Source organism: Ascaphus truei, unplaced genomic scaffold (assembly GCF_040206685.1).
Source record: "Ascaphus truei isolate aAscTru1 unplaced genomic scaffold, aAscTru1.hap1 HAP1_SCAFFOLD_1356, whole genome shotgun sequence".
NCBI lineage: Eukaryota > Metazoa > Chordata > Amphibia > Anura > Ascaphidae > Ascaphus > Ascaphus truei.
The window spans coordinates 18,710-89,978 of record NW_027454235.1 but is presented as its reverse complement, the minus strand read 5'-3'; the positions used below and the strand labels follow the sequence as shown (position 1 = coordinate 89,978).

The following is a 71,269-nucleotide window of genomic DNA, read 5'->3' as shown; positions in this document are numbered from 1 at the left end:
TATATCACAGCTCCCTGTGTACCTGTATATATCACAGCTCCCTGTGTACCTGTATATATCACAGCTCCCTGTATACCTGTATATATCACATCTCCCTGTATACCTGTATATATCACAGCTCCCTGTATACCTGTATATATCACAGCTCCCTGTATACCTGTATATATCACAGCTCCCTGTATACCTGTATATATCACAGCTCCCTGTATACCTGTATATATCACAGCTCCCTGTATACCTGTATATATCACAGCTCCCTGTATACCTGTATATATCACAGCTCCCTGTATACCTGTATATATCACATCTCCCTGTATACCTGTATATATCACAGCTCCCTGTATACCTGTATATATCACAGCTCCCTGTATACCTGTATATATCACAGCTCCCTGTATACCTGTATATATCACAGCTCCCTGTATACCTGTATATATCACAGCTCCCTGTATACCTGTATATATCACAGCTCCCTGTGTACCTGTATATATCACAGCTCCCTGTATACCTGTATATATCACAGCTCCCTGTGTACCTGTATATATCACAGCTCCCTGTGTACCTGTATATATCACAGCTCCCTGTATACCTGTATATATCACAGCTCCCTGTATACCTGTATATATCACAGCTCCCTGTATACCTGTATATATCACAGCTCCCTGTGTACCTGTATATATCACAGCTCCCTGTGTACCTGTATATATCACAGCTCCCTGTATACCTGTATATATCACAGCTCCCTGTATACCTGTATATATCACAGCTCCCTGTATACCTGTATATATCACAGCTCCCTGTGTACCTGTATATATCACAGCTCCCTGTGTACCTGTATATATCACAGCTCCCTGTGTACCTGTATATATCACAGCTCCCTGTGTACGTGTATATATCACAGCTCCCTGTGTACCTGTATATATCACAGCTCCCTGTATACCTGTATATATCACAGCTCCCTGTGTACCTGTATATATCACATCTCCCTGTATACCTGTATATATCACATCTCCCTGTATACCTGTATATATCACAGCTCCCTGTATACCTGTATATATCACATCTCCCTGTATACCTGTATATATCACAGCTCCCTGTATACCTGTATATATCACAGCTCCCTGTATACCTGTATATATCACAGCTCCCTGTATACCTGTATATATCACAGCTCCCTGTATACCTGTATATATCACAGCTCCCTGTATACCTGTATATATCACAGCTCCCTGTATACCTGTATATATCACAGCTCCCTGTATACCTGTATATATCACATCTCCCTGTATACCTGTATATATCACAGCTCCCTGTATACCTGTATATATCACAGCTCCCTGTATACCTGTATATATCACAGCTCCCTGTATACCTGTATATATCACAGCTCCCTGTATACCTGTATATATCACAGCCCCCTGTGTACCTGTATATATCACAGCTCCCTGTGTACCTGTATATATCACAGCTCCCTGTGTACCTGTATATATCACAGCTCCCTGTGTACCTGTATATATCACAGCTCCCTGTGTACGTGTATATATCACAGCTCCCTGTATACCTGTATATATCACAGCTCCCTGTGTACCTGTATATATCACATCTCCCTGTATACCTGTATATATCACAGCTCCCTGTATACCTGTATATATCACAGCTCCCTGTGTACCTGTATATATCACAGCTCCCTGTGTACGTGTATATATCACAGCTCCCTGTATACCTGTATATATCACAGCTCCCTGTGTACCTGTATATATCACATCTCCCTGTATACCTGTATATATCACAGCTCCCTGTGTACCTGTATATATCACAACTCCCTGTATACCTGTATATATCACATCTCCCTGTATACCTGTATATATCACAGCTCCCTGTGTACCTGTATATATCACAACTCCCTGTATACCTGTATATATCACAACTCCCTGTATACCTGTATATATCACATCTCCCTGTATACCTGTATATATCACAGCTCCCTGTGTACCTGTATATATCACAGCTCCCTGTGTACCTGTATATATCACATCTCCCTGTATACCTGTATATATCACAGCTCCCTGTGTACCTGTATATATCACAGCTCCCTGTATACCTGTATATATCACAGCTCCCTGTGTACCTGTATATATCACAGCTCCCTGTATACCTGTATATATCACAGCTCCCTGTATACCTGTATATATCACAGCTCCCTGTATACCTGTATATATCACAGCTCCCTGTATACCTGTATATATCACAGCTCCCTGTGTACCTGTATATATCACAGCTCCCTGTGTACCTGTATATATCACAGCCCCCTGTGTACCTGTATATATCACAGCTCCCTGTGTACCTGTATATATCACAGCTCCCTGTATACCTGTATATATCACAGCTCCCTGTGTACCTGTATATATCACAGCTCCCTGTATACCTGTATATATCACATCTCCCTGTGTACCTGTATATATCACAGCTCCCTGTATACCTGTATATATCACATCTCCCTGTATACCTGTATATATCACAGCTCCCTGTATACCTGTATATATCACAGCTCCCTGTATACCTGTATATATCACAGCTCCCTGTATACCTGTATATATCACAGCTCCCTGTATACCTGTATATATCACAGCTCCCTGTGTACCTGTATATATCACAGCTCCCTGTATACCTGTATATATCACAGCTCCCTGTATACCTGTATATATCACAGCTCCCTGTATACCTGTATATATCACAGCTCCCTGTGTACCTGTATATATCACAGCTCCCTGTATACCTGTATATATCACAGCTCCCTGTATACCTGTATATATCACATCTCCCTGTATACCTGTATATATCACAGCTCCCTGTATACCTGTATATATCACAGCTCCCTGTATACCTGTATATATCACAGCTCCCTGTGTACCTGTATATATCACAGCTCCCTGTATACCTGTATATATCACAGCTCCCTGTATACCTGTATATATCACAGCTCCCTGTATACCTGTATATATCACAGCTCCCTGTGTACCTGTATATATCACAGCTCCCTGTATACCTGTATATATCACATCTCCCTGTATACCTGTATATATCACAGCTCCCTGTATACCTGTATATATCACAGCTCCCTGTATACCTGTATATATCACATCTCCCTGTGTACCTGTATATATCACAGCTCCCTGTGTACCTGTATATATCACAGCTCCCTGTGTACCTGTATATATCACAGCTCCCTGTGTACCTGTATATATCACAGCTCCCTGTATACCTGTATATATCACAGCTCCCTGTGTACCTGTATATATCACAGCTCCCTGTATACCTGTATATATCACAGCTCCCTGTGTACCTGTATATATCACATCTCCCTGTATACCTGTATATATCACAGCTCCCTGTATACCTGTATATATCACAGCTCCCTGTATACCTGTATATATCACAGCTCCCTGTATACCTGTATATATCACAGCTCCCTGTATACCTGTATATATCACCGCCCCCTGTATACCTGTATATATCACAGCTCCCTGTATACCTGTATATATCACAGCTCCCTGTGTACCTGTATATATCACAGCTCCCTGTGTACCTGTATATATCACAGCTCCCTGTGTACCTGTATATATCACAGCTCCCTGTGTACCTGTATATATCACAGCTCCCTGTATACCTGTATATATCACAGCTCCCTGTATACCTGTATATATCACAGCTCCCTGTATACCTGTATATATCACAGCTCCCTGTGTACCTGTATATATCACAGCTCCCTGTGTACCTGTATATATCACATCTCCCTGTATACCTGTATATATCACAGCTCCCTGTGTACCTGTATATATCACAGCTCCCTGTATACCTGTATATATCACAGCTCCCTGTATACCTGTATATATCACAGCTCCCTGTATACCTGTATATATCACAGCTCCCTGTATACCTGTATATATCACAGCTCCCTGTGTACCTGTATATATCACAGCTCCCTGTATACCTGTATATATCACAGCTCCCTGTATACCTGTATATATCACAACTCCCTGTATACCTGTATATATCACAGCTCCCTGTGTACCTGTATATATCACAGCTCCCTGTGTACCTGTATATATCACAGCTCCCTGTGTACCTGTATATATCACAGCTCCCTGTGTACCTGTATATATCACAGCTCCCTGTATACCTGTATATATCACAACTCCCTGTATACCTGTATATATCACAGCTCCCTGTATACCTGTATATATCACATCTCCCTGTATACCTGTATATATCACAGCTCCCTGTATACCTGTATATATCACAGCTCCCTGTATACCTGTATATATCACAGCTCCCTGTATACCTGTATATATCACAGCTCCCTGTGTACCTGTATATATCACAGCTCCCTGTATACCTGTATATATCACATCTCCCTGTATACCTGTATATATCACAGCTCCCTGTATACCTGTATATATCACAGCTCCCTGTATACCTGTATATATCACATCTCCCTGTATACCTGTATATATCACAGTCCCCTGTATATCACAGCTCCCTGTGTACCTGTATATATCACAGCTCCCTGTGTACCTGTATATATCACAGCTCCCTGTGTACCTGTATATATCACAGCTCCCTGTATACCTGTATATATCACAGCTCCCTGTGTACCTGTATATATCACAGCTCCCTGTATACCTGTATATATCACAGCTCCCTGTGTACCTGTATATATCACAGCTCCCTGTATACCTGTATATATCACATCTCCCTGTGTACCTGTATATATCACAGCTCCCTGTGTACCTGTATATATCACAGCTCCCTGTGTACCTGTATATATCACAGCTCCCTGTGTACCTGTATATATCACAGCTCCCTGTGTACCTGTATATATCACAGCTCCCTGTATACCTGTATATATCACAGCTCCCTGTATACCTGTATATATCACAGCTCCCTGTATACCTGTATATATCACAGCTCCCTGTATACCTGTATATATCACAACTCCCTGTATACCTGTATATATCACAGCTCCCTGTATACCTGTATATATCACATCTCCCTGTGTACCTGTATATATCACAGCTCCCTGTATACCTGTATATATCACAGCTCCCTGTATACCTGTATATATCACAGCTCCCTGTATACCTGTATATATCACAGCTCCCTGTATACCTGTATATATCACAACTCCCTGTATACCTGTATATATCACAGCTCCCTGTGTACCTGTATATATCACAGCTCCCTGTATACCTGTATATATCACAGCTCCCTGTATACCTGTATATATCACAGCTCCCTGTATACCTGTATATATCACAGCTCCCTGTGTACCTGTATATATCACATCTCCCTGTATACCTGTATATATCACAGCTCCCTGTGTACCTGTATATATCACAGCTCCCTGTGTACCTGTATATATCACAACTCCCTGTATACCTGTATATATCACAGCTCCCTGTGTACCTGTATATATCACAGCTCCCTGTGTACCTGTATATATCACAGCTCCCTGTGTACCTGTATATATCACAGCTCCCTGTGTACCTGTATATATCACAGCTCCCTGTGTACCTGTATATATCACAGCTCCCTGTGTACCTGTATATATCACAGCTCCCTGTGTACCTGTATATATCACAGCTCCCTGTGTACCTGTATATATCACAGCTCCCTGTGTACCTGTATATATCACATCTCCCTGTATACCTGTATATATCACAGCTCCCTGTGTACCTGTATATATCACAGCTCCCTGTATACCTGTATATATCACAGCTCCCTGTGTACCTGTATATATCACAGCTCCCTGTATACCTGTATATATCACAGCTCCCTGTATACCTGTATATATCACAGCTCCCTGTGTACCTGTATATATCACAGCTCCCTGTGTACCTGTATATATCACAGCTCCCTGTGTACCTGTATATATCACAGCTCCCTGTGTACCTGTATATATCACAGCTCCCTGTGTACCTGTATATATCACAGCTCCCTGTATACCTGTATATATCACAGCTCCCTGTGTACCTGTATATATCACAGCTCCCTGTATACCTGTATATATCACAGCTCCCTGTATACCTGTATATATCACAGCTCCCTGTGTACCTGTATATATCACAGCTCCCTGTGTACCTGTATATATCACAGCTCCCTGTGTACCTGTATATATCACAGCTCCCTGTGTACCTGTATATATCACAGCTCCCTGTATACCTGTATATATCACAGCTCCCTGTATACCTGTATATATCACAACTCCCTGTATACCTGTATATATCACAGTCCCCTGTATATCACATCTCCCTGTATACCTGTATATATCACAGCTCCCTGTGTACCTGTATATATCACAGCTCCCTGTATACCTGTATATATCACAACTCCCTGTATACCTGTATATATCACAGCTCCCTGTGTACCTGTATATATCACAGCTCCCTGTGTACCTGTATATATCACAGCTCCCTGTGTACCTGTATATATCACAGCTCCCTGTATACCTGTATATATCACAGCTCCCTGTGTACCTGTATATATCACAGCTCCCTGTGTACCTGTATATATCACAGCTCCCTGTATACCTGTATATATCACATCTCCCTGTATACCTGTATATATCACAGCTCCCTGTATACCTGTATATATCACAGCTCCCTGTGTACCTGTATATATCACAGCTCCCTGTGTACCTGTATATATCACAGCTCCCTGTATACCTGTATATATCACAGCTCCCTGTGTACCTGTATATATCACAGCTCCCTGTATACCTGTATATATCACAGCTCCCTGTGTACGTGTATATATCACAGCTCCCTGTATACCTGTATATATCACAGCTCCCTGTATACCTGTATATATCACAGTGTAGAGGGAGAGGGGGTTTGGCCCGGTATTAAAGGGGTTGCACCCCATATGGCCACCCCCTGACCTCACCAGGGAGGCAAGGGGTTAACTGGACTGCGGTCCAGGAATGTGGTTTTTACCTTGCTACAACATTCCACTGTGTATTTCCCCTGTTATCATCATGTCAGTGTCTGCACCACACACACACTGGGATCCATCCAGGAGGAGAAGGGTTAATAGTTAGGCAGTGATTATAGCCCTTTGTTCCATGTCCCCACCTTTGCAGGGTCCCATAGGTCGGCATTGCAGCTCCATTCATTCCAATGGCGAATCCAGCGGTTTTGGACCTGTTTCCAGCAAAGACCAGCAGGTGGCGTCCGAGAGGAGGAGCGGCGGTTTCCCAATGGGCCCATTGACTTCAATGGGGATTCCTCGACGCCGACCTCCAGGAACGGGTTGGCAGCCATCCAGACCACAGACCGCAAAAGCGGATACAATGTCTTTGAAAAGAGCCTTTATCACTATCAGCCAAGTTCAACTGCAATTGGCGTGGGAAACTTAGGTTCTAGGGCACCTAGAAATAAAATTCTTTTTGCCCCTAGCTCCTAGGCCTCCCACATTCGACCACCACCGGGTCCGAGAATCCAGGACCCCCGTAAAGGGTCGCGCGCGCTTAGAGGGTCGCGCCATTGACTACAATGGCGGAGAAAAGAACAGTGCGAGAAAACGGCTAAGTCCGAAACCATAAAAAGTGTAAGCCCATATCTTCTGTTCTGGGAAGACCAGAGGGCTGGGATTTGGATCACATGTAGTCACTGCTCCGTCATGACTGCATGGCCATTTCCAGCCCTCTCCGACCAACCAGACGGAGGGTGGGCAACTATAAAGATTGGGGATTTTCCTCATAGACGTCAATGGCGGTGTTCCTCCTTTGAAAGGCTATGGCGGAGAAGTCCCATAGACTCCAACGGCAGAGTTGCCCCATTGAAAGTCTATGGCGGCGGAACCCATTGACTTCAACGGCGGAGTTGCTCCATTAAAAGCCCATGGCGGCGGAACCCGTTGATTTCAATGGGAAAAGAGTGAAAAACAGAGATTCATTTTAAAGCGGAGAATCCTGTGTTAAAGAAATAAAAGTTTTAAACTGCATTTGTGTATCTCCAGTCTGGAAGGTCGCAGCGGGCTGAAACTTGGCCACCCTGGAGAGTCACTCCCGGCATGAAAGACTGGCCGGTTTCAGCCCGCTGGACCCAACAGAACGGATTATTTCAATATGTCTTAATATTAAAAACTGTACTGAATCTCAAAGCGGGGATAAAAGCCCGCGAAGATTCCTGCCATATGTGGAATGTAAATGGTCAGTGGGGCGACCTATTGTCTACAACAGACCCCCTGATCAAAGGCTCAGCCAGCCTAGCTGTATACATTAGGGCGGAGAAATGCAGGGCTTGAGTGGTCTGTAAGTGCTATAACTCACACCTACAAACAAAGACTTTCCTGACCAGATCCCCATCTGGTAGACTGGTCGGCGCCCTGACTTTTGTGTGGGGCTAAAGAAATGAGACCCCCAGGGCCCAAAGTACGCATGTGCCAACTAGCTGGGGGGCATGGGTTATTAATGTTCCCACGTTAGAGATTGGGTGCAGGTAATTGTTCTCCAATAGTCTGCACTCAATGATAGGTATAGGACTGAAATGATATATAAAGCGGTGTCAGCCCTATATCCTTTGTCTTCATTTATACCAACTGATTGATGCCTGATTGCTGATGAATTGCTAATCGAGTTCCTGATTACTTCTTCATTCCCACTCCCTAGTAAGTGTATTTCTTGTTTGTTCTTTGTATCATCTGCTGTGTTCACCTATCTAAGGAATACATTCTTTTATTATATCTAAGCCGTGTTCAGTTCAACCCAGATATTTGGTGTATATTATATCCTGTCATACGTTACTGTGACACATAGCTCCCTGTATACCTGTATATATCACAGCCCCCTGTGTACGTGTATATATCACAGCCCCCTGTGTACCTGTATATATCACAGCTCCCTGTATACCTGTATATATCACAGCTCCCTGTATGTGGGGGGTATGCAAAGGACAACCCAGTTGTGAAGGAGGTTCTCTTGGCGCGGTACGCCATTTCCCCGGAGACCTACCGGACCCAGTTCAGAGCACTGAACAAGGGGTCCCAGGACACGCACCTCAATGTCCCAGCTAGAGCACCAGTCTGACCAGTGCATCGCTGGGTGAGGGGACACATTTAAGGCCCTCCAAGACCTGTCAAAGAACAGTTCATGCTGAAATGCTTGTCGGGGGTGTGAGAGTGGGTCAGCGACCGCAAACCGGCCAGCGCGAGGCAAGCCTACCGAGCTCGTCCATGAACGGCGATGCTTCAGGTGCATCCAGACAGGGCACATGAAACGCGACTGTCCCAAGCTACCCCGCCCCCGGGTACAGGCGCTGGGCAACGTACCCCAGCAGCTCGGGACATCGCCTGGATAGGCAGCCCAGATGATCCAGCACCCTCACATATGTTCCCTATGCCAGTCGCAGCAACCCAAGCGACCAACAACTTTGTTCCAGCCGAACCAGCTTCCCAGGTTGCCATGGTCGGACTTGGCCCCACTGACATCCAGATCGAGCACCTCCGACCAGTGACCATTGGGGACAGCTTATCTGCCGGTATGCTTGATTCCAGCGCTGACGTTACTCTGGTTTGGCCTGATATTGTCAGGCCAGAGCACCTTTTACCCAGGGAAGGGATGAGGGTGACCCTGGTGGATGGCGGCAGCAAAGTGGCCTGCGTGTTCCTGGACTGAGGCGCGGGCTATGGCATCCGTGAGGTCGGCATTCTGCCCGGCTTAGATGCTGCTGTACTGTTGGGAAATTACTTGGGTTGACTCTGATGCACCTATGAGGACAATGCTGTGGCCGCTGTGACTCAGAGTCAGAGTTGCCGGGGTCTCGACCCAGCATCAGCTATGGTTCAGGGCCTAAACCCATCACAGACCTTGGAGGCTCCAGTTGTGGATGTTCTGGAGAAGGTTGACCGGGCATACGAGTGGATCCTGCCTTGACTGAGACCGATATCCCTGACTGTGTGACTAAGACCAGTGGGCCGGAGCAGAGTCAGACATTCTCAGATGCCGTATGGACCCGAGCTTGGAAGGCATGAGGCAGCGTGCTGCTGAACTGTCCTCCGAGTCTATATCCGAGTGGATCCTGTGGCGCCGGGGACTCTTATACCGGGAAAAATCCCCAGCAGCTCGGACAGACCATGGACAGCCAAATGTCAGTTGGTGGTACCTAGTCAGTACCGGGCACAGTTTCTGCATTTAGCGCATGCGATCCCACTGGCAGGGCATCAGGGGGTTAGCCGTACGTGAGCCAGGCTGACCAAGAGTTCCTACTGGCTGGGGGTATCACGGGAGGCATCGACATTCTACCACACCTGTGATGCCAGCCAGTGGGGAGGCAAGGAGATTGGGTGAAGGCCACCCTGAGGTCACTACCGGTGATCAGGGAACACGTTCAGTGGGTAGTGGCAGACATTAACGGGCCTCTGATGATCCCCAGTAGGTCGGGGAAAAGGTATATTTTAACGGTCGTAGACTTTGCAGCCAGGTACCCGGAGGCGGTGGTGCTTTCCTCCATTGACACCTGGAAGGTGACTGAGGCGCTGATAAATATTTTTACTAGGGTAGGTTTCCCTAGTGAGATCCTGACTGACCAGTGAGCACAGTTCATGATTGAGCAGCTCCAGAGTCTCTGCGACCCCTCTCCGCATGCCCCCCTATCACCCTCAAACCAACGGACAGCGTGAGTGGTTCAATGGCACCCTGAAACAGATGCTGCGGGCATTTGTGGAGGCCCAAGGATGGGGACTGGGAAGCATACAGTACCTACAGCACCTACTGTTCGCATACAGCGAGGTGTCACAGGAGTCTCACCCATTGAGCTTTTTTATGGGTGCCGGGTCTGTGGACCGCTTGACCGGTTTGGGATGGGGGGGAGGGGGAGACCACCACAACAGATGTGATGGAGCTCCAGTATGTGGTAGAGCTCAGATCGGTTGGCAGATCTGATTGGGTTAGAGCAAGGGAGCTCAGATCAGGCAGAAACACTGGTATGATAGAAACGCTCGTAGTTGTAGAGTTCATCCAGGGGCAGCAGGTGCTTGTTCTGAAGCCGACTCGCCAGAACAAACTCATAGGTGCCTGGTCCTGCCCGTATCAGGTAATCTGGTGGGTGAACGAGTCAAATTGCGTGGTAGCTCTGGATCAGGAGTTGGGTAGATATCAAAGCTACCACATTTTAAGCTGTTAAAATAATATCATGTGATTGGGCCGGTGGTGATGGCGGTGTGTAGCCCACTATCGGGAGATGTGGCAAGCAGATCTCTGCTCGATCTCCTAGTGGCCAGGCAGAGGCTCTGTAGAGGAGGTGAGGATAGAGTTTCAGCTTGCAGCTTCCCAGCAGAAGCGAGAGTTGCTAGGAAGGTATGGGAGTCTGCTCACGGACAAGCCGGGACAGACTCACCTCACTGATCATCTGGTCAACACTGGTGATCAGAGGCCCCTTCGTAAGTCAGCGTACCGGGTGTCTGTGGCGGTAAAGCAGAGCATGGAGAAGGAGATTGAGGAAATGTTGGAGATGGGGGTGATCTCCAGGTCGCAGAGTCCCTGGGCCTCGCCAATGGGCCTTGTCCCCAAAAGGACGGAATCACCTGGTTCTGCATAGACTACCGGAAGTTAAATGCCCAGACCATTTGGATTCCCATCCCATGCCTCGGGTGGATGAGCTGTTAGATGAGCTCGCCGGTGCAAGGTATCTGACCACCAATGATCTGTGCCATGAGTACTGGCAGATCCCATTGATCCAGGAGGCACAGGAATAGTCAGACTTCACCACCCCAAGTGGCTTGTAATAATTTTCCGTCATGCCATTTGGGATGAACGCACCGGCTACCTTCCAGCATCTGGTCAATGGAATGGAATGAAGGGGTATGCTCGGGCGTACTTGGACGACTTGGTGGTGTTTAGTATTTCCTGGGTTGACCATCTTACCCATGCAGCAGCAGTCCTAGCCCGCAACCAGGAGGCCGGGCTAACGCTAAAGCCGGCCAAGTGTGTCACGGAAGACCAATGCTTTTAACACCAAAATACCCGGATCCTTTGATTGAGCAAAGCAAGAGATAAAATAAATTGTGATTTATTTACAGAATTAACATACACAGCTTGATTTCCAATTACAACGAAAAATACACTTACTAGTTACGCTGTTAAGTCTGGTTACGGGATGGATCTTTAACTGCATGGTGAATCTTATTACATGATGTAACTGCTTCCCCATGGGCTGCTGGGTCACAGGCCTATACTTAACCCATGCAGCCAATATACTCTGTGGAAATAATCCCTTCCTCCTATCACGGAGTTGCCACTACTTTTCAAACCTGGCAGAGGGGCTTCTCAGTTTGCTCTGGGCATGTGCCAACTTTGCACCTTGGCTGCTTAGCATATGAGGCCCGTCCCCTCTACCTGGCGCCCCTCAGTCTGGGCAGAGCAGCCATTTGCCAGGGTGGCTTTGAAATTCTCCTCCTTGCTAACAAAAAGGTTTAACACCTACATATCCTGTATCGCCTTTGAAGCTGTTGCTAACAAAAGGTTTAACACCTCCATATCCTGGATCGCCTTTGAAGCTGTTGCTAACAAAAGGTTTAACACCTCCATATCCTGGATCGCCTTTGAAGCTGTTGCTAACAAAAGGTTTAACACCTCCATATCCTGGATCGCCTTTGAAGCTTGGAGTAGCCACTCTGGCTCTGGCATGTTAGATGAAAATCCCATATGCCCAACATGTTGGTACAATTAAAATAGGGGGAGTTTAATTCATCCATTTTTTATATAACTCTATAAAAATTACGCGACAGGATAGTTCCTGATTTTACCCGACCGGCGCTCACAGCAAATCTCACGGCGCTAGGAGCTTCCTAGCGAAAGTTAGCAAAACGCCGCCTGCTATGCTGCGAGCTGCTGTGTTTTAAAACCATTTGTCCTTTCACGCGCTTACATGGAAACACTGCCACAGTTATACACATAATCTTAAAAATTACTTTACTCTGAACCCCCTGGTCTTACTATTCTGGTCTGTGCTGAAGCAGGGAAATGTCCGCTGCTTAACACTCCTGGAATAATAAGACACACATATACAGTTTTATCACAAGACACAGTGTTTCTGCCATGATTGGGTTGCAGAGCTGACAGTTTAGAATTCCCCAATATAGCTCAGGGGCACCCAGCCGGGCCAAATCCCTGGGTACCCCTTCACCGTCACAAAGTGCCAAATAGGTATGGCAGAGGTTGTATACCTCGGGCACAGGGTAGGCAGGGGGCATCTCAAGCCAGAGCCCACCAAGTGGAAGCCATTGTGGGGTGGCCAATGACCAAGAAAAAGGTGCTAGCCTTTCTGGGGACCCCTGGGTATTACCACAAGTTTGCACCCAATTACAGTGCCCTGGCCAAACCCTTGACCAACCAGACTAAAAAGAGGCTCCCTCGCACGGTAACCTGGTCACCGGAGTGTGAGTGCCTTCTCAGCTCTCAAAGCTGCCCTGGCAAGCGCTCCGATCCTAGCAGCTCCCGACTATGATAAGCGGTGCCTGATTCAGACTGATGCCTCTCACTTTGGCATTGGTGCCGTGCTGAGTCAGGTGGGGGGCGATGGGGTTGAACACCCAATCGTGTACCTGAGCAGCAAGTTATTAGATCTGGAGGCTGCTTATGCTACGGTTGAGAGTGTTTGGCTATAGTATGGGCCTAAGGAAACCCCAACCGTATGTGTATGGCCGCCAACCCCCTGAGCTGGTTACGGCAGGTGTCAGGGGATAACGCAAAGCTGCTGCGGTGGAGTCTGACCCTCTAAGAATATGACTTTACCGTTCAGCACAAAAAAGGGAGTGAGCACGGCAATGCCGATGGACTTTCCCGGCAGGACTGTGGGTGGTTTTCTGGCTATGCACCTTAACCCTGGCTGTGCTTAAAGCTGTGGCCATGCAGCAAGCTTAAGCCTATAGGGAACCATGTTAAAAATGATTTTGAAGCAAAAGGTGACACTGTGTGCCCATTTGCATGTCATTTCCCAGAATCCCTTGCTGCAGTGGAAGTGCTGTGTGCTGGGTGATAATGGTGAAAGGTGGGGTTGCAGACCTGCCTAAGACATGCAAATGAGCATACAGGACTAATTGCTATATGCTTTGTTGTGGAGGGTTTTTGTCACTTTTTTTACTCACCATAACTTAACTATATATATATACCACTGTTTCCCCCCCAACGGTCTCAGAGGTTCCCTTCCTCTGGATGGTGCTTTGCCCCTGGTAGTATAGGGCATCAGGCTGAATCTGTTGTTTCCCCAACTCAGAGGCTGGGGGTGAGCACGCTCATCCTGCCATAGGAGAGACTCACAGCTCTGTGCTTCCTCTCTCTTCAAGAGCTCAAGCAGGACTGAGGACTAAATTTGGCATTCCCCTAATTAAGACAGGAGGGGTGGGCTCATGATCTATACCTATTCCTGATAGGCTTACACATGCCATGTTTCACCACCTTACTCTTGTCCATCATAGAGGAACAAGGGTGGGGCACAAAGCAATAGAATTAACCTATTACTGCCTGCAGATAACAGGACTTACATAACACGGTGGGGAAAGAAAGGCAGAATAGACGTACCCTGTGTGTGTGTGTATAATATATATATATATATTGTGGTGCCATCGCTGTCCTCTAGGGGCTGAATGGGGAAGCTATTGGACTTTTTCACCACAAAGAGTTAATTTAATCCTCCTTGGAAAGGCTATTCAGGTGATAACAAATGAAGCTAATCAACCTGTTCTGAATAGTCAGGAAGTGCTTTAAAAGGCTGGAAGCTGCAAGGCACAGAGAGACAGTTTATCCCAGAGAAGGGATGAGACAGAGGAGCTCCCCAGCTAATGGAGGCTGGTAAAAGAAGTCTGAGAGACACTGCTGAGAGAGCTGTGCTGAAGCAGTGACGTCTGGTTGCAGAGGACCTTAAAGAACTAAAGATAAGGCAAGCGCTTTGTTATTATCTTCAGAGACTTTGTATGCAATGTACATGTTTTGGGGCTGACAACTGGCTTAGCTGGCAGCCGGGTTAGTAAGGGTTTCTGCTGAAATGTGTAGTTAGCTTTCCTAAAGGAAATAGGATTTGATTTTATTATTTGGTTTTCTCAAAGGGACGGTGGGCCTATTCATATTATTTATCCTTGTAAATAAACCCCAAGTATAGAGAAATACAGTGTTTCCTGCCTCATTTGGGACAAAAGAGACTGCAATGTGGTGTCGGCATCACAATAAATATAAATATATATATATATATATATATATATATATATATATATATATAATTTGCCTGATTCTAGCACTTCAGGGACAAGGGGTAACTTTATGTTCAGTTGGAAAGTTGCAAAACTGTCTGCGACCTTTCCATGTAACTATTTAGCAGTTTGTATGTTGCTCTTTTTAATGTTGCGTTTCTACTCACCAATCAGGGCCTGAGCACGTAGCCAGCACCTTCCTACCCACCAATCAGGGGCCGGGCATGTAGCCAGCACCTTCCTACCCACCAATCAGGGGCTGGGCATGTAGGGAGCACCTTCCTACCCACCAATCAGGGGCTGGGCATGTAGGCAGCACCTTCCTACCCACCAATCAGGGCCTGGGCATGTAGGCAGCACCTTCCTACCCACCAATCAGGGCCTGGGCATGTAGGCAGCACCTTCCAACCCACCAATCAGGACCTGGGCATGTAGGCAGCACCTTCCTACCCACCAATCAGGGGCCGGGCATGTAGGCAGCACCTTCCTACCCACCAATCAGGGCCTGGGCATGTAGGCAGCACCTTCCTACCCACCAATCAGGGCCTGGGCATGTAGGCAGCACCTTCCAACCCACCAATCAGGACCTGGGCATGTAGGCAGCACCTTCCTACCCATCAATCAAGGCCTGGGCATGTAGGCAGCACCTTCCTACCCACCAATCAGGGCCGGGAATGTAGGCTGTACCTTCCTACCCACCAATCAGGGGCTGGGCATGTAGGCTGCACCTTCCTACCCACCCACCAATCAGGGCCTGGCATGTAGACAGCACATGGCCCTGAATGTTGCAATATGGTGGGTTTAGCGTATAACAAGGGGTGGAGTGAGACCTCTAGTCAGCTTCTGCTTAGCTCGGGCTGTTAGTTCTCTTTGGCTGAGAGGATTCAAGCTGCAGTGCCAGTTCCTGTACCGGTTCTAGGCAGGAGGTCCAGTCTGGTCAGGTCCAAGACAAGTTCCTGTAAGCACTGCAGTGGAGGATAACAGGAGAAATCTCCTTCGGGAGGTCCCTATGACTAGGCCTGCAGGGTATCCCCAGGTGTGAGTATGTGTGTTGTCTGTTTATATGTCAACTGTGGATACTATTTGACAATAAATTAATTTTATAAACTCCCGTGTTCTGTCTGGCGACATTGATCCCTGGTATTAGTCCTTGTCTCCCGTGACAGGCTATTTTCTGGTGGCAGAGGTGGGATCGCAAGGCTCAGCACCGATTATTCTTCAGGGAATATCTGTCCTGAGTGAGGTCTCTATTGTGAAGACCACAGAACTCAACTGTATGAGTCCTGATCTCTCGTGACAATCACTGCCCCCTGTATCTATCACTGCCCCCTGTATCTATCAATCACTGCCCCCTGTATCTATCAATCACTGCCCCCTGTATCTATCACTGCCCCCTGTATCTATCACTGCCCCCTGTATCTATCACTGCCCCCTGTATCTATCACTGCCCCCTGTATATATCACTGCCCCCTGTATATATCACTGCCCCCTGTGTATATATCACTGCCCCCTGTATCTATCACTGCCCCCTGTATCTATCACTGCCCCCTGTATATATCACTGCCCCCTGTATATATCACTGCCCCCTGTATATATCACTGCCCCATATATCTCTATCGATAGATAGATCTCTCTCACAGCCCCCCATATGTGCAGATATATCTCACCCAGAGCCTTGTCAGCACAGTCCTTGTATTGCTCCGGGCTGCATACTGTGGCATTACCTGCAATAGCGGAGAGGAAGGAGTTAATATCCCTGCTCACTGGCCAGCCTCCCCTCTCCCCCGGGCAGCATCAGTGCCAACCTCCCCCCCGTGCAGTCAGTGCCAGCCTCCCCTCCCTATCCCACAGACAAGCAGTGCCAACTACCCCTCCGACTCCCATGGGCAGAAGCAGTGCCAGCCTCCTCTCCCTCTCCCCCATACAGCGACAGTGCCAGCCTTGCCTCTGTGGCAGTGCCAATCTTCTCATCTCTCCAAGGATGCATTAGTGCCAAACTCCCCTCCCTCGGGCAGCGACAGTGCCAACCACCCCAGGCAGCGGCAGTGCCGGCCTTCACTCCCTCTCCCTTGGGCAGGGCAGTGCCAGCCTCCCTTCTCCCTTGGGCAGTGTCAGTGCCAGCCTCACCTCCCTCTCCCATGAGCAGCATCAGTGCCAACCCCTTCTCCCACTCCCCAGGGCAGTGCCAGCCTCCCCTCTCCCTTGGGCAGTGGCAGTGCCAGCCTTCCCTCCCACTCTTCCCCGGGCTGTGGCAGTACCAGGCTCCCCTCCCTCTCTACCTCAGGAAGCGTCAGTGTCAGCCTCTGCTCCCTCTCACCTGGGCAGCAGCAGTGACAGCCTCGCCTACCTCTCACCTGGCAGTGGTAGTGCCAGCCTCCCAACCCCCTCCCTGGGCAGTGGTAAAGCCAGCCTCCTCCATCACTATCCCTTGATGGGGCAGTGCCAGCCTCCCCACACTCTGCCTGGGTAGAGGGCAATAACAACATCCCCTCTCTCTCTTCCCCAGGCAGTGCCAACCTCCCCTCTCTCTCTCCTGGGCAGTGGCAGCCTCTCCTACAGGCAGTGCCAGCCTCCCTTCCCTCTCCCCTGGACAGTGGCAGTGCCAGCCTCCCCTCCTCTTCCCCAGGCAGCGGCAGTTCCAGCTTCCCCCTCTATCACTCCAAGTAGAAGCAGAGCCAGCCTCCCCTCTCTCCCCCTCCTAACCGGGCAGTGTCAGTGCCAGTCTCCCCCCTCTCTCTCCCTGAGATGGGGCAGAGCCAGCCTCCCCTCTCTCCCCCTCCTAACCAGGCAGTGTCAGTGCCAGTCTCCCTCCTCTCTCTCCCTGAGAAGGGGCAGAGCCAGCCTCCCCTTTCTCCCCCTCCTAACCGGGCAGTGTCAGTGCCAGTCTCACCCCTCTCTCTCCCTGAGAAGGGGCAGAGCCAGCCTCCCCTCTCTCCCCCTCCTAACCGGGCAGTGTCAGTGCCAGTCTTCCCCCTCTCTCTCCTTGAGAAGGGGCAGAGCCAGCCTCCCCTCTCTCCCCCTCCTAACCAGGCAGTGTCAGTGCCTGTCTCCCCCCTCTCTATCCCTGAGAAGGGGCAGAGCCAGCCTCCCCTCTCTCCCCCTCGTAACCGGGCAGTGTCAGTGCCAGTCTCCCCCCTCTCTCTCCCTGAGAAGGGGCAGAGCCAGCCTTCCCTCTTTCCCCCTCCTAACCAGGCAGTGTCAGTGCCTCCCCCCTCTCTCTCCCTGAGAAGGGGCAGAGCCAGCCTCCCCTCTCTCCCCCTCCTAACCGGGCAGTGTCAGTGCCAGTCTCCCTCCTCTCTCTCCCTAAGAAGGGGCAGAGCCAGCCTCCCCTCTCTCCCTCTCCTAACCGGGCAGTGTCAGTGCCAGTCTCCCTCCTCTCTCTCCCTGAGATGGGGCAGAGCCAGCCTCCCCTCTCTCCCCCTCCTAACCAGGCAGTGTCAGTGCCAGTCTCCCCCCTCTCTCTCCCTGAGAAGGGGCAGAGCCAGCCTCCCCTCTCTCCCCCTCCTAACCGGGCAGTGTCAGTGCCAGTCTCCCTCCTCTCTCTCCCTAAGAAGGGGCAGAGCCAGCCTCCCCTCTCTCCCCCTCCTAACCAGGCAGTGTCAGTGCCAGTCTCCCCCCTCTCTCTCCCTGAGAAGGGGCAGAGCCAGCCTTCCCTCTTTCCCCCTCCTAACCGGGCAGTGTCAGTGCCAGTCTCCCCCCTCTCTCTCCCTGAGAAGGGGCAGAGCCAGCCTCCCCTCTCTCCCCCTCCTAACCGGGCAGTGTCAGTGCCAGTCTCCCCCCTCTCTCTCCCTGAGAAGGGGCAGAGCCAGCCTCCCCTCTCCCCCCCTCCTAACCGGGCAGTGTCAGTGCCGGTCTCCCCCCTCTCTCTCCCTGAGATGGGGCAGAGCCAGCCTCCCCTCTCTCCCCCTCCTAACCGGGCAGTGTCAGTGCCAGTCTCCCCCCTCTCTCTCCCTGAGAAGGGGCAGAGCCAGCCTCCCCTCTCCCCCCCTCCTAACCGGGCAGTGTCAGTGCCGGTCTCCCCCCTCTCTCTCCCTGAGATGGGGCAGAGCCAGCCTCCTCTCTCCCCCTCCTAACCGGTCAGTGCCAGTCTCCCCCTCTCTCTCCCTGAGAAGGGGCAGAGCCAGCCTCCCCTCTCCCCCTCCTAACCGGGCAGTGTCAGTGCCAGTCTCCCCCCTCTCTCTCCCTGAGAAGGGGCAGAGCCAGCCTCCCCTCTCTCCCCCTCCTAACCAGGCAGTGTCAGTGCCAGTCTCCCCCCTCTCTCTCCCTGAGAAGGGGCAGAGCCAGCCTCCCCTCACTCCCGCTCCTAACCGGGCAGTGTCAGTGCCAGTCTCCCCCCTCGCTCTCCCTGAGAAGGGGCAGAGCCAGCCTCCCCTCTCTCCCCCTCCTAACCGGGCAGTGTCAGTGCCAGTCTCCCCCCTCTCTCTCCCTGAGAAGGGGCAGAGCCAGCCTCCCCTCTCTCCCCCTCCTAACCAGGCAGTGTCAGTGCCAGTCTCCCTCCTCTCTCTCCCTGAGAAGGGGCAGAGCCAGCCTCCCCTCTCTCCCCCTCCTAACCGGGCAGTGTCAGTGCCAGTCTCCCCCCTCTTTCTCCCTGAGAAGGGGCAGAGCCAGCCTCCCCTCTCTCCCCCTCCTAACCAGGCAGTGTCAGTGCCAGTCTCCCTCCTCTCTCTCCCTGAGAAGGGGCAGAGCCAGCCTCCCCTCTCTCCCCCTCCTAACCGGGCAGTGTCAGTGCCAGTCTCCCTCCCTGAGAAGGGGCAGAGCCAGCCTCCCCTCTCCCCCTCCTAACCGGGCAGTGTCAGTGCCAGTCTCCCCACTCTCTCTCCCTGAGAAGGGGCAGAGCCAGCCTCCCCTCTCTCCCCCTCCTAACCAGGCAGTGTCAGTGCCAGTCTCCCCCCTCTCTCTCCCTGAGATGGGGCAGAGCCAGCCTCCCCTCTCCCCGCCCTAACCGGGCAGTGTCAGTGCCTCCCCCCTCTCTCTCCCTGAGAAGGGGCAGAGCCAGCCTCCCCTCTCTCCCCCTCCTAACCAGGCAGTGTCAGTGCCAGTCTCCCCCCTCTCTCTCCCTGAGAAGGGGCAGAGCCAGCCTCCCCTCTCTCCCCCTCCTAACTGGGCAGTGTCAGTGCCAGTCTCCCCCCTCTCTCTCCCTGAGAAGGGGCAGAGCCAGCCTCCCCTCTCTCCCCCTCCTAACCGGGCAGTGTCAGTGCCAGTCTCCCCCCTCTCTATCCCTGAGAAGGGGCTGTGCCAACCTCCCCTTCCCCCGAGCAGCGGCAGTGCCAGCCTCCCCTCCCCCCGAGCAGCGACAGTGCCAGCCTCCCCTCCCCCCGAGCAGCGGCAGCCTCCCCCCGAGCAGCGCAGTGCCAGCCTCCCCTTCCCCCGAGCAGCGGCAGTGCCAGCCTCCCCTTCCCCCGAGCAGCGGCAGTGCCAGCCTCCCCTTCCCCCGAGCAGCGGCAGTGCCAGCCTCCCCTCCCCCCCGAGCAGCGGCAGTGCCAGCCTCCCCTCCCCCCCGAGCAGCGGCAGTAGCAGCCTCCCCCCGAGCAGCGGCAGTAGCTGCCTCCCCCCGAGCAGCGGCAGTAGCAGCCTCCCCCCGAGCAGCGGCAGTAGCAGCCTCCCCCCGAGCAGCGGCAGTGCCAGCCTCCCCCCGAGCAGCGGCAGTGCCAGCCTCCCCCCGAGCAGCGGCAGTGCCAGCCTCCCCCCGAGCAGCGGCAGTGCTAGCCTCCCCCCGAGCAGCGGCAGTGCCAGCCTCCCCTCCCCCCGAGCAGCGGCAGTGCCAGCCTCCCCCCGAGCAGCGGCAGTGCCAGCCTCCCCCCGAGCAGCGGCAGTGCCAGCCTCCCCCCGAGCAGCGGCAGTGCCAGCCTCCCCCCGAGCAGCGGCAGTGCCAGCCTCCCCCCGAGCAGCGGCAGTGCCAGCCTCCCCCCGAACAGCGGCAGTGCCAGCCTCCCCACCAGGCAGCGGCAGTGCCAGCCTTCCCCCGAGCAGCGGCAGTGCCAGCCTTCCCCCGAGCAGCGGCAGTGCCAGCCTTCCCTTCCCCCGAGCAGCGGCAGTGCCAGCCTTCCCTCCCCCCGAGCAGCGGCAGTGCCATCCTCCCCTCCCCCCGAGCAGCGGCAGTGCCAGCCTCCCCCCGAGCAGCGGCAGTGCCAGCCTCCCCCCGAGCAGCGGCAGTGCCAGCCTCCCCCCGAGCAGCGGCAGTGCCAGCCTCCCCCCGAGCAGCGGCAGTGCCAGCCTCCCCCCGAGCAGCGGCAGTGCCAGCCTTCCCCCGAGCAGCGGCAGTGCCAGCCTTCCCCCGAGCAGCGGCAGTGCCAGCCTCCCCCGAGCAGCGGCAGTGCCAGCCTTCCCTTCCCCCGAGCAGCGACAGTGCCAGCCTCCCCCCGAGCAGCAGCAGCGCCAGCCTCCCCCGAGCAGCGGCAGCGCCAGCCTCCCCCCGAGCAGCGGCAGTGCCAGCCTCCCACCGAGCAGTGACAGTGCCAGCCTCCCCTCCCCCGAGCAGCGGCAGTGCCAGCCTCCCCCCGAGCAGCGGCAGTGCCAGCCTCCCCCCGAGCAGCGGCAGTGCCAGCCTCCCCCCGAGCAGCGGCAGTGCCAGCCTCCCCCCGAGCAGCGGCAGTGCCAGCCTCCCCCCGAGCAGCGGCAGTGCCAGCCTCCCCCCGAGCAGCGGCAGTGCCAGCCTCCCCCCGAGCAGCGGCAGTGCCAGCCTCCCCTCCTGGGCAGCGGCAGTGCCAGCCTCCCCTCCTGGGCAGCGGCAGTGCCAGCCTCCCCTCCTGGGCAGCGGCAGTGCCAGCCTTCCCTCCTGGGCAGCGGCAGTGCCACCCTCCCCTCCAGGGCAGCGGCAGTGCCAGCCTCCCCCCTGAGCAGCGGCAGTGCCAGCCTCCCCTCCCCCTGAGCAGCGGCAGTGCCAGCCTCCCCTCCCCCTGAGCAGCGGCAGTGCCAGCCTCCCCCTGAGCAGCGGCAGTGCCAGCCTCCCCTCCCCCTGAGCAGCGGCAGTGCCACCCTCCCCTCCTGGGCAGCGGCAGTGCCACCCTCCCCTCCTGGGCAGCGGCAGTGCCAGCCTCCCCCCTGAGCAGCGGCAGTGCCAGCCTCCCCTCCCCCTGAGCAGCGGCAGTGCCAGCCTCCCCTCCCCCTGAGCAGCGGCAGTGCCAGCCTCCCCTCCCCCTGAGCAGCAGCAGTGCCAGCCTCCCCTCCCCCTGAGCAGCAGCAGTGCCAGCCTCCCCTCCCCCTGAGCAGCGGCAGTGCCAGCCTCCCCTCCCCCGAGCAGCGGCAGTGCCAGCCTCCCCCCGAGCAACGGCAGTGCCAGCCTCCCCTCCCCTCCTGGGCAGCAGCAGTGCCAGCCTCCCCTCCTGGGCAGCGGCAGTGCCAGCCTTCCCTCCTGGGCAGCGGCAGTGCCAGCCTCCCCTCCTGGGCAGCGGCAGTGCCAGCCTCCCCCCGAGCAGCGGCAGTGCCAGCCTCCCCCGAGCAGCGGCAGTGCCAGCCTTCCCTTCCCCCGAGCAGCGGCAGTGCCAGCCTCCCCTCCCCCGAGCAGCGGCAGTGCCAGCCTCCCCTCCCCCTGAGCAGCGGCAGTGCCAGCCTCCCCTCCCCCTGAGCAGCGGCAGTGCCAGCCTCCCCCTGAGCAGCGGCAGTGCCAGCCTCCCCTCCCCCTGAGCAGCGGCAGTGCCAGCCTCCCCTCCTGGGCAGCGGCAGTGCCAGCCTCCCCCCTGAGCAGCGGCAGTGCCAGCCTCCCCTCCCCCTGAGCAGCGGCAGTGCCAGCCTCCCCTCCCCCTGAGCAGCAGCAGTGCCAGCCTCCCCTCCCCCTGAGCAGCAGCAGTGCCAGCCTCCCCTCCCCCTGAGCAGCGGCAGTGCCAGCCTCCCCTCCCCCGAGCAGCGGCAGTGCCAGCCTCCCCCCGAGCAGCGGCAGTGCCAGCCTCCCCTCCCCTCCTGGGCAGCAGCAGTGCCAGCCTCCCCTCCTGGGCAGCGGCAGTGCCAGCCTCCCCTCCTGGGCAGCGGCAGTGCCAGCCTCCCCTCCTGGGCAGCGGCAGTGCCAGCCTCCCCCCGAGCAGCGGCAGTGCCAGCCTCCCCCGAGCAGCGGCAGTGCCAGCTTTCCCTTCCCCCGAGCAGCGGCAGTGCCAGCCTCCCCCCGAGCAGCGGCAGTGCCAGCCTCCCCTCCTGGGCAGCGGCAGTGCCAGCCTCCCCTCCTGGGCAGCGGCAGTGCCAGCCTCCCCTCCTGGGCAGCGGCAGTGCCAGCCTCCCCTCCCCCCGAGCAGCGGCAGTGCCAGCCTCCCCTCACCCGAGCAGCGGCAGTGCCAGCCTCCCCCCGAGCAGCGGCAGTGCCAGCCTCCCCCCGAGCAGCGGCAGTGCCAGCCTCCCCCCGAGCAGCGGCAGTGCCAGCCTCCCCCCGAGCAGCGGCAGTGCCAGCCTCCCCCCGAGCAGCGGCAGTGCCAGCCTCCCCCCGAGCAGCGGCAGTGCCAGCCTCCCCTCCTGGGCAGCGGCAGTGCCAGCCTCCCCTCCTGGGCAGCGGCAGTGCCAGCCTCCCCTCCTGGGCAGCGGCAGTGCCAGCCTTCCCTCCTGGGCAGCGGCAGTGCCACCCTCCCCTCCTGGGCAGCGGCAGTGCCAGCCTCCCCCCTGAGCAGCGGCAGTACCAGCCTCCCCTCCCCCTGAGCAGCGGCAGTGCCAGCCTCCCCTCCCCCTGAGCAGCGGCAGTGCCAGCCTCCCCCTGAGCAGCGGCAGTGCCAGCCTCCCCTCCCCCTGAGCAGCGGCAGTGCCACCCTCCCCTCCTGGGCAGCGGCAGTGCCACCCTCCCCTCCTGGGCAGCGGCAGTGCCAGCCTCCCCCCTGAGCAGCGGCAGTGCCAGCCTCCCCTCCCCCTGAGCAGCGGCAGTGCCAGCCTCCCCTCCCCCTGAGCAGCGGCAGTGCCAGCCTCCCCTCCCCCTGAGCAGCAGCAGTGCCAGCCTCCCCTCCCCCTGAGCAGCAGCAGTGCCAGCCTCCCCTCCCCCTGAGCAGCGGCAGTGCCAGCCTCCCCTCCCCCGAGCAGCGGCAGTGCCAGCCTCCCCCCGAGCAACGGCAGTGCCAGCCTCCCCTCCCCTCCTGGGCAGCAGCAGTGCCAGCCTCCCCTCCTGGGCAGCGGCAGTGCCAGCCTTCCCTCCTGGGCAGCGGCAGTGCCAGCCTCCCCTCCTGGGCAGCGGCAGTGCCAGCCTCCCCCCGAGCAGCGGCAGTGCCAGCCTCCCCCGAGCAGCGGCAGTGCCAGCCTTCCCTTCCCCCGAGCAGCGGCAGTGCCAGCCTCCCCTCCCCCGAGCAGCGGCAGTGCCAGCCTCCCCTCCCCCTGAGCAGCGGCAGTGCCAGCCTCCCCTCCCCCTGAGCAGCGGCAGTGCCAGCCTCCCCCTGAGCAGCGGCAGTGCCAGCCTCCCCCTGAGCAGCGGCAGTGCCAGCCTCCCCTCCTGGGCAGCGGCAGTGCCACCCTCCCCTCCTGGGCAGCGGCAGTGCCAGCCTCCCCTCCCCCTGAGCAGCGGCAGTGCCAGCCTCCCCTCCCCCTGAGCAGCGGCAGTGCCAGCCTCCCCTCCCCCTGAGCAGCAGCAGTGCCAGCCTCCCCTCCCCCTGAGCAGCAGCAGTGCCAGCCTCCCCTCCCCCTGAGCAGCAGCAGTGCCAGCCTCCCCTCCCCCTGAGCAGCGGCAGTGCCAGCCTCCCCTCCCCCGAGCAGCGGCAGTGCCAGCCTCCCCCCGAGCAGCGGCAGTGCCAGCCTCCCCTCCCCTCCTGGGCAGCAGCAGTGCCAGCCTCCCCTCCTGGGCAGCGGCAGTGCCAGCCTCCCCTCCAGGGCAGCGGCAGTGCCAGCCTCCCCTCCTGGGCAGCGGCAGTGCCAGCCTCCCCCCGAGCAGCGGCAGTGCCAGCCTCCCCCGAGCAGCGGCAGTGCCAGCCTTCCCTTCCCCCGAGCAGCGGCAGTGCCAGCCTCCCCTCCTGAGCAGCGGCAGTGCCAGCCTCCCCTCCTGGGCAGCGGCAGTGCCAGCCTCCCCTCCTGGGCAGCGGCAGTGCCAGCCTCCCCTCCCCTCCTGGGCAGCAGCAGTGCCAGCCTCCCCTCCTGGGCAGCGGCAGTGCCAGCCTCCCCTCCTGGGCAGCGGCAGTGCCAGCCTCCCCTCCTGGGCAGCGGCAGTGCCAGCCTCCCCCCGAGCAGCGGCAGTGCCAGCCTCCCCCGAGCAGCGGCAGTGCCAGCCTTCCCTTCCCCCGAGCAGCGGCAGTGCCAGCCTCCCCTCCTGAGCAGCGGCAGTGCCAGCCTCCCCTCCTGGGCAGCGGCAGTGCCAGCCTCCCCTCCTGGGCAGCGGCAGTGCCAGCCTCCCCTCCCCCCGAGCAGCGGCAGTGCCAGCCTCCCCTCCCCCCGAGCAGCGGCAGTGCCAGCCTCCCCTCACCCGAGCAGCGGCAGTGCCAGCCTCCCCCCGAGCAGCGGCAGTGCCAGCCTCCCCCCGAGCAGCGGCAGTGCCAGCCTCGCCCCGAGCAGCGGCAGTGCCAGCCTCCCCCCGAGCAGCGGCAGTGCCAGCCTCCCCTCCCCCGAGCAGCGGCAGTGCCAGCCTCCCCTCCCCCGAGCAGCGGCAGTGCCAGCCTCCCCCCGAGCAGCGGCAGTGCCAGCCTCCCCCCGAGCAGCGGCAGTGCCAGCCTCCCCTCCCCCGAGCAGCGGCAGTGCCAGCCTCCCCCCGAGCAGCGGCAGTGCCAGCCTCCCCTCCCCCGAGCAGCGGCAGTGCCAGCCTCCCCTCCTGGGCAGCGGCAGTGCCAGCCTCCCCTCCCCCGAGCAGCGGCAGTGCCAGCCTCCCCTCACCTGGCATATGGACCATCCTACAGGTGCACTTCTCCTGCACGTAGCGCGTTTCGCAGTCGATGCGACACGCGGTAATACTGTATGTCTTAAAGAAGGGGGAGTCCAAAGGGGTGGATTTACAGTCACCCCAAGGGGGGGGCAGGAACACCAGCTGAGGGGGGAGAGAGGTTAAGGATCGACCAGAGACAGCGGGAAGAGAGACAGAGGGGTGGAGGGGAGAAGAGAGGAGGGGGGGGCAATTGGAGACTAGGGAGAGTGAGAAATGGGGGAGTGTAGATGGAGAGTCGAGCAGAAAGGGGGAGAGAGGAGGAGAGCAGAAAGGGGGAGAGAGGAGGAGAGCAGAAAGGGGGGGAGAGAGGAGGAGAGCAGAAAGGGGAGGAGAGAGGAGGAGAGCAGAAAGGGGGAGAGAGGAGGAGAGCAGAAAGGGGGAGAGAGGAGGAGAGCAGAAAGGGGGAGAGAGGAGGAGAGCAGAAAGGGGGAGAGAGGAGGAGAGCAGGATGATTTAATGCTTTGTATATTTGTAGTGGGCTTATGGTACATGTAAACCCTTTAGTGCCTGAAGGCAATCCTATAATATCCCGCTCTATCCCAGCGATCCTGTGTCCTATAATATCCCGTTCTATCCCAGCGATCCCGTGTCCTATAATATCCCGTTCTATCCCAGCGATCCCGTGTCCTAATAACGTCCCGTTCTATCCCAGCGATCCCGTGTCCTAATAACGTCCCGCTCTATCCCAGCGATCCCGTGTCCTAATAACGTCCCGCTCTATCCCAGCGATCCCGTGTCCTAATAACGTCCCGCTCTATCCCAGCGATCCCGTGTCCTAATAATGTCCCGTTCGATCCCAGCGATCCCGTGTCCTAATAACGTCCCGTTCTATCCCAGCGATCCCGTGTCCTAATAACGTCCCGTTCTATCCCAGCGATCCCGTGTCCTAATAACGTCCCGTTCTATCCCAGCGATCCCGTGTCCTAATAACGTCCCGTCCTATCCCAGCGATCCCGTGTCCTAATAACGTCCCGTCCTATCCCAGCGATCCCGTGTCCTATTAACGTCCCGCTCTATCCCAGCGATCCCGTGTCCTAATAACGTCCCGCTCTATCCCAGCGATCCCGTGTCCTAATAACGTCCCGTTCTATCCCAGCGATCCCGTGTCCTAATAACGTCCCGTTCTATCCCAGCGATCCCGTGTCCTAATAACGTCCCGTTCTATCCCAGAGATCCCGTGTCCTAATAACGTCCCGCTCTATCCCAGCGATCCCGTGTCCTAATAACGTCCCGCTCTATCCCAGCGATCCCGTGTCCTAATAACGTCCCGTTCTATCCCAGCGATCCCGTGTCCTAATAACGTCCCGCTCTATCCCAGCGATCCCGTGTCCTAATAACGTCCCGCTCTATCCCAGCGATCCCGTGTCCTAATAACGTCCGCTCTATCCCAGCGATCCCGTGTCCTAATAACGTCCCGTTCTATCCCAGCGATCCCGTGTCCTAATAACGTCCCGCTCTATCCCAGCGATCCCGTGTCCTAATAACGTCCCGCTCTATCCCGTGTCCTAATAACGTCCCGCTCTATCCCAGCGATCCTGTGTCCTATAATATCCCGTTCTATCCCAGCGATCCCGTGTCCTAATAACGTCCCGTTCTATCCCAGCGATCCCGTGTCCTAATAACGTCCCGCTCTATCCCAGCGATCCCGTGTCCTAATAACGTCCCGCTCTATCCCGTGTCCTAATAACGTCCCGTTCTATCCCAGCGATCCCGTGTCCTAATAACGTCCCGCTCTATCCCAGCGATCCCGTGTCCTAATAACGTCCCGCTCTATCCCAGCGATCCCGTGTCCTAATTACGTCCCGCTCTATCCCAGCGATCCCGTGTCCTAATAACGTCCCGTTCTATCCCAGCGATCCCGTGTCCTAATAACGTCCCGCTCTATCCCAGCGATCCCGTGTCCTAATAACGTCCCGTTCTATCCCAGCTATCCCGTGTCCTAATAACGTCCCGTTCTATCCCAGAGATCCCGTGTCCTAATAACGTCCCGTTCTATCCCAGCTATCCCGTGTCCTAATAACGTCCCGCTCTATCCCAGCGATCCCGTGTCCTAATAACGTCCCGCTCTATCCCAGCGATCCCGTGTCCTAATAACGTCCCGTTCTATCCCAGCGATCCCGTGTCCTAATAACGTCCCGCTCTATCCCAGCGATCCCGTGTCCTAATAACGTCCCGCTCTATCCCAGCGATCCCGTGTCCTAATAACGTCCCGTTCTATCCCAGCGATCCCGTGTCCTAATAACGTCCCGTTCTATCCCAGCGATCCCGTGTCCTAATAACGTCCCGTTCTATCCCAGCGATCCCGTGTCCTAATAACGTCCCGCTCTATCCCAGCGATCCCGTGTCCTAATAACGTCCCGCTCTATCCCAGCGATCCCGTGTCCTAATAACGTCCCGCTCTATCCCAGCGATCCCGTGTCCTAATAACGTCCCGCTCTATCCCAGCGATCCCGTGTCCTAATAACGTCCCGTTCTATCCCAGCGATCCCGTGTCCTAATAACGTCCCGTTCTATCCCAGCGATCCCGTGTCCTAATAACGTCCCGCTCTATCCCAGCGATCCCGTGTCCTAATAACGTCCCGCTCTATCCCAGCGATCCCGTGTCCTAATAACGTCCCGTTCTATCCCAGCGATCCCGTGTCCTAATAACGTCCCGCTCTATCCCAGCGATCCCGTGTCCTAATAACGTCCCGTTCTATCCCAGCGATCCCGTGTCCTAATAACGTCCCGCTCTATCCCAGCGATCCCGTGTCCTAATAACGTCCCGCTCTATCCCAGCGATCCCGTGTCCTAATAACGTCCCGCTCTATCCCAGCGATCCCGTGTCCTAATAACGTCCCGCTCTATCCCAGCGATCCCGTGTCCTAATAACGTCCCGTTCTATCCCAGCGATCCCGTGTCCTAATAACGTCCCGCTCTATCCCAGCGATCCCGTGTCCTAATAACGTCCCGTTCTATCCCAGCGATCCCGTGTCCTAGTAACGTCCCGCTCTATCCCAGCGATCCCGTGTCCTAGTAACGTCCCGCTCTATCCCAGCGATCCCGTGTCCTAATAACGTCCCGTTCTATCCCAGCGATCCCGTGTCCTAATAACGTCCCGTTCTATCCCAGCGATCCCGTGTCCTAATAACGTCCCGCTCTATCCCAGCGATCCCGTGTCCTAATAACGTCCCGTTCTATCCCAGCGATCCCGTGTCCTAATAACGTCCCGCTCTATCCCAGCGATCCCGTGTCCTAGTAACGTCCCGCTCTATCCCAGCGATCCCGTGTCCTAATAACGTCCCGCTCTATCCCAGCGATCCCGTGTCCTAATAACGTCCCGCTCTATCCCAGCGATCCCGTGTCCTAGTAACGTCCCGCTCTATCCCAGCGATCCCGTGTCCTAATAACGTCCCGCTCTATCCCAGCGATCCCGTGTCCTAATAACGTCCCGCTCTATCCCAGCGATCCCGTGTCCTAGTAACGTCCCGTTCTATCCCAGCGATCCCGTGTCCTAGTAACGTCCCGTTCTATCCCAGCGATCCCGTGTCCTAATAACGTCCCGCTCTATCCCAGCGATCCCGTGTCCTAATAACGTCCCGCTCTATCCCAGCGATCCCGTGTCCTAGTAACGTCCCGTTCTATCCCAGCGATCCCGTGTCCTAGTAACGTCCCGTTCTATCCCAGCGATCCCGTGTCCTAATAACGTCCCGTTCTATCCCAGAGATCCCGTGTCCTAATAACGTCCCGCTCTATCCCAGCGATCCCGTGTCCTAATAACGTCCCGCTCTATCCCAGCGATCCCGTGTCCTAGTAACGTCCCGTTCTATCCCAGCGATCCCGTGTCCTAATAACGTCCCGCTCTATCCCAGCGATCCCGTGTCCTAATAACGTCCCGTTCTATCCCAGCGATCCCGTGTCCTAATAACGTCCCGTTCTATCCCAGCGATCCCGTGTCCTAATAACGTCCCGCTCTATCCCAGCGATCCCGTGTCCTAGTAACGTCCCGTTCTATCCCAGCGATCCCGTGTCCTAGTAACGTCCCGCTCTATCCCAGCGATCCCGTGTCCTAGTAACGTCCCGCTCTATCCCAGCGATCCCGTGTCCTAATAACGTCCCGTTCTATCCCAGCGATCCCGTGTCCTAATAACGTCCCGTTCTATCCCAGCGATCCCGTGTCCTAATAACGTCCCGCTCTATCCCAGCGATCCCGTGTCCTAATAACGTCCCGTTCTATCCCAGCGATCCCGTGTCCTAATAACGTCCCGCTCTATCCCAGCGATCCCGTGTCCTAATAACGTCCCGTCCTATCCCAGCGATCCCGTGTCCTAATAACGTCCGCTCTATCCCAGCGATCCCGTGTCCTAATAACGTCCCGCTCTATCCCAGCGATCCCGTGTCCTAGTAACGTCCCGTTCTATCCCAGCGATCCCGTGTCCTAATAACGTCCCGCTCTATCCCAGCGATCCCGTGTCCTAATAACGTCCCGCTCTATCCCAGCGATCCCGTGTCCTAATAACGTCCCGCTCTATCCCAGCGATCCCGTGTCCTAGTAACGTCCCGTTCTATCCCAGCGATCCCGTGTCCTAGTAACGTCCCGTTCTATCCCAGCGATCCCGTGTCCTAGTAACGTCCCGCTCTATTCCGTGTCCTAGTCACGTCCCACCACACATTAGTGGCCCCTGGCCATATGAGTCTGTCCTTCCCTAACCTCAGGGTGACACAGTGACCGGCAGAAGTGTCCCAGACAATGTGTGTGACACGGGGACATGTGCTGCTAGCGGTGGCCAGCAGAGGGTGCTGTGTGCATGTACACGGAGCGGTCAGCGATTGCGGCCCCCTTTGGCGTCGGCCTGGTCCTACCCGCTGCTCCTGCGTGGACACAAAGGTCTGGAATCCAGGGGCTGCCCCGAAGCCCAGCTCATGTATGAAGGGGGGCTCCGCCTGACCGTGAATCTGCACCTTCACCCCCGCCTCGTAGGACGTCTCATCTGTGAGTCCACACGCAGAACACGGGACACGCAATGCACGACATGGCACACGCAGAACACGGACACGCAATGCACGACATGGCACACGCAGAACACGGACACGCAATGCACGACAGAATGTACAGACACACAACATGGCACACGCAATGTGTCAGATAGCACAGACACACGGGACAGATAATACAGACACAGGACACGTGATACAGACCAGGTAATATGCACACAAACACGGGGCAACACAATACCACACAAGCATGACAGGTACACGGCACACGGAAACACAGCGAAGCATGACAGGTACACGGCACACGGAAATACAGAGAAGCATGACAGGTACACGGCACACGGAAACACAGAGAAGCATGACAGGTACACGGCACACGGAAACACAGAGAAGCATGACAGGTACACGGCACACGGAAACACAGAGAAGCATGACAGGTACACGGCACACGGAAACACAGAGAAGCATGACAGGTACACGGCACACGGAAACACAGAGAAGCATGACAGGTACACAGCACACGGAAACACAGAGAAGCATGACAGGTACACAGCACACGGAAACACAGAGAAGCATGACAGGTACACGGCACACGGAAACACAGAGAAGCATGACAGGTACACGGCACACGGAAACACAGAGAAGCATGACAGGTACACGGCACACGGAAACACAGAGAAGCATGACAGGTACACGGCACACGGAAACACAGAGAAGCATGACAGGTACACGGCACACGGAAACACAGAGAAGCATGACAGGTACACGGCACACGGAAACACAGAGAAGCATGACAGGTACACGGCACACGGAAACACAGAGAAGCATGACAGGTACACAGCACACGGAAACACAGAGAAGCATGACAGGTACATGGAAACACAGAGAAGCATGTCAGGTACACGGCACACGGAAACACAGAGAAGCATGACAGGTACACGGCACACGGAAACACAGAGAAGCATGACAGGTACACGGCACACGGAAACACAGAGAAGCATGACAGGTACACGGCACACGGAAACACAGAGAAGCATGACAGGTACACGGCACACGGAAACACAGAGAAGCATGACAGGTACACGGCACACGGAAACACAGAGAAGCATGACAGGTACACGGAAACACAGAGAAGCATGACAGGTACACGGAAACACAGAGAAGCATGACAGGTACACGGAAACACAGAGAAGCATGACAGGTACACGGCACACGGAAACAGACAAACAGAGAGAGGGAGAGATACAACACCATGTCAGAATATGGGAATATATACACATTGCACATCACACATACTGTACACATGTACACACAGGGCTGATGGAGTTATTGGGAGCGGTTATATGGGGCAATAGGAGGAGTTATAGGGAGGGGTTATATGGGGTAATAGGAGGAGTTATAGGGAGCGGTTATATGGGGTAATAGGAGGAGTTATAGGGAGCGGTTATATGGGGTAATAGGAGGAGTTATAGGGAGCGGTTATATGGGGTAATAGGAGGAGTTATAGGGAGCGGTTATATGGGGTAATAGGAGGAGTTATAGGGAGGGGTTATATGGGGTAATAGGAGGAGTTATAGGGAGCGGTTATATGGGGTAATAGGAGGAGTTATAGGGAGGGGTTATATGGGGTAATAGGAGGAGTTATAGGGAGCGGTTATATGGGGTAATAGGAGGAGTTATAGGGAGCGGTTATATGGGGCAATAGGAGGAGTTATAGGGAGGGGTTATATGGGGTAATAGGAGGAGTTATAGGGAGCGGTTATATGGGGTAATAGGAGGAGTTATAGGGAGCGGGTATATGGGGTAATAGGAGGAGTTATAGGGAGAGGTTATATGGGGTAATAGGAGGAGTTATAGGGAGAGGTTATATGGGGTAATAGGAGGAGTTATAGGGAGGGGTTATATGGGGTAATAGGAGGAGTTATAGGGAGCGGTTATATGGGGTAATAGGAGGAGTTATAGGGAGCGGTTATATGGGGCAATAGGAGGAGTTATAGGGAGGGGTTATATGGGGTAATAGGAGGAGTTATAGGGAGCGGTTATATGGGGTAATAGGAGGAGTTATAGGGAGCGGGTAAATGGGGTAATAGGAGGAGTTATAGGGAGCGGTTATATGGGGTAATAGGAGGAGTTATAGGGAGGGGTTATATGGGGTAATAGGAGGAGTTATAGGGAGAGGTTATATGGGGTAATAGGAGGAGTTATAGGGAGCGGTTATATGGGGTAATAGGAGGAGTTATAGGGAGGGGTTATATGGGGTAATAGGAGGAGTTATAGGGAGAGGTTATATGGGGTAATAGGAGGAGTTATAGGGAGGGGTTATATGGGGTAATAGGAGGAGTTATAGGGAGGGGTTATATGGGGTAATAGGAGGAGTTATAGGGAGGGGTTATATGGGGTAATAGGAGGAGTTATAGGGAGCGGTTATATGGGGTAATAGGAGGAGTTATAGGGAGCGGTTATATGGGGCAATAGGAGGAGTTATAGGGAGGGGTTATATGGGGTAATAGGAGGAGTTATAGGGAGGGGTTATATGGGGTAATAGGAGGAGTTATAGGGAGCGGGTATATGGGGTAATAGGAGGAGTTATAGGGAGCGGGTATATGGGGTAATAGGAGGAGTTATAGGGAGCGGTTATATGGGGTAATAGGAGGAGTTATAGGGAGCGGTTATATGGGGTAATAGGAGGAGTTATAGGGAGGGGTTATATGGGGTAATAGGAGTAGTTATAGGGAGGGGTTATATGGGGTAATAGGAGGAGTTATAGGGAGGGGTTATATGGGGTAATAGGAGGAGTTATAGGGAGCGGTTATATGGGGTAATAGGAGGAGTTATAGGGAGCGGTTATATGGGGTAATAGGAGGAGTTATAGGGAGCGGTTATATGGGGTAAAAGGAGGAGTTATAGGGAGCGGTTATATGGGGTAATAGGAGGAGTTATAGGGAGGGGTTATATGGGGTAATAGGAGTTATAGGGAGCGGTTATATGGGGTAATAGGAGGAGTTATAGGGAGGGGTTATATGGGGTAATAGGAGGAGTTATAGGGAGCGGTTATATGGGGTAATAGGAGGAGTTATAGGGAGCGGTTATATGGGGCAATAGGAGGAGTTATAGGGAGGGGTTATATGGGGTAATAGGAGGAGTTATAGGGAGCGGTTATATGGGGTAATAGGAGGAGTTATAGGGAGCGGGTATATGGGGTAATAGGAGGAGTTATAGGGAGCGGTTATATGGGGTAATAGGAGGAGTTATAGGGAGCGGTTATATGGGGTAATAGGAGGAGTTATAGGGAGGGGTTATATGGGGTAATAGGAGGAGTTATAGGGAGCGGTTATATGGGGTAATAGGAGGAGTTATAGGGAGGGGTTATATGGGGTAATAGGAGGAGTTATAGGGAGCGGTTATATGGGGTAATAGGAGGAGTTATAGGGAGCGGTTATATGGGGCAATAGGAGGAGTTATAGGGAGGGGTTATATGGGGTAATAGGAGGAGTTATAGGGAGCGGTTATATGGGGTAATAGGAGGAGTTATAGGGAGCGGGTATATGGGGTAATAGGAGGAGTTATAGGGAGCGGTTATATGGGGTAATAGGAGGAGTTATAGGGAGGGGTTATATGGGGTAATAGGAGGAGTTATAGGGAGGGGTTATATGGGGTAATAGGAGGAGTTATAGGGAGAGGTTATATGGGGTAATAGGAGGAGTTATAGGGAGCGGTTATATGGGGTAATAGGAGGAGCTATAGGGAGCGGTTATATGGGGTAATAGGAGGAGTTATAGGGAGGGGTTATATGGGGTAATAGGAGGAGTTATAGGGAGGGGTTATATGGGGTAATAGGAGGAGTTATAGGGAGAGGTTATATGGGGTAATAGGAGGAGTTATAGGGAGGGGTTATATGGGGTAATAGGAGGAGTTATAGGGAGCGGTTATATGGGGTAATAGGAGGAGTTATAGGGAGGGGTTATATGGGGTAATAGGAGGAGTTATAGGGAGCGGTTATATGGGGTAATAGGAGGAGTTATAGGGAGCGGTTATATGGGGCAATAGGAGGAGTTATAGGGAGGGGTTATATGGGGTAATAGGAGGAGTTATAGGGAGCGGTTATATGGGGTAATAGGAGGAGTTATAGGGAGCGGGTATATGGGGTAATAGGAGGAGTTATAGGGAGAGGTTATATGGGGTAATAGGAGGAGTTATAGGGAGAGGTTATATGGGGTAATAGGAGGAGTTATAGGGAGGGGTTATATGGGGTAATAGGAGGAGTTATAGGGAGGGGTTATATGGGGCAATAGGAGGAGTTATAGGGAGGGGTTATATGGGGTAATAGGAGGAGTTATAGGGAGCGGTTATATGGGGTAATAGGAGGAGTTATAGGGAGCGGGTATATGGGGTAATAGGAGGAGTTATAGGGAGCGGTTATATGGGGTAATAGGAGGAGTTATAGGGAGGGGTTATATGGGGTAATAGGAGGAGTTATAGGGAGAGGTTATATGGGGTAATAGGAGGAGTTATAGGGAGCGGTTATATGGGGTAATAGGAGGAGTTATAGGGAGGGGTTATATGGGGTAATAGGAGGAGTTATAGGGAGAGGTTATATGGGGTAATAGGAGGAGTTATAGGGAGCGGTTATATGGGGTAATAGGAGGAGTTATAGGGAGGGGTTATATGGGGTAATAGGAGGAGTTATAGGGAGAGGTTATATGGGGTAATAGGAGGAGTTATAGGGAGGGGTTATATGGGGTAATAGGAGGAGTTATAGGGAGCGGTTATATGGGGTAATAGGAGGAGTTATAGGGAGGGGTTATATGGGGTAATAGGAGGAGTTATAGGGAGCGGTTATATGGGGTAATAGGAGGAGTTATAGGGAGCGGTTATATGGGGCAATAGGAGGAGTTATAGGGAGGGGTTATATGGGGTAATAGGAGGAGTTATAGGGAGCGGTTATATGGGGTAATAGGAGGAGTTATAGGGAGCGGGTATATGGGGTAATAGGAGGAGTTATAGGGAGCGGTTATATGGGGTAATAGGAGGAGTTATAGGGAGCGGTTATATGGGGTAATAGGAGGAGTTATAGGGAGGGGTTATATGGGGTAATAGGAGGAGTTATAGGGAGCGGTTATATGGGGTAATAGGAGGAGTTATAGGGAGGGGTTATATGGGGTAATAGGAGGAGTTATAGGGAGCGGTTATATGGGGTAATAGGAGGAGTTATAGGGAGCGGTTATATGGGGCAATAGGAGGAGTTATAGGGAGGGGTTATATGGGGTAATAGGAGGAGTTATAGGGAGCGGTTATATGGGGTAATAGGAGGAGTTATAGGGAGCGGGTATATGGGGTAATAGGAGGAGTTATAGGGAGCGGTTATATGGGGTAATAGGAGGAGTTATAGGGAGGGGTTATATGGGGTAATAGGAGGAGTTATAGGGAGAGGTTATATGGGGTAATAGGAGGATTTATAGGGAGCGGTTATATGGGGTAATAGGAGGAGCTATAGGGAGCGGTTATATGGGGTAATAGGAGGAGTTATAGGGAGGGGTTATATGGGGTAATAGGAGGAGTTATAGGGAGAGGTTATATGGGGTAATAGGAGGAGTTATAGGGAGGGGTTATATGGGGTAATAGGAGGAGTTATAGGGAGCGGTTATATGGGGTAATAGGAGGAGTTATAGGGAGGGGTTATATGGGGTAATAGGAGGAGTTATAGGGAGCGGTTATATGGGGTAATAGGAGGAGTTATAGGGAGCGGTTATATGGGGCAATAGGAGGAGTTATAGGGAGGGGTTATATGGGGTAATAGGAGGAGTTATAGGGAGCGGTTATATGGGGTAATAGGAGGAGTTATAGGGAGCGGGTATATGGGGTAATAGGAGGAGTTATAGGGAGCGGTTATATGGGGTAATAGGAGGAGTTATAGGGAGCGGTTATATGGGGCAATAGGAGGAGTTATAGGGAGGGGTTATATGGGGTAATAGGAGGAGTTATAGGGAGCGGTTATATGGGGTAATAGGAGGAGTTATAGGGAGCGGTTATATGGGGTAATAGGAGGAGTTATAGGGAGCGGTTATATGGGGCAATAGGAGGAGTTATAGGGAGGGGTTATATGGGGTAATAGGAGGAGTTATAGGGAGCGGTTATATGGGGTAATAGGAGGAGTTATAGGGAGCGGGTATATGGGGTAATAGGAGGAGTTATAGGGAGCGGTTATATGGGGTAATAGGAGGAGTTATAGGGAGGGGTTATATGGGGTAATAGGAGGAGTTATAGGGAGAGGTTATATGGGGTAATAGGAGGAGTTATAGGGAGCGGTTATATGGGGTAATAGGAGGAGTTATAGGGAGGGGTTATATGGGGTAATAGGAGGAGTTATAGGGAGGGGTTATATGGGGTAATAGGAGGAGTTATAGGGAGAGGTTATATGGGGTAATAGGAGGAGTTATAGGGAGGGGTTATATGGGGTAATAGGAGGAGTTATAGGGAGCGGTTATATGGGGTAATAGGAGGAGTTATAGGGAGGGGTTATATGGGGTAATAGGAGGAGTTATAGGGAGCGGTTATATGGGGTAATAGGAGGAGTTATAGGGAGCGGTTATATGGGGCAATAGGAGGAGTTATAGGGAGGGGTTATATGGGGTAATAGGAGGAGTTATAGGGAGCGGTTATATGGGGTAATAGGAGGAGTTATAGGGAGCGGGTATATGGGGTAATAGGAGGAGTTATAGGGAGAGGTTATATGGGGTAATAGGAGGAGTTATAGGGAGAGGTTATATGGGGTAATAGGAGGAGTTATAGGGAGGGGTTATATGGGGTAATAGGAGGAGTTATAGGGAGCGGTTATATGGGGTAATAGGAGGAGTTATAGGGAGGGGTTATATGGGGTAATAGGAGGAGTTATAGGGAGCGGTTATATGGGGTAATAGGAGGAGTTATAGGGAGCGGTTATATGGGGCAATAGGAGGAGTTATAGGGAGGGGTTATATGGGGTAATAGGAGGAGTTATAGGGAGCGGTTATATGGGGTAATAGGAGGAGTTATAGGGAGCGGGTATATGGGGTAATAGGAGGAGTTATAGGGAGAGGTTATATGGGGTAATAGGAGGAGTTATAGGGAGAGGTTATATGGGGTAATAGGAGGAGTTATAGGGAGGGGTTATATGGGGTAATAGGAGGAGTTATAGGGAGCGGTATATGGGGTAATAGGAGGAGTTATAGGGAGCGGTATATGGGGTAATAGGAGGAGTTATAGGGAGAGGTTATATGGGGTAATATGAGGAGTTATAGGGAGAGGTTATATGGGGTAATATGAGGAGTTATAGGGAGCGGTTATATGGGGTAATATGAGGAGTTATAGGGAGCGGTTATATGGGGTAATAGGAGGAGTTATAGGGAGAGGTTATATGGGGTAATATGAGGAGTTATAGGGAGAGGTTATATGGGGTAATATGAGGAGTTATAGGGAGCGGTTATATGGGGTAATAGGAGGAGTTATAGGGAGAGGTTATATGGGGTAATAGGAGGAGTTATAGGGAGAGGTTATATGGGGTAATATGAGGAGTTATAGGGAGCGGTTATATGGGGTAATAGGAGGAGTTATAGGGAGGGGTTATATGGGGTAATAGGAGGAGTTATAGGGAGAGGTTATATGGGGTAATAGGAGGAGTTATAGGGAGGGGTTATATGGGGTAATAGGAGGAGTTATAGGGAGCGGTTATATGGGGTAATAGGAGGAGTTATAGGGAGCGGTTATATGGGGCAATAGGAGGAGTTATAGGGAGGGGTTATATGGGGTAATAGGAGGAGTTATAGGGAGCGGTTATATGGGGTAATAGGAGGAGTTATAGGGAGAGGTTATATGGGGTAATAGGAGGAGTTATAGGGAGGGGTTATATGGGGTAATAGGAGGAGTTATAGGGAGCGGTATATGGGGTAATAGGAGGAGTTATAGGGAGCGGTATATGGGGTAATAGGAGGAGTTATAGGGAGAGGTTATATGGGGTAATATGAGGAGTTATAGGGAGAGGTTATATGGGGTAATATGAGGAGTTATAGGGAGCGGTTATATGGGGTAATAGGAGGAGTTATAGGGAGAGGTTATATGGGGTAATATGAGGAGTTATAGGGAGAGGTTATATGGGGTAATATGAGGAGTTATAGGGAGCGGTTATATGGGGTAATAGGAGGAGTTATAGGGAGAGGTTATATGGGGTAATAGGAGGAGTTATAGGGAGAGGTTATATGGGGTAATATGAGGAGTTATAGGGAGCGGTTATATGGGGTAATAGGAGGAGTTATAGGGAGAGGTTATATGGGGTAATAGGAGGAGTTATAGGGAGAGGTTATATGGGGTAATATGAGGAGTTATAGGGAGAGGTTAAATGGGGTAATAGGAGGAGTTATAGGGAGCGGTTATATGGGGTAATAGGAGGAGTTATAGGGAGAGGTTATATGGGGTAATATGAGGAGTTATAGGGAGAGGTTATATGGGGTAATAGGAGGAGTTATAGGGAGCGGTTATATGGGGTAATAGGATGGGTTATAGGGAGAGGTTATATGGGGTAATAGGAGGAGTTATAGGGAGAGGTTATATGGGGTAATAGGAGGAGTTATAGGGAGCGGTTATATGGGGTAATAGGAGGAGTTATAGGGAGAGGTTATATGGGGTAATAGGAGGAGTTTTAGGGAGAGGTTATATGGGGTAATAGGAGGAGTTATAGGGAAGGGTTATATGGGGTAATAGGAGGAGTTATAGGGAGCGGGTATATTGGGTAATAGGAGGAGTTATAGGGAGCGGTTATATGGGGTAATAGGAGGAGTTATAGGGAGCGGTTATATGGGGTAATAGGAGGAGTTATAGGGAGCGGTTATATGGGGTAATAGGAGGAGTTATAGGGAGCGGTATATGGGGTAATAGGAGGAGTTATAGGGAGCGGTTATATGGGGTAATAGGAGGAGTTATAGGGAGCGGTTATATGGGGTAATAGGAGGAGTTATAGGGAGCGGTTATATGGGGTAATAGGAGGAGTTATAGGGAGCGGTATATGGGGTAATAGGAGGAATTATAGGGAGAGGTTATATGGGGTATAGGAGGAATTATAGGGAGGGGTTATATGGGGCAATAGGAGGAGTTATAGGGAGGGGTTATATGGGGTAATAGGAGGAGTTATAGGGAGCGGTTATATGGGATAATAGGAGGAGTTATAAGGAGGGGTTATATGGGGTAATAGGAGGAGTTATAGGGAAGGGTTATATGGGGTAATAGGAGGAGTTATAGGGCGCGGTTATATGGGGTAATAGGAGGAGTTATAGGGAGCGGTTATATGGGGTAATAGGAGGAGTTATAGGGAGCGGTATATGGGGTAATAGGAGGAGTTATAGGGAGCGGTTATATGGGGTAATAGGAGTAGTTATAGGGAGCGGTTATATGGGATAATAGGAGGAGTTATAAGGAGGGGTTATATGGGGTAATAGGAGGAGTTATAGGGAGGGGTTATATGGGGTAATAGGAGGAGTTATAGGGAGCGGTATATGGGGTAATAGGAGGAGTTATAGGGAGCAGTTATATGGGGTAATAGGAGGAGTTATAGGGAGGGTTATATGGGGTAATAGGAGTAGTTATAGGGAGGGGTTATATGGAGTAATAGGAGGAGTTATCGGGAGCGGTATATGGGGTAATAGGAGGAGTTATAGGGAGGGTTATATGGGGTAATAGGAGTAGTTATAGGGAGGGGTTATATGGGGTAATAGGAGGAGTTATAGGGAGAGGTTATATGGGGTAATAGGAGGAGTTATAGGGAGGGGATATATGGGGTAATAGGAGCAGTTATAGGGATGGGTTATATGGGGTAATAGGAGGAGTTATAGGGAGGGGTTATATGGGGTAATAGGAGGAGTTATCGGGAGCGGTTATATGGGGTAATAGGAGGAGTTATAGGGAGGGGTTATATGGGGTAATAGGAGGAGTTATAGGGAGCGGTATATGGGGTAATAGGAGGAGTTATAGGGAGCGGTTATATGGGGTAATAGGAGGAGTTATAGGGAGCGGTTATATGGGGTAATAGGAGGAGTTATAGGGAGCGGTATATGGGGTAATAGGAGGAGTTATAGGGAGTGGTTATATGGGGTATAGGAGGAATTATAGGGAGAGGTTATATGGGGTATAGGAGGAATTATAGGGAGCGGTTATATGGGGCAATAGGAGGAGTTATAGGGAGGGGTTATATGGGGTAATAGGAGGAGTTATAGGGAGCGGTTATATGGGATAATAGGAGGAGTTATAAGGAGGGGTTATATGGGGTAATAGGAGGAGTTATAGGGAGGGGTTATATGGGGTAATAGGAGGAGTTATAGGGCGCGGTTATATGGGGTAATAGGAGGAGTTATAGGGAGCGGTATATGGGGTAATAGGAGGAGTTATAGGGAGCGGTATATGGGGTAATAGGAGGAGTTATAGGGAGCGGTTATATGGGGTAATAGGAGGAGTTATAGGGAGCGGTTATATGGGGTAATAGGAGGAGTTATAGGGAGCGGTATATGGGGTAATAGGAGGAGTTATAGGGAGTGGTTATATGGGATAATAGGAGGAGTTATAAGGAGGGGTTATATGGGGTAATAGGAGGAGTTATAGGGAGGGGTTATATGGGGTAATAGGAGGAGTTATAGGGAGCGGTATATGGGGTAATAGGAGGAGTTATAGGGAGCAGTTATATGGGGTAATAGGAGGAGTTATAGGGAGGGTTATATGGGGTAATAGGAGTAGTTATAGGGAGGGGTTATATGGAGTAATAGGAGGAGTTATCGGGAGCGGTATATGGGGTAATAGGAGGAGTTATAGGGAGGGTTATATGGGGTAATAGGAGTAGTTATAGGGAGCGGTTATATGGGATAATAGGAGGAGTTATAAGGAGGGGTTATATGGGGTAATAGGAGGAGTTATAGGGAGGGGTTATATGGGGTAATAGGAGGAGTTATAGGGAGAGGTTATATGGGGTAATAGGAGGAGTTATAGGGAGAGGTTATATGGGGTAATATGAGGAGTTATAGGGAGCGGTTATATGGGGTAATAGGAGGAGTTATAGGGAGAGGTTATATGGGGTAATAGGAGGAGTTATAGGGAGAGGTTATATGGGGTAATATGAGGAGTTATAGGGAGCGGTTATATGGGGTAATAGGAGGAGTTATAGGGAGAGGTTATATGGGGTAATAGGAGGAGTTATAGGGAGAGGTTATATGGGGTAATATGAGGAGTTATAGGGAGAGGTTAAATGGGGTAATAGGAGGAGTTATAGGGAGCGGTTATATGGGGTAATAGGAGGAGTTATAGGGAGAGGTTATATGGGGTAATATGAGGAGTTATAGGGAGAGGTTATATGGGGTAATAGGAGGAGTTATAGGGAGCGGTTATATGGGGTAATAGGATGGGTTATAGGGAGAGGTTATATGGGGTAATAGGAGGAGTTATAGGGAGAGGTTATATGGGGTAATAGGAGGAGTTATAGGGAGCGGTTATATGGGGTAATAGGAGGAGTTATAGGGAGAGGTTATATGGGGTAATAGGAGGAGTTTTAGGGAGAGGTTATATGGGGTAATAGGAGGAGTTATAGGGAAGGGTTATATGGGGTAATAGGAGGAGTTATAGGGAGCGGGTATATGGGGTAATAGGAGGAGTTATAGGGAGCGGTTATATGGGGTAATAGGAGGAGTTATAGGGAGCGGTTATATGGGGTAATAGGAGGAGTTATAGGGAGCGGTTATATGGGGTAATAGGAGGAGTTATAGGGAGCGGTATATGGGGTAATAGGAGGAGTTATAGGGAGCGGTTATATGGGGTAATAGGAGGAGTTATAGGGAGCGGTTATATGGGGTAATAGGAGGAGTTATAGGGAGCGGTTATATGGGGTAATAGGAGGAGTTATAGGGAGCGGTATATGGGGTAATAGGAGGAATTATAGGGAGAGGTAATATGGGGTATAGGAGGAATTATAGGGAGGGGTTATATGGGGCAATAGGAGGAGTTATAGGGAGGGGTTATATGGGGTAATAGGAGGAGTTATAGGGAGCGGTTATATGGGATAATAGGAGGAGTTATAAGGAGGGGTTATATGGGGTAATAGGAGGAGTTATAGGGAGGGGTTATATGGGGTAATAGGAGGAGTTATAGGGCGCGGTTATATGGGGTAATAGGAGGAGTTATAGGGAGCGGTTATATGGGGTAATAGGAGGAGTTATAGGGAGCGGTATATGGGGCAATAGGAGGAGTTATAGGGAGCGGTTATATGGGGTAATAGGAGTAGTTATAGGGAGCGGTTATATGGGATAATAGGAGGAGTTATAAGGAGGGGTTATATGGGGTAATAGGAGGAGTTATAGGGAGGGGTTATATGGGGTAATAGGAGGAGTTATAGGGAGCGGTATATGGGGTAATAGGAGGAGTTATAGGGAGCAGTTATATGGGGTAATAGGAGGAGTTATAGGGAGGGTTATATGGGGTAATAGGAGTAGTTATAGGGAGGGGTTATATGGAGTAATAGGAGGAGTTATCGGGAGCGGTATATGGGGTAATAGGAGGAGTTATAGGGAGGGTTATATGGGGTAATAGGAGTAGTTATAGGGAGCGGTTATATGGGATAATAGGAGGAGTTATAAGGAGGGGTTATATGGGGTAATAGGAGGAGTTATAGGGAGGGGTTATATGGGGTAATAGGAGGAGTTATAGGGAGAGGTTATATGGGGTAATAGGAGGAGTTATAGGGAGGGGATATATGGGGTAATAGGAGCAGTTATAGGGATGGGTTATATGGGGTAATAGGAGGAGTTATAGGGAGGGGTTATATGGGGTAATAGGAGGAGTTATCGGGAGCGGTTATATGGGGTAATAGGAGGAGTTATAGGGAGGGGTTATATGGGGTAATAGGAGGAGTTATAGGGAGCGGTATATGGGGTAATAGGAGGAGTTATAGGGAGCGGTTATATGGGGTTATAGGAGGAGTTATAGGGAGCGGTTATATGGGGTAATAGGAGGAGTTATAGGGAGCGGTATATGGGGTAATAGGAGGAGTTATAGGGAGTGGTTATATGGGGTATAGGAGGAATTATAGGGAGAGGTTATATGGGGTATAGGAGGAATTATAGGGAGCGGTTATATGGGGCAATAGGAGGAGTTATAGGGAGGGGTTATATGGGGTAATAGGAGGAGTTATAGGGAGCGGTTATATGGGATAATAGGAGGAGTTATAAGGAGGGGTTATATGGGGTAATAGGAGGAGTTATAGGGAGGGGTTATATGGGGTAATAGGAGGAGTTATAGGGCGCGGTTATATGGGGTAATAGGAGGAGTTATAGGGAGCGGTATATGGGGTAATAGGAGGAGTTATAGGGAGCGGTATATGGGGTAATAGGAGGAGTTATAGGGAGCGGTTATATGGGGTAATAGGAGGAGTTATAGGGAGCGGTTATATGGGGTAATAGGAGGAGTTATAGGGAGCGGTATATGGGGTAATAGGAGGAGTTATAGGGAGTGGTTATATGGGATAATAGGAGGAGTTATAAGGAGGGGTTATATGGGGTAATAGGAGGAGTTATAGGGAGGGGTTATATGGGGTAATAGGAGGAGTTATAGGGAGCGGTATATGGGGTAATAGGAGGAGTTATAGGGAGCAGTTATATGGGGTAATAGGAGGAGTTATAGGGAGGGTTATATGGGGTAATAGGAGTAGTTATAGGGAGGGGTTATATGGAGTAATAGGAGGAGTTATCGGGAGCGATATATGGGGTAATAGGAGGAGTTATAGGGAGGGTTATATGGGGTAATAGGAGTAGTTATAGGGAGCGGTTATATGGGATAATAGGAGGAGTTATAAGGAGGGGTTATATGGGGTAATAGGAGGAGTTATAGGGAGGGGTTATATGGGGTAATAGGAGGAGTTATAGGGAGAGGTTATATGGGGTAATAGGAGGAGTTATAGGGAGGGGATATATGGGGTAATAGGAGCAGTTATAGGGATGGGTTATATGGGGTAATAGGAGGAGTTATAGGGAGGGGTTATATGGGGTAATAGGAGGAGTTATAGGGATGGGTTATATGGGGTAATAGGAGGAGTTATAGGGAGCGGTTATATGGGGTAATAGGAGCAGTTATAGGGATGGGTTATATGGGGTAATAGGAGGAGTTATAGGGAGGGGTTATATGGGGTAATAGGAGGAGTTATAGGGAGGGGTTATATGGGGTAATAGGAGGAGTTATAGGGAGGGGTTATATGGGGTAATAGGAGGAGTTATAGGGAGAGGTTATATGGGGTAATAGGAGGAGTTATAGGGAGGGGATATATGGGGTAATAGGAGGAGTTATAGGGAGGGGTTATATGGGGTAATAGGAGGAGTTATAGGGAGCGGTTATATGGGGTAATAGGAGGAGTTATAGGGAGCGGGTATATGGGGTAATAGGAGGAGTTATAGGGAGCGGTATATGGGGTAATAGGAGGAGTTATAGGGAGCGGTATATGGGGTAATAAGATGAGTTATAAGGAGGGGTTATATGTGTTATTGTCACGGGAGACTCCTCTGGCGGGTAGGACCTCGGTAGCCGGAACAGCGGGAGCAGGCAAGATTGTTGGAGTAATGGGCTGAGGTCGGTGGCAGGCGGCAAACAGGGGACTGGGCAGGGGAGCAGGGACCGGGCAGGGGAGCAGGGACTGGGCAGGGGAGCAGGGACTGGGCAGGGGAGCAGGGACTGGGCAGGGGAGCAGGAACTGGGCAGGGGAGCAGGAACTGGGCAGGGGAGCAGGGACTGGGCAGGGGAGCAGGGACTGGGCAGGGGAGCAGGAACTGGGCAGGGGAGCAGGAACTGGGCAGGGGAGCAGGGACTGGGCAGGGGAGCAGGGACTGGGCAGGGGAGCAGGGACTGGGCAGGGGAGCAGGGACTGGGCAGGGGAGCAGGGACTGGGCAGGGGAGCAGGAACTGGGCAGGGGAGCAGGAACTGGGCAGGGGAGCAGGGACTGGACAGGGGAGCAGGGACTGGGCAGGGGAGCAGGGACTGGGCAGGGGAGCAGGGACTGGGCAGGGGAGCAGGGACTGGGCAGGGGAGCAGGGACTGGGCAGGGGAGCAGGAACTGGGCAGGGGAGCAGGGACTGGGCAGGGGAGCAGGGACTGGGCAGGGGAGCAGGGACTGGGCAGGGGAGCAGGGACTGGGCAGGGGAGCAGGGACTGGGCAGGGGAGCAGGTACTGGGCAGGGGAGCAGGAACTGGGCAGGGGAGCAGGAACTGGGCAGGGGAGCAGGAACTGGGCAGGGGAGCAGGAACTGGGCAGGGGAGCAGGGACTGGACAGGGGAGCAGGGACTGGGCAGGGGAGCAGGGACTGGGCAGGGGAGCAGGGACTGGGCAGGGGAGCAGGGACTGGGCAGGAGAGCAGGGACTGGGCAGGGGAGCAGGGACTGCGCAGGGGAGCAGGGACTGGGCAGGGGAGCAGGGACTGGGCAGGGGAGCAGGGACTGGGCAGGGGAGCAGGAAATGGGCAGGGGAGCAGGGACTGGGCAGGGGAGCAGGGACTGGGCAGGGGAGCAGGGACTGGGCAGGTAAGCAGGGACTGGGCAGGGGAGCAGGGACTGGGCAGGGGAGCAGGAACTGGGCAGGGGAGCAGGGACTGGGCAGGGGAGCAGGGACTGGGCAGGGGAGCAGGGACTGGGCAGGGGAGCAGGGACTGGGCAGGGGAGCAGGGACTGGGCAGGGGAGCAGGGACTGGGCAGGGGAGCAGGGACTGGGCAGGGGAGCAGGGACTGGGCAGGGGAGCAGGAACTGGGCAGGGGAGCAGGAACTGGGCAGGGGAGCAGGGACTGGGCAGGTGAGCAGGGACTGGGCAGGGGAGCAGGGACTGGGCAGGGGAGCAGGGACTGGGCAGGGGAGCAGGGACTGGGCAGGGGAGCAGGGACTGGGCAGGGGAGCAGGGACTGGGCAGGGGAGCAGGGACTGGGCAGGGGAGCAGGGACTGGGCAGGGGAGCAGGGACTGGGCAGGGGAGCAGGGACTGGGCAGGGGAGCAGGGACTGGGCAGGGGAGCAGGGACTGGGCAGGGGAGCAGGGACTGGGCAGGGGAGCAGGGACTGGGCAGGGGAGCAGGGACTGGGCAGGGGAGCAGGGACTGGGCAGGGGAGCAGGGACTGGGCAGGGGAGCAGGGACTGGGCAGGGGGGCAGGGACTGGGCAGGGGAGCAGGGACTGGGCAGGGGAGCAGGGACTGGGCAGGGGGGCAGGGACTGGGCAGGGGAGCAGGGACTGGGCAGGGGAGCAGGGACTGGGCAGGAGAGCAGGGACAGAGACCAGGGGAGCAGGGACTGGGCAGGGGAGCAGGGACTGGGCAGGGGAGCAGGGACTGGGCAGGGGAGCAGGGACTGGGCAGGGGAGCAGGAACTGGGCAGGGGAGCAGGGACTGGGCAGGGGAGCAGGGACTGGGCAGGGGAGCAGGGACTGGGCAGGGGAGCAGGGACTGGGCAGGGGAGCAGGAACTGGGCAGGGGAGCAGGGACTGGGCAGGGGAGCAGGGACAGAGACCAGGGAGAAAACAGGGACTGGGCAGGGGAGCAGGGACTGGGCAGGGGAGCAGGGACTGGGCAGGGGAGCAGGGACTGGGCAGGGGAGCAGGGACTGGGCAGGGGAGCAGGGACTGGGCAGGGGAGCAGGGACTGGGCAGGGGAGCAGGGACTGGGCAGGGGAGCAGGGACTGGGCAGGGGAGCAGGGACTGGGCAGGGGAGCAGGGACTGGGCAGGGGAGCAGGGACTGGGCAGGGGAGCAGGGACAGAGACCAGGGGAGCAGGGACTGGGCAGGGGAGCAGGGACTGGGCAGGGGAGCAGGGACTGGGCAGGGGAGCAGGGACTGGGCAGGGGAGCAGGGACTGGGCAGGGGAGCAGGGACTGGGCAGGGAAGCAGGGACTGGGCAGGGGAGCAGGGACTGGGCAGGGTAACAGGGACTGGGCAGGAGAGCAGGGACTGGGCAGGGGAGCAGGGACTGGGCAGGGGAGCAGGGACTGGGCAGGGGAGCAGGGACTGGGCAGGGGAGCAGGGACTGGGCAGGGGAGCAGGGACTGGGCAGGGGAGCAGGGACTGGGCAGGGGAGCAGGGACTGGGCAGGGGAGCAGGGACTGGGCAGGGGAGCAGGGACTGGGCAGGGGAGCAGGAACTGGGCAGGGGAGCAGGGACTAGGCAGGGGAGCAGGGACTGGGCAGGTAAGCAGGGACTGGGCAGGGGAGCAGGGACTGGGCAGGGGAGCAGGGACTGGGCAGGGGAGCAGGGACTGGGCAGGGGAGCAGGGACTGGGCAGGGGAGCAGGGACTAGGCAGGGGAGCAGGGACTGGGCAGGGGAGCAGGGACTGGGCAGGGGAGCAGGGACTGGGCAGGGGAGCAGGGACTGGGCAGGGGAGCAGGGACTGGGCAGGTAAGCAGGGACTGGGCAGGGGAGCAGGGACTGGGCAGGGGAGCAGGGACTGGGCAGGGGAGCAGGGACTGGGCAGGGGAGCAGGGACAGAGACCAGGGGAGCAGGGACTGGGCAGGGGAGCAGGGACTGGGCAGGGGAGCAGGGACTGGGCAGGGGAGCAGGGACTGGGCAGGGGAGCAGGGACTGGGCAGGGGAGCAGGGACTGGGCAGGGGAGCAGGGACTGGGCAGGGGAGCAGGGACTGGGCAGGGGAACAGGGACTGGGCAGGGGAGCAGGGACTGGGCAGGGGAGCAGGGACTGGGCAGGGGAGCAGGGACTGGGCAGGGGAGCAGGGACTGGGCAGGGGAGCAGGGACTGGGCAGGGGAGCAGGGACTGGGCAGGGGAGCAGGGACTGGGCAGGGGAGCAGGGACTGGGCAGGGGAGCAGGGACTGGGCAGGGGAGCAGGGACTGGGCAGGGGAGCAGGGACTGGGCAGGGGAGCAGGGACTGGGCAGGGGAGCAGGGACTGGGCAGGGGAGCAGGGACTGGGCAGGGGAGCAGGGACTGGGCAGGGGAGCAGGGACTGGGCAGGGGAGCAGGAACTGGGCAGGGGAGCAGGGACTGGGCAGGGGAGCAGGGACTGGGCAGGGGAGCAGGGACTGGGCAGGGGAGCAGGGACTGGGCAGGGGAGCAGGGACTGGGCAGGGGAGCAGGAACTGGGCAGGGGAGCAGGAACTGGGCAGGGGAGCAGGAACTGGGCAGGGGAGCAGGGACTGGACAGGGGAGCAGGGACTGGGCAGGGGAGCAGGGACTGGGCAGGGGAGCAGGGACTGGGCAGGGGAGCAGGGACTGGGCAGGGGAGCAGGGACTGGGCAGGGGAGCAGGGACTGGGCAGGGGAGCAGGGACTGCGCAGGGGAGCAGGGACTGGGCAGGGGAGCAGGGACTGGGCAGGGGAGCAGGAAATGGGCAGGGGAGCAGGAAATGGGCAGGGGAGCAGGGACTGGGCAGGGGAGCAGGGACTGGGCAGGGGAGCAGGGACTGGGCAGGGGAGCAGGAACTGGGCAGGGGAGCAGGGACTGGGCAGGGGAGCAGGAACTGGGCAGGGGAGCAGGGACTGGGCAGGGGAGCAGGGACTGGGCAGGGGAGCAGGAACTGGGCAGGGGAGCAGGAACTGGGCAGGGGAGCAGGGACTGGGCAGGTGAGCAGGGACTGGGCAGGGGAGCAGGGACTGGGCAGGGGAGCAGGGACTGGGCAGGGGAGCAGGGACTGGGCAGGGGAGCAGGGACTGGGCAGGGGAGCAGGGACTGGGCAGGGGAGCAGGGACTGGGCAGGGGAGCAGGGACTGGGCAGGGGAGCAGGGACTGGGCAGGGGAGCAGGGACTGGGCAGGGGAGCAGGGACTGGGCAGGGGAGCAGGGACTGGGCAGGGGAGCAGGGACTGGGCAGGGGAGCAGGGACTGGGCAGGGGAGCAGGGACTGGGCAGGGGAGCAGGGACTGGGCAGGGGAGCAGGGACTGGGCAGGGGGGCAGGGACTGGGCAGGGGAGCAGGGACTGGGCAGGGGAGCAGGGACTGGGCAGGGGGGCAGGGACTGGGCAGGGGAGCAGGGACTGGGCAGGGGAGCAGGGACTGGGCAGGAGAGCAGGGACAGAGACCAGGGGAGCAGGGACTGGGCAGGGGAGCAGGGACTGGGCAGGGGAGCAGGGACTGGGCAGGGGAGCAGGAACTGGGCAGGGGAGCAGGGACTGGGCAGGGGAGCAGGAACTGGGCAGGGGAGCAGGGACTGGGCAGGGGAGCAGGGACAGAGACCAGGGAGAAAACAGGGACTGGGCAGGGGAGCAGGGACTGGGCAGGGGAGCAGGGACTGGGCAGGGGAGCAGGGACTGGGCAGGGGAGCAGGGACTGGGCAGGGGAGCAGGGACTGGGCAGGGGAGCAGGGACTGGGCAGGGGAGCAGGGACTGGGCAGGGGAGCAGGGACTGGGCAGGGGAGCAGGGACAGAGACCAGGGGAGCAGGGACTGGGCAGGGGAGCAGGGACTGGGCAGGGGAGCAGGGACTGGGCAGGGGAGCAGGGACTGGGCAGGGGAGCAGGGACTGGGCAGGGGAGCAGGGACTGGGCAGGGGAGCAGGGACTGGGCAGGGGAGCAGGGACTGGGCAGGAGAGCAGGGACTGGGCAGGGGAGCAGGGACTGGGCAGGGGAGCAGGAACTGGGCAGGGGAGCAGGGACTGGGCAGGGGAGCAGGGACTGGGGAGCAGGGACTGGGCAGGGGAGCAGGGACTGGGCAGGGGAGCAGGGACTGGGCAGGGGAGCAGGGACTGGGCAGGGGAGCAGGGACTAGGCAGGGGAGCAGGAACTGGGCAGGGGAGCAGGGACTGGGCAGGGGAGCAGGGACTGGGCAGGGGAGCAGGGACTGGGCAGGGGAGCAGGAACTGGGCAGGGGAGCAGGAACTGGGCAGGGGAGCAGGAACTGGGCAGGGGAGCAGGAACTGGGCAGGGGAGCAGGGACTGGGCAGGGGAGCAGGGACTGGGCAGGGGAGCAGGGACTGGGCAGGGGAGCAGGGACTGGGCAGGGGAGCAGGGACTGGGCAGGGGAGCAGGGACTGGGCAGGGGAGCAGGAACTGGGCAGGGGAGCAGGAACTGGGCAGGGGAGCAGGGACTGGGCAGGGGAGCAGGGACGCAGGGACTGGGCAGGGGAGCAGGGACTGGGCAGGGGAGCAGGGACTGGGCAGGGGAGCAGGGACTGGGCAGGGGAGCAGGGACTGGGCAGGTAAGCAGGGACTGGGCAGGGGAGCAGGGACTGGGCAGGGGAGCAGGGACTGGGCAGGGGAGCAGGGACTGGGCAGGTAAGCAGGGACTGGGCAGGGGAGCAGGGACTGGGCAGGGGAGCAGGGACTGGGCAGGGGAGCAGGGACTGGGCAGGGGAGCAGGGACAGAGACCAGGGGAGCAGGGACTGGGCAGGGGAGCAGGGACTGGGCAGGGGAGCAGGGACTGGGCAGGGGAGCAGGGACTGGGCAGGGGAGCAGGGACTGGGCAGGGGAGCAGGGACTGGGCAGGGGAGCAGGGACTGGGCAGGGGAGCAGGGACTGGGCAGGGGAGCAGGGACTGGGCAGGGGAGCAGGGACTGGGCAGGGGAGCAGGGACTGGGCAGGGGAGCAGGGACTGGGCAGGGGAGCAGGGACTGGGCAGGGGAGCAGGGACTGGGCAGGGGAGCAGGGGGCAGGGGAGCAGGGACAGAGACCAGGGGAGCAGGGACTGGGCAGGGGAGCAGGGACTGGGCAGGGGAGCAGGGACTGGGCAGGGGAGCAGGGACTGGGCAGGGGAGCAGGGACAGAGACCAGGGGAGCAGGGACTGGGCAGGGGAGCAGGGACTGGGCAGGTAAGCAGGGACTGGGCAGGGGAGCAGGGACTGGGCAGGGGAGCAGGGACTGGGCAGGGGAGCAGGGACTGGGCAGGGGAGCAGGGACAGAGACCAGGGGAGCAGGGACTGGGCAGGGGAGCAGGGACTGGGCAGGGGAGCAGGGACTGGGCAGGTAAGCAGGGACTGGGCAGGTAAGCAGGGACTGGGCAGGTAAGCAGGGACTGGGCAGGGGAGCAGGGACTGGGCAGGGGAGCAGGGACTGGGCAGGGGAGCAGGGACTGGGCAGGGGAGCAGGGACTGGGCAGGGGAGCAGGGACTGGGCAGGGGAGCAGGGACGCAGGGACTGGGCAGGGACTGGGCAGGGGAGCAGGGACTGGGCAGGGGAGCAGGGACTGGGCACAGGAGCAGGGACATAGACCAGGGGAGCAGGGACAGAGACCAGGGGAGCAGGGACAGAGACCAGGGGAGCAGGGACTGGGCAGGGGAGCAGGGACTGGGCAGGGGAGCAGGGACTGGGCAGGGGAGCAGAGACCAGGGGAGCAGGGACAGAGACCAGGGGAGCAGGGACAGAGACCAGGGGAGCAGGGACAGAGACCAGGGGAGCAGGGACAGAGACCAGGGGAGCAGGGACAGAGACCAGGGGAGCAGGGACTGGGCAGGGGAGCAGGGACTGGGCAGGGGAGCAGGGACTGGGCAGGGGAGCAGGGACTGGGCAGGGGAGCAGGGACTGGGCAGGGGAGCAGGGACTGGGCAGGGGAGCAGGGACTGGGCAGGGGAGCAGGGACTGGGCAGGGGAGCAGGGACTGGGCAGGGGAGCAGGGACTGGGCAGGGGAGCAGGGACTGGGCAGGGGAGCAGGGACTGGGCAGGGGAGCAGGGACTGGGCAGGGGAGCAGGGACTGGGCAGGGGAGCAGGGACTGGGCAGGGGAGCAGGGACTGGGCAGGGGAGCAGGGACTGGGCAGGGGAGCAGGGACTGGGCAGGGGAGCAGGGACTGGGCAGGGGAGCAGGGACTGGGCAGGGGAGCAGGGGGCAGGGGAGCAGGGACAGAGACCAGGGGAGCAGGGACTGGGCAGGGGAGCAGGGACTGGGCAGGGGAGCAGGGACTGGGCAGGGGAGCAGGGACTGGGCAGGGGAGCAGGGACAGAGACCAGGGGAGCAGGGACTGGGCAGGGGAGCAGGGACTGGGCAGGTAAGCAGGGACTGGGCAGGGGAGCAGGGACTGGGCAGGGGAGCAGGGACTGGGCAGGGGAGCAGGGACTGGGCAGGGGAGCAGGGACAGAGACCAGGGGAGCAGGGACTGGGCAGGGGAGCAGGGACTGGGCAGGGGAGCAGGGACTGGGCAGGTAAGCAGGGACTGGGCAGGTAAGCAGGGACTGGGCAGGTAAGCAGGGACTGGGCAGGGGAGCAGGGACTGGGCAGGGGAGCAGGGACTGGGCAGGGGAGCAGGGACTGGGCAGGGGAGCAGGGACTGGGCAGGGGAGCAGGGACGCAGGGACTGGGCAGGGACTGGGCAGGGGAGCAGGGACTGGGCAGGGGAGCAGGGACTGGGCACAGGAGCAGGGACATAGACCAGGGGAGCAGGGACAGAGACCAGGGGAGCAGGGACAGAGACCAGGGGAGCAGGGACTGGGCAGGGGAGCAGGGACTGGGCAGGGGAGCAGGGACTGGGCAGGGGAGCAGAGACCAGGGGAGCAGGGACAGAGACCAGGGGAGCAGGGACAGAGACCAGGGGAGCAGGGACAGAGACCAGGGGAGCAGGGACAGAGACCAGGGGAGCAGGGACAGAGACCAGGGGAGCAGGGACTGGGCAGGGGAGCAGGGACTGGGCAGGGGAGCAGGGACTGGGCAGGGGAGCAGGGACTGGGCAGGGGAGCAGGGACTGGGCAGGGGAGCAGGGACTGGGCAGGGGAGCAGGGACTGGGCAGGGGAGCAGGGACTGGGCAGGGGAGCAGGGACTGGGCAGGGGAGCAGGGACTGGGCAGGGGAGCAGGGACTGGGCAGGGGAGCAGGGACTGGGCAGGGGAGCAGGGACTGGGCAGGGGAGCAGGGACTGGGCAGGGGAGCAGGGACTGGGCAGGGGAGCAGGGACTGGGCAGGGGAGCAGGGACTGGGCAGGGGAGCAGGGACTGGGCAGATTACCCGCCGGGGCCTCTAATGGGACAGAACTCTATCACACTATCGCTCTGTAATGCACACTCAGACATTCAGGCTCCTGCTCTCTGTGGGTGAGTCTCCCATCTGGTCAGTGGGGGTCAGAGGTTAGGGTGCCCAAAGGATACCCGCTGCTGCTGGCAGGACACGAAGGTCTGGAATCCTGGGGACACGCCGAACCCAAGCTGGTCTATAAAGGGGGGCTCCTCCTGACTGTGAATCTGAACCTTGACCCCGGCTTCCAGGGAGGTCTCGTCTAGCCGGCAGGAGGGGGAGAGAGAGGTTAGTGAGCGAGAGGAGAGGGGGCATAATAACAACCCTGTCTCCCACACTCAGGTAGGTACAGAGGGTCTCATCTGTCTCCCCCCACACAGGTAGGTACAGAGGGTCTCATCTGTCTCCTCCCACACACAGGTAGGTACAGGATGTCTCGCCTGTCTCCTCTTACACAGGTATGTACAGGGGTCTCACCTGTCTCCCCCCACACAGGTAGGTACAGGGGGTCTCACCTGTCATGCGCCACACAGGTAGGTACAGGGGGTCTCACCTATCTCCTCTTACACAGGTAGGTACAGGGGGTCTCACCTGTCTTCTTCCTCACAGTTTTACAAGGTGTCTCTCCCCACATGGTTTGGTATAGGGGGTCTCACCTGTCTCACCCCACACAGGTAGGTATAGGGTGTCTTAACTGTCTCCTTCCACACAAGTAGTTACAGGGGGTCTCACCTGTCTCCCCACACACAGGTAGGTACAGGGGGTTTCACCTCTCCCCCCACCCAGGTAGGTACAGGGGGTCTCACCTGTCTCCCCCACCCAGGTAGGTACAGGGGGTCGCATCTGTCTCCTTCCACACAGGTAGGTACAGGGGGTCTCGCCTGTCTCCCCCCACAGGTAGGTACAGGGGGTCTCACCTGCCTCCTTCCACACAGGTAAGCACAGGGGTCTCACCTGTCTCCCCCATAAAGGTAGGTACAGGGTTCTCACCTGTCTCCTTCCACAGAGTTTTACAAGGTGTCTCACCTGTCTCCCTCCACATGGTTTGGTATAGGGGTCTCACCTGTCACCCACCACACAGGTAGTTATAAGGTGTCTCCCCCCACACAGGTAGGTACAGAGGTCTCTCCTGTCTCCCCCACACAGGTAGGTACAGGTGGTCTCATCTGTCTCCCCCATACAGGTAGGTACAGGGGTCTCGCCTGTCTCCCCCCATACAGGTAGGTACAGAGGTCTCACCTGTCTCCCCCTACACAGGTAGGTACAGGGGGTGTCTCCTGTCTCCCCCCCATACAGGTAGGTACAGGAGTCTCACCTGTCTCCCCCCATACAGGTAGGTACAGAGGTCTCACCTGTCTCCCCCTACACAGGTAGGTACAGGGGGTGTCTCCTGTCTCCCCCCATACATGTAGGTACAGGAGTCTCACCTATCTCCCCCCACACAGGTAGGTACAGGGGTCTAACCTGTCTCCCCCCCACAGATAGGTACAGGGGTTTCATCTGTCTCCCCCCCCCACAGGTAGGTACAGGAGTCTCACCTGTCTCCCTCAACACAGGTAGGTACAGTGGTCTCACCTGTCTCCCCCCCACAGGTAGGTACAGGGGTCTCACCTGTCTCCCCCCCACAGGTATGTACAGGGGTCTCACCTGTCTCCCCATACACAGGTAGGTACAGGGGGTCTCACCTGTCTCCCCCCACACAGGTAGGTACAGGGGGTGTCTCCTGTCTCCCCCCACACAGGTAGGTACAGGGGTCTCACCTGTCTCCCCCCACACAGGTAGGTACAGGGGTCTCATCTGTCTCCCCCCACACAGGTAGGTACAGGGGTCTCACCTGTCTCCCCATACACAGGTAGGTACAGGGGTCTCCCCCACACAGGTAGGTACAGGGGTCTCACCTGTCTCCCCATACACAGGTAGGTACAGGGGTCTCACCTGTCTCCCCCCCACAGGTAGGTACAGGAGTCTCACCTGTCTCCCTCAACACAGGTACGTACAGGGGTCTCACCTGTCTCCCCCCCCCACAGGTAGGTACAGGGGTCTCACCTGTCTCCCCCCCACAGGTACGTACAGGGGTCTCACCTGTCTCCCCATACACAGGTAGGTACAGGGGGTCTCACCTGTCTCCCCCCACACAGGTAGGTACAGGGGGTGTCTCCTGTCTCCCCCCACACAGGTAGGTACAGGGGTCTCACCTGTCTCCCCCCACACAGGTAGGTACAGGGGTCTCACCTGTCTCCCCATACACAGGTAGGTAGAGGGGTCTCACCTGTCTCCCCCACACAGGTAGGAACAGGGGTCTCACCTGTCTCCCCATACACAGGTAGGTACAGGGGTCTCACCTGTCTCCCCATACACAGGTAGGTACAGGGGTCTCACCTGTCTCCCCCCACAGGTAGGTACAGGGGTCTCACCTGTCTCCCCATACACAGGTAGGCATAATGGTCTCACCTGTCTCCCCATACACAGGTAGGTACAGGGGTCTCACCTGTCTCCCCATGCACAGGTAGGTACAGGGGTCTCACCTGTTTCCCCCACACAGGTAGGTACAGGAGTCTCACCTGTCTCCCCCCACACAGGTAGGTACAGGAGTCTCATCTGTCTCCCCATACACAGGTAGGTACAGGAGTCTCACTTGTCTCCCCATACACAGGTAGGTACAGGGGTCTCGCCTGTCTCCCCATACACAGGTAGGTACAGGGGTCTCACCTGTCTCCCCCCACACAGGTAGGTACAGGAGTCTCATCTGTCTCCCCATACACAGGTAGGTACAGGAGTCTCACCTGACTCCCCATACACAGGTAGGTACAGGGGTCTCACCTGTCTCCCCCCACACAGGTAGGTACAGGAGTCTCACCTGTCTCCCCATACACAGGTAGGTACAGGGATCTCACCTGTCTCCCCATACACAGGTAGGTACAGGGGTCTCACCTGTCTCCCCATACACAGGTAGGTACTCATCCTGTTGTATGTCCAGCATCAGCTCCAGCCCATTCCCGGTGCCGCCCTTTAGCGTGTAGAGCAGCTCATAGCCGGGCTTACCGGAGTTAAACGTGTAGCATTTCCCATAGCGTGTGTACACCTAGGAGAGAGAGGCACAACATGCTAAGAACATGCGTATATAACTAAATGATAGAAGATGTGTATGTCTGAGCAGTAAGCATTCACGTGTAATAGAAGAAGATGTAAACATGTAGTACCACAGCTGCACACGCTAACAACATGAATGTACACCTGTAATAGAACAGCAGCACACATGAATAACACGCGTGTACATAAGGGGAACATGCTAACCTCCTTGCAGTGCTGGGTTTGTACAGGAGGCACTTCTTTAGTTATATCGAGTAATCACAGAGCTGAGTGGGTTGAAGAGCTTATAATCTAATATTGATAGTCATACAATGTTTCTCCACTTCAAAGACCAGTACCCGCCTATCAGAAGAATAGGTGTGGCATGTTTGGACATAACATGCTAAGAACATGTGTTTAGCTGAAAGAATTAAACAAAGCATGCAACCAACATATAGGTCTCTGGCCGGGAAGGGGTTAATCATTGCTCTGCAGGTCTCTGGCAGGGAAGGGGTTAATCATTGCTCTGCAGGTCTCAGGCACGTAAGGGGTTAATCATTGCTCTGCACGTCTCTCTGATCAGGAAGAGGTTAATCATTGCTCTGCACGTCTCTGGCACGTAAGGGGTTAATCATTGCTCTGCACGTCTCTCTGACCAGGAAGAGGTTAATCATGGCTCTCACATTACATCCGAATGGCCTCCATATCCCCACGGTAGCCAAACTCCTGAGGTTGCAGTATGTGGTGAGGTGAGTGAGGGATTATGGGTATTGATTGGTGTCCCGGAGGGGTGTCATGTTCCAGGGACAGGACGTCTCACATAACGAGTCATCCCTCGTCAAGCTCGTTAATGAACCGGAGAGCTGAGGTCAATTAATACAAAGATCGAGAGATTGCATGAGAGGTGACTGTCACACAGCGGCAGTGCCAGCCTCCCCCTCACACAGCACGGGCAGTGCCAGCCTCCCCCTCACACAGCACGGGCAGTGCCGGCCTCCCCCTCACACAGCACGGGCAGTGCTAGCCTCCCCCTCACACAGCACGGGCAGTGCCAGCCTCCCCCTCACACAGCACGGGCAGTGCCAGCCTCCCCCTCACACAGCACGGGCAGTGCCGGCCTCCCCCTCACACAGCACGGGCAGTGCCAGCCTCCCCCTCACACAGCACGGGCAGTGCCAGCCTCCCCCTCACACAGCACGGGCAGTGCCGGCCTCCCCCTCACACAGCACGGGCAGTGCTAGCCTCCCCCTCACACAGCACAGGCAGTGCCAGCCTCCCCCTCACACAGCACGGGCAGTGCCAGCCTCCCCCTCACACACAGGAAGGGGAGGAGCTGTGAGCCAAGATGGCGGCAGACCCTGGAGGAGGGAGAGGAGTGGGAACCAGGTCTCAAGCTAATCTGAATGCGGATAAGAAAGTTTCACTGGAAGCTAAAGTGCAAGAACTTTTGCAAAAGAAAGAGTCAGAAAATGTGGAAAAAGAGATGAATGAAAATGTTGGGCAGAAAGAATCTGAAATGGAGAATACTGAAAGTCCGGCTCAGAACCAGACGGGTAAGAGAACTGCGGCTAAAACCAGCTCAAGGTCTAATGAAGCCAAGAGTAAAAGGCAGGCAGAGCATGAGAAAAGGAGACTTGGGGTCACAGAAATTGTTATCCCACAAATTTGTAAGGACATACACACTAATGCACAGGCAACTGCAGCTACACCTGAGACAGAGACCCCGCAAACAGTTGCACCTGACGCAGTGACCCCGCAAACAACTGTACCTGACGCAGTGACCCCGCAAACAACTGTACCTGATGCAGTGACCCCGCAAACAACTGTACCTGACACAGTGACCCTGCATACAGCTGCACCGGAGACAGAGAAACTGCATACAACTGTACCTGATACAGAGAGACTACAAGCAGCTGAGGGTTACAGCCAGGTGCAGGAATTAGCAGCCACACCCAAGTCAGACACACAGCAAACAGCCCAGGTTGAGAGCCTGAATGATGCTGGCAATACACCTGAGACAGAGCAGCAAACAGCTCAGGCACAGGAAGAAGTGTCTGAAATAGAAATGGCTGAAGCAGTGGAGAACGCTGAAGCAGTTGAGGCTTTTGAGGCGCAAGAAATGGAGATTCCTAAAGTGGGAGAGAAATCCATACAGCCTGCAGCAGCAGCAACACCAAAGCCCTTGGCAGAAACAGGAGCGGCAAAAGCAAATCCTTAGGTGAAGCAGGAATGGCAGCAAAACCAACAGGAGTGGCCGAGCCAGCTCCCCCCCAGCAGTCAGCATGGAGTACAAGACGCCCAGGTACATCTTATATTTCATTTGATGATGCCAGAAAGCGCAGGAACGTAGTCAGGCTGCATTATTGGGGGGATGTGGTTCCTATACCGGACAGATTTGTTATAGGAAAAGACTTGATGAAAGTTTCTCTTGGCTTCCAACCCAGTGAGGTTTTTGCTTTGTTACATGCTCCCAATAGCAGAAACTATGAAGTCAGCTTTAAGACACCAGAAGGGCTAGAAAAATTCTGGTTTCGTTACAGAGAAGTGAAGGATAATCCAGAATGGGAATTCTTTAAAGTTATCCAGGTTTCTCGCCCTGTGACCGTGGAGGTGAATATTATCTTTGATATTGAGACTGTAGCGGTAGAGGATATATATTTTTGGCTGCAAAGACAGTGCGATGTTCTGTCTGATCCAGTGAAAAGTATGGATGCTGAAGGTTTCTGGAATGGGGGCTACAAGTTTAAAGTTAAACTTAGATACACACACAATGTGGCATGTCACCTCCCAAACGCCATATATATAGGAAGGGATCGCGGGCGATGTTTTTATTGGGGACAGCCTAAAAAATGTTTTAAATGTGATTCCCCCAGGCACTTTAGCTCAGCGTGTGATAAAATCAGGTGCACTTTGTGTGGTTCGATTGGTCATCACAGCTCTGAGTGTGACAAGGACATTGTCTGCAACCTGTGCTATAAATGTGGTCATTCCTTTAAAGATTGCCCAGAAGCCGAGCACAACCATTATGGGCAGAAGGAAATGTCTTGTGTACAGAACACAGCATCTCCTTGTGATAAAGAGAATACCGCAGAGTCATCAGAAAGTCTTCAACTTACACCTGTGGAAGAGGTTTTAAAGTCTCTGGGTCTGACATATACACTTCCAGCCCAAAGGGGGTCAGACGGAGAACAAAGGAGCGATCTGAGCAAAGATGGCGGCGAGTCCCGCAAAGATGGCGGCGAGTCCCGCAAAGATGGCGGCGAGTCCCGCAAAGATGGCGGCGAGTCCCGCAAAGATGGCGGCGAGTCCCGCAAAGATGGCGGCGAGTCCCGCAAAGATGGCGGCGAGTCCCGCAAAGATGGCGGCGAGTCCCGCAAAGATGGCGACGAACCCCGCAAAGATGGCGGCGAACCCCGCAAAGATGGCGACGAACCCTGCAAAGATGGCGGTGAACCCCGCAAAGATGGCGGCAAACCCCGCAAAGATGTCAATAATGAATGGGAAACAATAACAAGTAAAAACAAGACTGCCCAAACCAGCTCAGCTGGAAAGAAAACTACAGAAACTGTCCAAGAAGAGATCTCGCAGCACAATACATATGAGGTATTGGAGGAAAAGAGTTGGGGTGAAAAGATGGATGACGCAGACCCCGATATGTCGGACAGTCAGGCCTCACAGCAGTCAGGAACTATTCAGGACATTGAGATGGCCGGACCATCAAATAAGAGAAATCTGCCATCTGAGTCCCCCCGGGAGAAAGAAAATGGTCAAAAAGAAAAATGGTGCTAAAAAGAAAAAAAAAGGACGGTGATTGACTCACTAAATATGCCAAAGCGCCCCTCTCTGCTGAAAGTGGCAACTATTAATGTGAACAGTATTAAGACAAAAAAGACCCGGACTGAAGCCTTTACTGTTCTAAAGGACTTTAATAATGAGGTTTTCTTTTTGCAGGAAACCCGCTTGACCACTACAAGTGACGTTTTTGTGTGCAGAAGGGACTGGATTTGGGGCCCCTCTTTCTGGTCCTTTGGACCAGATAAATGTGATGGTGTAGGCATTGTTTTCAAAGGGATTTCCGTTATGTGAAACAAATTAGTTGACATAATGCCTGGAAGATGTCTTTTGTTAGATGTTAAAATTGAAGCTGTTGATTACAGACTAATTAACATTTATGGTCCTCAAAGTAGAACCGAAAGAAAAGATTTGTTTTCTTTAATAAGGCCGTATTTACATACAGCGAAAATAGTCATTTTTGGCGGGGATTTCAATTATCTCATATGTTCAGGATAGAGGGGAAACCAGAGACTGCATTCAGTATGACTCCATATTTCTGAACAATATGTGCGCTCAGGCTGGTTTGGTTGATGTCTTCAAGACACAAAACCCAAATAAAGCGGGGTATACATATATAAAAGGTGACTCTTAAAGTCGGATAGACAAAATATATGTAAAAAAACAAACAAAGTTTAATAATGTTATTTTAAAGCCTGTGGAGTTTTCGGATCACGCTCTGTTGGCGGTGACCCTAAATCTGGAACAGTCTGGTGTGTCCGGGCCTGGTTATTGGAAATTTAACGCCAATATCCTACAGTGTGATCAGACCGTGGCTAGGTGTAAAGATCTCCTGGAAGCCAGGTTAACATTAATAAGCTTGTATGAAAACTCTAGTGCATGGTGGGAGGAAACAAAACACGAAATTAAGGTGTTTTTCAAGAAGGAAGCGCGTAATTATCATAGTTTGAAGTATAAAAAATATTTGTCACTCAGATTGAAATTATATCGCGCTTTTTCTGCAATACAAAGTGGGGAAGAGGTAAAGGCAGAATACATCCGTGACATAAAAGGACAAATGAAGGAGTGACAGTATAATCGCCTCTCCTCCCTGTATAATCGCCTCTCCTCCCTGTATAATCGCCTCTCCTCCCTGTATAATCGCCTCTCCTCCCTGTATAATCGCCTCTCCTCCCTGTATAATCGCCTCTCCTCCCTGTATAATCGCCTCTCCTCCCTGTATAATCGCCTCTCCTCCCTGTATAATCGCCTCTCCTCCCTGTATAATCGCCTCTCCTCCCTGTATAATCGCCTCTCCTCGCTGTATAATCGCCTCTCCTCCCTGTATAATCGCCTCTCCTCCCTGTATAATCGCCTCTCCTCCCTGTATAATCGCCTCTCCTCCCTGTATAATCGCCTCTCCTCCCTGTATAATCGCCTCTCCTCCCTGTATAATCGCCTCTCCTCCCTGTATAATCGCCTCTCCTCCCTGTATAATCGCCTCTCCTCCCTGACCCATGAGGGGGAATGTGGGGATTTTACACGTTTCACCCCTGATATTTTTGGCAGTGTAAAGAAAGGAAACAGAAGAGGGCTTTATATGAGTTATGGGATGAAAAGCAGGAATCTGTCGCAGATCCGGCGAAATTACCTGACTTGGTGACTTCTTTTTATGAGAAGATATTTAATGGGAAAAAGATAGCAAAAAGCAACATTGACAAAGTTTTAAAACAATGTAATACGCCTAAATTAGAACCAGAGGATTGTGCGGCCATAGTTTCCCCCATCTCTGTCACGGAGGTAGAAACAGCTATCAGATCCTTGGGAAAAAACAAAACTCCTGGTTCTGATGGCTTAACTTCCGAGTTCTATCAGTTTTTCTGTGAGGTTCTGAGCCCAGTACTGAGCGATCTGTACAATGAGGCTTTGAATGAGACCGGATTATCATCCTCGCAGTCTCAGTCCGTATTAACTTTACTGTATAAAAAAGGTGACAGTAGAGATATAAAAAACTGGCGCCCAATAGCGTTATTGAATACGGATTATAAAATTCTAGCAAAGATTTTGTGTACCAGGTTGGGATCTGTAGCGGAAACGCTCATATGTACGAGTCAGTCCTGTGGGATCCAAGGAAGGAAGATCGCCAACTCTCTTATAAGTGTCAGAGAGATATTTGAGCAGGCAAAAAGTGGGGCCTTAGAAGGTTACATTGTTAATTTAGATCAGGAGAAGGCCTTTGATAGAGTCAATCATTTGTATCTTTTTAGTGTCTTAGAGACATATGGTTTGCCAACTCAGTTCATATCATGGTTGAAAACTCTATATGACAAAGCCGAAGGGAAACCAATTGTAAATGGCTGGATTGGATCCTGCTTTCGTATTAGATCAGGAGTACGTCAAGGATGTCCACTCAGCCCCTTACTATATGTGTTTGCTATAGACCCTTTTTTACGTATGTTAGAAGATAATAGAGACATCCAGCCAATACCAAAGATTTGTATAAAATGTATAGCGTATGCAGATGATGTATCTATTCTAATAACATCAAGAAAGTGTTATGAAAGTGTACTTTCTGAATTTAAAAAATACTCTGACATCTCAGATTCCCAGGTAAATAAAAGTAAGTCCATTGCACTGTGGATAGGAAAAAAATAAAATAAATTTGAGCTCCCATCTGGTATAAAGTACGAGCCTGAAAATATTCGCATTTTGGGGATCAAATGTAATAGTCAGGATTCTGGTGAGCAAAACTGGGAAGAAAAACTTGGCATATGCAAAGCCAAAGTTACCAGGTGGAAACATTGGAAATTTTCTTTTGAGAGCAGAATCGGGATTGTTAAAACTTTTTTGCTGCCTATTTTCATCTATTTAAGTTTTGTATTTCCCCCGCCTGAGAAAGTTGTAGTTTCTTTAAATAATTTGTTTTTTTCAGATGCTGTGGGGAAACAGACTCAATTTAGTGAGCAGACACATCACTTGCAGGCCTAGAAATAAGGGAGGTCTTAATATGGTGAACCCGGAGTTATTTTTTAATGTAGTATTCCTATGTTTTAATTTTCAGGGAATTTTCTCACAAAGTATATGGAGAAATTCTTTTAAGGAGTGGTTGTCACCGCTGTTTGACAAATGGTTTGAGGGGGGAAATATCAAAAGAATGACTCAAAATATTGGATATTTACCGCCATATATTATTCGGATGGTTAAAGTTATTAGAAAATTACAAATAACTAGGACTGAAATGGAACAGCTTTCAAGGAAGCGACTCTATACCAAGTATTCTAGAGAGAACACCCCCAATAAGCCTGGAGCTAAGACAATGTCCTGAGACCAGCCATGATGTGGTATTAAAGCAACTTGTTGATCCCAGATTACCGCAGAAAATGAGCGATGTCTCGTGGTTATTATTTCATAGTAAAATGTATGTCAGGCAGAATTTAAAATACAGGAATATTGATGATAGGAATTGTCCGCGGGAAAACTGTAATGTTTTAGAAACCATGGAGCATTTTTTATTGCAATGTCCATTTTATTTTTATGGAAAAAAATTGCAAGTCATCTAAAAATCCCTATTTTGTCCAAACAGAGCTACCCCCAAGTAGCATACGGACTCTTTCCGGAAACCCAGAAGCAGCATCACAATAGGACCCTGTGGCTGATTAACGTGATATCTATATACCATTTATGGAACGCCAGATGTATGGTATCGCTAAAAAAGTGTGTGATACCGGCAGAAATAATTCTGAGTCACATTGTGTCGGATATAAAGAGCGTTCGGCAGCGGGAATCTGAGAGGTGGGAGAGAGATGTGTTTAAATCTCTTTGGAAAGGAATCTCTGTAATATAAATGTAATGTGTATGTGATTCTCTGGGTGCTATTCTGTAAGTATTGTGTGTATTTGTAAATAATTGTATTTTGTATTTAAATAAAAAAGATTCCCCTCACACAGCACGGGCAGTGCCAGCCTCCCCCTCACACAGCACGGGCAGTGCCAGCCTCCCCCTCACAGCACGGGCAGTGCCAGCCTGCCCCTCACACAGCACGGGCAGTGCCAGCCTGCCCCTCACACAGCACGGGCAGTGCCAGCCTCCCCCTCACACAGCACGGGCAGTGCCAGCCTCCCCCTCACACAGCACGGGCAGTGCCAGCCTCCCCCTCACACAGCACGGGCAGTGCCAGCCTGCCCCTCACACAGCACGGGCAGTGCCAGCCTGCCCCTCACACAGCATGGGCAGTGCCAGCCTCCCCATCACACAGCACGGGCAGTGCCAGCCTCCCCCTCACACAGCACGGGCAGTGCCAGCCTCCCCCTCACACAGCACGGGCAGTGCCAGCCTCCCCCTCACACAGCACGGGCAGTGCCAGCCTCCCCCTCACACAGCACGGGCAGTGCCAGCCTCCCCCTCACACAGCACGGGCAGTGCCAGCCTCCCCCTCACACAGCACGGGCAGTGCCAGCCTCCCCTCACACAGCACGGGCAGTGCCAGCCTCCCCCTCACACAGCACGGGCAGTGCCAGCCTCCCCCTCACACAGCACGGGCAGTGCCAGCCTCCCCCTCACACAGCACGGGCAGTGCCAGCCTGCCCCTCACACAGCACGGGCAGTGCCAGCGTGCCCCTCACACAGCACGGGCAGTGCCAGCCTGCCCCTCACACAGCATGGGCAGTGCCAGCCTGCCCCTCACACAGCACGGGCAGTGCCAGCCTCCCCCTCACACAGCACGGGCAGTGCCAGCCTCCCCCTCACACAGCACGGGCAGTGCCAGCCTCCCCCTCACACAGCACGGGCAGTGCCAGCCTGCCCCTCACACAGCACGGGCAGTGCCAGCCTGCCCCTCATACAGCACGGGCAGTGCCAGCCTCCCCCTCACACAGCACGGGCAGTGCCAGCCTCCCCCTCACACAGCACGGGCAGTGCCAGCCTCCCCCTCACACAGCACGGGCAGTGCCAGCCTCCCCCTCACACAGCACGGGCAGTGCCAGCCTCCCCCTCACACAGCACGGGCAGTGCCAGCCTCCCCCTCACACAGCACGGGCAGTGCCAGCCTCCCCCTCACACAGCACGGGCAGTGCCAGCCTCCCCCTCACACAGCACGGGCAGTGCCAGCCTCCCCCTCACACAGCACGGGCAGTGCCAGCCTCTCCCTCACACAGCACGGGCAGCGGCAGAGACTACCGATACCTCCCTCCCTCTCTCTGTGGCTCTGACTACCGGTACCTCCTCCCTCTGTGGCTCCCACTTCCGGTACCTCCCTCCCTCTCTCTGTGGCTCTCACTCCCGGTACCTCCCTCCCTCTCTCTGTGGCTCTCACTTCCGGTACCTCCCTCCCTCTCTCTGTGGCTCTCACTTCCGGTACCTCCTCCCTCTCTCTGTGGCTCTCACTTCCGGTACCTCCCTCTCTCTGTGGCTCTCACTTCCGGTACCTCCTCCCTCTCTGTGGCTCCCACTTCCGGTACCTCCCTCCCTCTCTCTGTGGCTCTCACTACCGGTACCTCCTCCCTCTCTCTGTGGCTCTCACTACCGGTACCTCCTCCCTCTCTCTGTGGCTCTCACTACCGGTACCTCCCTCTCTCTCTCTGTGGCTCTCACTACCGGTACCTCCCTCTCTCTCTCTGTGGCTCTCACTCCCGGTACCTCCCTCCCTCTCTCTGTGGCTCTCACTACCGGTACCTCCCTCCCTCTCTCTGTGGCTCTCACTCCCGGTACCTCCCTCCCTCTCTCTGTGGCTCTCACTACCGGTACCTCCCTCCCTCTCTCTGTAGCTCTCACTTCCGGTACCTCCCTCCCTCTCTCTGTGGCTCTCACTACCGGTACCTCCCTCTCTCTGTGGCTCTCACTTCCGGTACCTCCCTCTCTCTGTGGCTCTCACTTCCGGTACCTCCCTCCCTCTCTCTGTGGCTCTCACTACCGGTACCTCCCTCCCTCTCTCTGTGGCTCTCACTACCGGTACCTCCCTCCCTCCCTCTGTGGCTCCCACTTCCGGTACCTCCCTCTCTCTGTGGCTCTCACTTCCGGTACCTCCCTCCCTCTCTCTGTGGCTCTCACTTCCGGTACCTCCCTCTCTCTCTCTGTGGCTCTCACTTCCGGTACCTCCTCCCTCTCTCTGTGGCTCTCACTACCGTTACCTCCGTCTCTCTCTGTGGCTCTCACTTCCGGTACCTCCGTCTCTCTCTGTGGCTCTCACTTCCGGTACCTCCCTCTCTCTCTCTGTGGCTCTCACTTCCGGTACCTCCCTCTCTCTGTGGCTCTCACTCCCGGTACCTCCCTCCCTCTCTCTGTGGCTCTCACTACCGGTACCTCCCTCTCTCTCTCTGTGGCTCTCACTTCCGGTACCTCCCTCTCTCTCTCTGTGGCTCTCACTTCCGGTACCTCCCTCTCTCTCTCTGTGGCTCTCACTACCGGTACCTCCTCCCTCTCTGTGGCTCTCACTTCCGGTACCTCCCTCTCTCTGTGGCTCTCACTTCCGGTATCTCCCTCTCTCTCTCTGTGGCTCTCACTTCCGGTACCTCCGTCTCTCTCTGTGGCTCTCACTTCCGGTACCTCCCTCTCTCTCTCTGTGGCTCTCACTTCCGGTACCTCCCTCTCTCTGTGGCTCTCACTACCGGTACCTCCCTCTCTCTCTCTGTGGCTCTCACTTACGGTACCTCCCTCTCTCTCTCTGTGGCTCTCACTTCCGGTAACTCCCTCTCTCTCTCTGTGGCTCTCACTACCGGTACCTCCTCCCTCTCTGTGGCTCTCATTTCCGGTACCTCCCTCTCTCTGTGGCTCTCACTTCCGGTACCTCCCTCTCTCTCTCTGTGGCTCTCACTTCCGGTACCTCCCTCTCTCTCTCTGTGGCTCTCACTTCCGGTACCTCCCTCCCTCTCTCTGTGGCTCTCACTTCCGGTACCTCCCTCTCTCTGTGGCTCTCACTTCCGGTACCTCCCTCTCTCTCTGTGACTCTCACTACCGGTACCTCCTCTCTCTCTGTGACTCTCACTACCGGTACCTCCTCCCTCTCTGTGGCTCTCACTTCCGGTACCTCCCTCTCTCTCTGTGGCTCTCACTTCCGGTACCTCCCTCCCTCTCTCTGTGGCTCTCACTACCGGTACCTCCTCCCTCTCTGTGGCTCTCACTTCCGGTACCTCCCTCTCTCTGTGGCTCTCACTACCGGTACCTCCCTCCCTCTCTCTGTGGCTCTCACTTCCGGTACCTCTCTCTCTCTCTGTGGCTCTCACTTCCGGTACCTCCCTCCCTCTCTCTGTGGCTCTCACTTCCGGTACCTCCGTCTCTCTGTGGCTCTCACTTCCGGTACCTCCGTCTCTCTGTGGCTCTCACTTCCGGTACCTCCCTCTCTCTGTGGCTCTCACTTCCGGTACCTCCCTCTCTCTCTGTGGCTCTCACTCCCGGTACCTCCCTCCCCCTCTCTGTGGCTCTCACTTCCGGTACCTCCCTCTCTCTCTGTGGCTCTCACTTCCGGTACCTCCCTCTCTCTCTGTGGCTCTCACTTCCGGTACCTCCGTCTCTCTGTGGCTCTCACTTCCGGTACCTCCCTCTCTCTGTGGCTCTCACTTCCGGTACCTCCTCCCTCTCTCTGTGGCTCTCACTACCGGTACCTCCCTCCCTCTCTCTGTGGCTCTCACTTCCGGTACCTCTCTCTCTCTCTGTGGCTCTCACTTCCGGTACCTCCCTCTCTCTGTGGCTCTCACTTCCGGTATCTCCCTCTCTCTCTCTGTGGCTCTCACTTCCGGTACCTCCGTCTCTCTCTGTGGCTCTCACTTCCGGTACCTCCCTCTCTCTCTCTGTGGCTCTCACTTCCGGTACCTCCCTCTCTCTGTGGCTCTCAATCCCGGTACCTCCCTCCCTCTCTCTGTGGCTCTCACTACCGGTACCTCCCTCTCTCTCTCTGTGGCTCTCACTTACGGTACCTCCCTCTCTCTCTCTGTGGCTCTCACTTCCGGTAACTCCCTCTCTCTCTCTGTGGCTCTCACTACCGGTACCTCCTCCCTCTCTGTGGCTCTCACTTCCGGTACCTCCCTCTCTCTGTGGCTCTCACTTCCGGTACCTCCCTCTCTCTCTCTGTGGCTCTCACTTCCGTTACCTCCCTCTCTCTCTCTGTGGCTCTCACTTCCGGTACCTCCCTCCCTCTCTCTGTGGCTCTCACTTCCGGTACCTCCCTCTCTCTGTGGCTCTCACTTCCGGTACCTCCCTCTCTCTCTGTGACTCTCACTACCGGTACCTCCTCTCTCTCTGTGACTCTCACTACCGGTACCTCCTCCCTCTCTGTGGCTCTCACTTCCGGTACCTCCCTCTCTCTCTGTGGCTCTCACTTCCGGTACCTCACTCCCTCTCTCTGTGGCTCTCACTACCGGTACCTCCTCCCTCTCTGTGGCTCTCACTTCCGGTACCTCCCTCTCTCTGTGGCTCTCACTACCGGTACCTCCCTCCCTCTCTCTGTGGCTCTCACTTCCGGTACCTCTCTCTCTCTCTGTGGCTCTCACTTCCGGTACCTCCCTCCCTCTCTCTGTGGCTCTCACTTCCGGTACCTCCGTCTCTCTGTGGCTCTCACTTCCGGTACCTCCGTCTCTCTGTGGCTCTCACTTCCGGTACCTCCCTCCCTCTCTCTGTGGCTCTCACTTCCGGTACCTCCCTCTCTCTCTGTGGCTCTCACTCCCGGTACCTCCCTCCCCCTCTCTGTGGCTCTCACTTCCGGTACCTCCCTCTCTCTCTGTGGCTCTCACTTCCGGTACCTCCGTCTCTCTGTGGCTCTCACTTCCGGTACCTCCCTCTCTCTGTGGCTCTCACTTCCGGTACCTCCTCCCTCTCTCTGTGGCTCTCACTACCGGTACCTCCCTCCCTCTCTCTGTGGCTCTCACTTCCGGTACCTCTCTCTCTCTCTGTGGCTCTCACTTCCGGTACCTCCCTCTCTCTGTGGCTCTCACTTCCGGTACCTCCCACTCTCTCTCTGTGGCTCTCACTTCCGGTACCTCCCTCTCTCTGTGGCTCTCACTTCCGGTACCTCCCTCCCTCTCTCTGTGGCTCTCACTCCCGGTACCTCCTCCCTCTCTCTGTGGCTCTCACTTCTGGTACCTCCCTCTCTCTGTGGCTCTCACTTCCGGTACCTCCCTCCCTCTCTCTGTGGCTCTCACTTCCGGTACCTCCCTCCCTCTCTCTGTGGCTCTCACTTCCGGTACCTCCCTCCCTCTCTCTGTGGCTCTCACTCCCGGTACCTCCTCCCTCTCTCTGTGGCTCTCACTTCCGGTACCCCCCCTCTCTCTGTGGCTCTCACTTCAGGTACCTCCTCCCTCTCTCTGTGGCTCTCACTACCGGTACCCCCCTCTCTCTGTGGCTCTCACTTCCGGTACCTCCCTCTCTCTCTCTGTGGCTCTCACTTCCGGTACCTCCTCCCTCTCTCTGTGGCTCTCACTACCGGTACCTCCTCCCTCTCTGTGGCTCTCACTTCCGGTACCTCCCTCTCTCTGTGGCTCTCACTTCCGGTACCTCCCTCTCTCTCTCTGTGGCTCTCACTACCGGTACCTCCCTCTCTCTCTCTGTGGCTCTCACTACCGGTACCTCCCTCTCTCTCTCTGTGGCTCTCACTCCCGGTACCTCCCTCTCTCTCTCTGTGGCTCTCACTACCGGTACCTCCCTCTCTCTCTCTGTGGCTCTCACTACCGGTACCTCCCTCTCTCTCTCTGTGGCTCTAACTACCGGTACCTCCCTCCCTCTCTGTGGCTCTCACTTCCGGTACCTCCCTCCCTCTCTCTGTGGCTCTCACTTCCGGTACCTCCCTCCCTCTCTCTGTGGCTCTCACTTCCGGTACCTCCCTCCCTCTCTCTGTGGCTCTCACTTCCGGTACCTCCCTCCCTCTCTCTGTGGCTCTCACTTCCGGTACCTCCCTCTCTCTCTGTGGCTCTCACTTCCGGTACCTCCCTCTCTCTCTCTCTCTCTCTCTGTGGCTCTCACTTCCGGTACCTCCTCCCTCTCTCTGTGGCTCTCACTACCGGTACCTCCCTCTCTCTCTGTGGCTCTCACTACCGGTACCTCCTCCCTCTCTGTGGCTCTCACTTCCGGTACCTCCCTCCCTCTGTGGCTCTCACTTCCGGTACCTCCTCCCTCTCTCTGTGGCTCTCACTTCCGGTACCTCCCTCCCTCTCTCTGTGGCTCTCACTTCCGGTACCTCCTCCCTCTCTGTGGCTCTCACTTCCGGTACCTCCCTCCCTCTGTGGCTCTCACTTCCGGTACCTCCTCCCTCTCTCTGTGGCTCTCACTTCCGGTACCTCCCTCCCTCTCTCTGTGGCTCTCACTTCCGGTACCTCCTCCCTCTCTCTCTGTGGCTCTCACTTCCGGTACCTCCCTCTCTCTCTCTCTCTCTGTGGCTCTCACTTCCGGTACCTCCCTCTCTCTGTGACTCTCACTACCGGTACCTCCTCCCTCTCTCTCTCTGTGGCTCTCACTACCGGTACCTCCCTCTCTCTGTGGCTCTCACTCCCGGTACCTCCCTCCCTCTCTCTGTGGCTCTC

The 71,269-nt window shown here is 54.9% G+C and overlaps 1 protein-coding gene across 1 annotated transcript; it reads right to left on the bottom strand.

Annotated features, from left to right (window-relative positions):
- Positions 1 to 16,127: 16,127 nt before the first annotated feature.
- On the bottom strand, positions 16,128 to 57,828 carry LOC142475739 (acid-sensing ion channel 1C-like). The gene is made up of 6 exons (XM_075581482.1): positions 57,817 to 57,828; positions 56,859 to 57,009; positions 54,062 to 54,189; positions 25,999 to 26,149; positions 16,882 to 16,967; positions 16,128 to 16,208 (listed from the first exon to the last, which is right to left on the bottom strand). Exons 1-6 carry the CDS (start codon positions 57,826 to 57,828, stop codon positions 16,128 to 16,130), a joined length of 609 nt encoding a protein of 202 aa, XP_075437597.1.
- Between the last annotated feature and the right edge of the window lie 13,441 nt (positions 57,829 to 71,269).

What these genes read in the sequence shown, in the direction of transcription:
- LOC142475739 (XM_075581482.1), bottom strand. An exon ending in TAGGATGGTCCATATGCCAG is followed by an intron (nt 16,968 to 25,998) that starts GTGAGGGGAGGC and finishes CCGCTATTGCAG; the next exon opens with GTAATGCCACAGTATGCAGC. An exon ending in ATCTGCACATATGGGGGGCT is followed by an intron (nt 16,209 to 16,881) that starts GTGAGAGAGATC and finishes CCTCCACTGCAG; the next exon opens with TGCTTACAGGAACTTGTCTT.